At 46.5% G+C, this 72089-nt stretch overlaps 2 protein-coding genes across 4 annotated transcripts in view; one reads left to right on the top strand and one right to left on the bottom strand.

Annotated features, from left to right (window-relative positions):
• Positions 1–3445, bottom strand: part of LOC121549883 (troponin I, slow skeletal muscle) — a 4828-nt gene extending 1383 nt beyond the window's left edge. Inside the window, exons 1-8 of one of the 2 annotated variants that reach the window (XM_041861843.1) lie at positions 3348–3419; positions 3074–3093; positions 2416–2419; positions 2090–2134; positions 1572–1613; positions 1272–1403; positions 708–797; positions 307–495 (exon numbers count right to left, since the gene is read on the bottom strand). In XM_041861843.1, coding sequence (XP_041717777.1) covers positions 307–495; positions 708–797; positions 1272–1403; positions 1572–1613; positions 2090–2134; positions 2416–2419; positions 3074–3084 — 513 coding nt within the window. In that variant the 5' untranslated portion in view covers positions 3085–3093; positions 3348–3419. Of the gene's footprint in view, positions 1–306; positions 496–707; positions 798–1271; positions 1404–1571; positions 1614–2089; positions 2135–2415; positions 2420–3073; positions 3094–3347 lie in introns of both variants that reach the window. The other variant, XM_041861850.1, reaches the window with a different exon arrangement.
• A 32399-nt stretch (positions 3446–35844) lies between these two features.
• LOC121549897 (alpha-N-acetylneuraminide alpha-2,8-sialyltransferase-like) lies at positions 35845–64984 on the top strand. Of its 2 annotated transcripts, none has more exons than XM_041861872.2 (5): positions 35845–36650; positions 37865–38009; positions 58562–58668; positions 59287–59379; positions 64229–64984. In XM_041861872.2, exons 1-5 carry the CDS (start codon positions 36472–36474, stop codon positions 64707–64709), a joined length of 1005 nt encoding a protein of 334 aa, XP_041717806.1. In that variant the 5' UTR covers positions 35845–36471; the 3' UTR covers positions 64710–64984. The 2 variants fall into 2 exon arrangements, with proteins under 2 accessions (XP_041717806.1, XP_041717796.1); XM_041861862.2 differs by having other exon boundaries at positions 35846–36650; positions 58559–58668.
• The last annotated feature ends 7105 nt before the right edge of the window (positions 64985–72089 follow it).

The raw sequence follows: 72089 nt of genomic DNA, 5'->3' as shown, positions 1-72089 counted from the left end.
TGTGTAGAGGGAAATCAAACAATGAGTAGCGCTATGCTAACTCATGTTTGATTAGCTAGCTAGCTACTATAATAAGCTAACGTTATGGTCGGAGTTAGTCTTTGTTTAACCATTAAATGCAAATTCTTGGAGGTCCACAGTAGCATGGTTTCCAGTACTACGCCATCTCTGCGCAAGCCAGTGCTTACTAGTGCCAGAGAGATTTCAAACTGAGAGACGCAACATGTGATTGTGCATATTTGCACTGTGTTCGATCAGTGATTACTTCAAGGTAAAGTATTTAAACATGGCCCAAGTCCCAGTTACCTTGTCTTTGTCCTTGTTGGTGTCTTCCTTCTTTACAGACTTGAGGTTGGACCTGAGGTCCATAGAGCCTTTGTGTTTGGTGCCCAGCAGAGCTCTCATCATCTCGTCTGCAGAGACGCGCACCTTCCTCAGGGCGGGCTTCTTAAACTTCCCTCCTAAGTCCTGCACCTTCAGCTTCAACTCATGGATCTGTAGATTTCATTGAAATCTACTATTAAATATTGTAGCAACCTTAAGCCAACAACCGGGTTCGAATCCCGGCCAGGGCCAACCCCAGGAACTGGTACTGACCCATGAATTGTCCCTGACCCAGCTGCAACACTGAGACTAACACCCATGTGTTACCACCACAAGAGGCAGGACCTTAGGATAACATCTCACCCAAAGAGGCGAAGACTTACATCTTTGTTGTGCTTGGTCACTTTGGCCTCACAGTCGTATCTCTCCTCATCTACCACATCTATCTTTCCATGGAGCTGCTTGCATAGGTCCTGAAGAAAATAGAGAAACACAATACGATTAAATATCATACATGAAAAAGGTGATATCTAGAACCTAAAAGGGTTCTTCGGCTGTCCCCATAGGAGAAGCCTTTGTGGTTCCAGGTAGAACCCTTTTTGGTTCCAGGTAGAACTCTTTTGGATTCCATGTAAAACCCTTTCCACAGAGGGAAACCCAAAAAGGGTTCTACATGGAACCCAAAAGGGTTCTACCTGGAACCAAAAAGGGTTCTACCTGGAACCACAAAGGCTTCTCCTATGCGGACAGCCAGAGAACCCTTTTGGAACCCTTTTGTCTAAGAGTGAAGAATCAATCTCATTGAGATATATGTGACAGAATAACCATGCTGGAATATTTACTTGAGTGTTGTTCAGTTACAGTCCAATTGTTTAGCTTTGTGGTTGGCCCACTAGTTTGGCCCAGTCGTATTGCTCCCTCGATTGGCTGACTCTCTTATCTCTCACCTGTAGCTCAGCCAATGACAGTCCAGAGAGCTGCAGGGGGGGCAGTCTCTCTCCCACGTAGCGCAGTTTCTCCTCATCCCTGTCCTGCGTCTCCTGTTCCAGCTGCTCCATCGCCCTGGTGAGCAGCATGATCTGATTGGATGAGAGAAAGATCCGTCATTGCAGGGGCAGAGGTGGAGGAACCAGTCTGATACTACCATGCAGTAGCTGGGAAGATGGTGTCACTACAGCTGTATCCAAAATAAAGAATGACTTAGTTATAATCTATGTTAATTGTTAACATAATGCATGTTAATTTACCTTCAGGGAGAGCTTACGCGAAGCAGTAATCTTCGACTTCGGCTGTAGGGAAAAGGACACAATGTTATTGAAAATGTGTGCCCAATGCTGTCTACTTGAAAGTGACAATAGATTTTGTCAAGATCGGTGACCTATTCTTTTATTGGGAAATGTTTGTGTTGGCCCAAAAGGGTTTAGGTGGTCACACAACTGCCACTCACAACAAATCTACTTTGGACCTAAAGCATTGACCTAAAAATGGGCCAGTTTCCTGCACACACCTAGTCCTGGAATGAAAAGCTCTTTCAATAGAGATTCTCCATTGAGCATACTTTATACTCTCTTTATAGCACTCATCCATACAGGAAGCCAGTTACAGTTTAGTCAGGATGTGGTCACTCGAAAACATTCAGCTATGTGGGCCCTTGATAGCTGACAATAACCGATAAGATTGAAGTGGCAACCTTGGGACAACGTGTTCCCTCTCTATATAGGGATTTCCACTGTTGAACTAGGGCTGTCTCTGGTCTCTAGCTCACCTTGTCAATTAACTTGGGATTCATTGGCCTGGGTTTGTATTGCTCCTACAGGGACAGAGGGGACATGTTAGGACATCGTTCATAATAGTCAAAGTATACACACTTCTATGAGGGGTAGCCTGAAAAACGTGTCTCTTGATTGATTGGACTTTGTTCAAAATTGCATGTTAGAATTCAACTAGACGTGAAAGAAATGCTTGGCATAACAGACAAGTCAAAATAGAATGAAGACTTTTCCTGTCCTAAATCTAATACGATGATGATGACTATGGTCATGACAATGATGATGGTGATGATGGTTAATTTATCAACATTAAAAGACTTACCTCACTTAAATTTGACCAGGTTTATGGGCACAAAAAGACAAGGGAGACACAGAAGAAAAAATAGCATTAGTAAAAATAAAAACATCATTTGTAACCTGCTGGAGGTTCATTACATTGTAATAGGAGACCGACCGACAGACAGACAGACAGACAGTTGCAGCCTTGTCCCCAAGCCCCGTCATCCTTATACCAATAGATTAGGGCAAGGACACTATAGGAAAAATCCATTCTGCCGCGTATAGCATTGTAGCATCCCCTCAGTTTTAGCTCAGTGTATGGCTAACTGACAGCTTAACAGAGTCGTTATGTGTCAGTTGCAAAAGATCCACAATCAGGTAGAACGGACGTATCATACCCTCAGAAGCAGTTATTATAACATACATAACATACATTATACACATTATAACTTGGGGCCTAAAACATGCTGCTGCTGTAAGATGCAAATGGCTTTTCAACTCAAGACAATAGGTCCACTTCGTTATAATAAGGCTTAGGCTAAATATATATATATATTATGTATTTTTAAAACAGATAACACACTGAGATTGAGATATACATAATAATTAAAGCGGTATTAATACAAAAAAATATTTGAAGGGAACTATACGCATAATTAATTAAGTCAAGCGGACCTATTGTCCCAGATAACAATACTTACTCATCAGCCATTATGAAAACCTTGGTTGGAGAGAGAAAATTAGATTTTGAAAGCCGATCCAGGCAATTCAATTAGTGCACCTTCCCTTTGTTGAATTACCTGATCAGCCTGAAACCCTCAGATCATTTCAAATCACTGACAACAGCAACAAAACGCCACCATCAACTTAAGTGATTATTAAGTAAACGAAATAAATAAATAAATAAGTCATTAACTTAATAAATACTTAAGTTTGATTCTGAATCACAGAATCCCCACCCCAAATCAGTATTACCTGGAATCGGGTGGACCACAGTTCGGTCGGGTACAGTACTCTCTCTCTCTGTCTCTGTCAAACAACAGAGGGATCTGAGACAATGGGGGGGGGGGGATTTTCTCTTTTATGTGGGGCAGGGCAGGGCTGGGCAGCGGGTGGACAACAGATATAGCCTAGCACCAGGGTCCTGCAGGAATGGGCTGGCTGGACAACAGGGATGACATATCACCTCCTGTGACATTGTGGGTCGAAATGTAATAATAAATCATGACCAAGGCCTTAATGGCATTGTCTGAAAACTTCTGTGAAAGCCTCTTGCTGCCTTTTGCAAAAAGCCCTTGTTCCTATGGAACATTGAAAATAAACAGAGTAATGCTGTTTGGGTTATTTTGTTGGTTTGGTGGATACATACTCTATGTTTCACTTGTATGGTTTATGTTCTCATGAAAGTCCATGAAAGTGATCATCTTGTCTTGAAATGAAAAGAATACATGCATATATTGGTTGTTGGGATTTTGACTATCATTACTAAAACACAGGTAACTGCCAAAATAAAGGAAACACCAACATAAAGTGTTTTGGGCCACCACGAGCCGCCAGAACAGCTTCATTGCACCTTGGCACAGATTCTACAATTGTCTGGAACTTGATTTGGATGGATGCGACGCCATTCTTCTATGAGAAATTCCATCCTTTGGCGTTTTGTTGATGGTGATAGAAAACGCTGTTTCAGTCGCCGCTCCAGAATCTCCCATAAGTGTTCAATTGGGTAGAGATCTGATGACTGAGACGGCCATGGCATATGGTTTACATCGTTTTCATGCTCATTAAACCATTCAGTGAACACTCGTGCCCTGCAGATTAGGGCATTGTCATCCTGGAAAAGACCACGCCCATCAGGATAGAAATGCTGCAGCAGAGGTCGAAGGTGATCACTCAGAATGGCTGTGTATTTATTGTCATTTATTTATTTTCCATGCCAGGAAAATGCACTCCACACCATAACAGAGCCGCCAGAATCCTCATTTACTCAAGTGTTTCTTTTATTTTGGCACTTACCTGTGTATCTTAATAGGCTGCTGTGACAATGTACAGTAGAAGCTTTTTTAATTTGATGTGACAGGTTTTATAGAGGTTAATCAGTGACAACAAATCAGAAGGCTTGTGAAAGTCTTCCACGGCTATTTCAGGCACTTGTCAGAGCCTGTTGTTGTGATATATGTGAAAGTGTGATGTGATGTTATGCTGCAAAACACTGACGTTCATAGTTCCAATGGGGATAGTAAAGTTGTCCTCAACTTTAAGAAGTTGTATATCTGAAGTATTCATGGGCCCAATGTTCTGGAGCCGATATTCTATGTGGTTAGAGCTTCTTGTGATCTTGTCTCCCCCGGCCTCACTCTACAGATAATAAAACATGTAGTTATGACAACGGGGACAGGCATGTCCCTCCTGTCACCAGCACTATACCACATAACTGTTAATCTTCTCCTCCAGACATTCCACATGCTTCTCCTGGCCTATACTGTACATGGGTTGCGTCCGAAATGGCAGCCTATTTATAGTACACTGCTTTTGACCAAGGCGCATAGGGCTCTGGTCAAAAGTAGTGCACTAGCCTATATCTACGCAATAAGGCCCGAGAGGGTGTGGTGTATGGTCAATACCCCGCCTAAGGGCTGTTCTTAGGCATAACGCGAAGCCATGGTATATCAAGGGCAGCGTAGTGATACATCAGATAGAACAGTAAATAAGTATTTTTATGTCGTACCGGATGGAATGCTGTTTTAACCAATCAGCATCCAGGATCCAAACTACCCGTTTTATGAATAGGGTACCATTTTAGATGCACTCATGGTCTGTTTTTCTGGAGGTCAAACAAATGCTAGTAAACACACTATACTCTTATAGTATTTTATAAGGCATTTATTAGACATTTTATAAGACCGTATTTATTATTAGATAGTTAGTCAATTGTTGTCATAAAGTTTCAAGGGACTGGAGGAAATATAGCACGCAGACACATGGAAACATATCAGTCACCGCAATGCCACTCTGAATCAATCCACAGTGTGTATAACGTAGCTGTATACTGTAGTGTTTCATAGGCCTGTACTGTTGTGTGTGCTCAGTGCTCAGTGCATATACTGGATGGGATCCACAGGGTTGTCATTGGTCACCGAGCTGATATCCCCCTCTCGGATGGGACAGGGGTACGAGGGACAGGAACAGGGGTACAGGAGAGACAACAATGTCTGAGGGGGGTGGAGGCAAATGTTCTGTCATCACTCCCTCAGTGATCCCCAGCAGGTGGGCTGGCTATTTCTGCAGCAACCCGACACACACACACACAGACACACACACACACACACAGCTATCTGAGACCTTCTCAACATGCACTTCCTGCTGTCGTTATGATCTCTGATTGGTACTGACGACTCAATGTGTTGCCCTGTAGGCTCCCCCGTAATGTGCTTACGCTTATAAATCTGATCAAACGAACGAAAGTTGAGTCAAAGGGATGCAGAGGTGAAGGAAGGGAGACACACACAAACACACACACACACAGGAGGTGTTCCGAGGACAGGCCATCACCGCAGCCATCACCTGTTCTGTTCATGAGTCCTAGGCTTATTGTCACCTGTGTTTTGTAATTTCCCTGTTATAAGATGAAGCTCTCCTGAGGGGTATACTACAAAGGAAAATCAATGAGCTAACTTGACAGTTGCCTTAGTATTCTGAAATAACTTTGTATAACTTTGGACAAGTTTGAAATTGGCATGGTCTAATTGATTCAACAACCAATTAGCTTGAATTCGAAAATCATTAGTTATTTCAGGTTGTTTATCAAAGTTAGCTGGCTAACTAATTGATCCTGCTTTGTAGTATACCCCCCTGGTTCATGTCCAGCCCCGCCCAGAATAAACCTCCTACAGATACTCTGAAACAGTTTGTTAAAAATGTGCTCCAATGCTTTGGTGGCAGGTAGCCTAGCCGTTTGTGTTGGGCCAGTAACTGAAAAGTTGGTGGTTTGAATACGTGAGCTGACAAGGTGAAAAATCTGTCAATGTGCCCTTGAGCAAGGCACTTAACCCTAATTTGCTCCAGGGGTGCTGTACTACCAAGGCTGACCCTGTAAAACAACACATTTCACTGCACCTATCTGGTGTGTGACCATAAAACATGTTTAATTTTTTTACATATCGAGATTACGAGAGGGCACCAAACCAGTCTCTGGCATGGGAATCATCTAAGAACACAACAACCTTTATATAGGACTTGATGTGACCTGTTAAAAACCACAGTCTGCCTTTTGACAGTGAGTTTCACAGGTTGTAACAATGGCAACAACAGCTCTGTCTTTCATGAACAGCTGATGTACAGTGGGGGAAAAAAGTATTTAGTCAGCCACCAATTGTGCAAGTTCTCCCACTTAAAAAGATGAGAGAGGCCTGTAATTTTCATCATAGGTACACGTCAACTATGACAGACAAAATGAGAAAAAAAATTCCAGAAAATCACATTGTAGGATTTTTAATGAATTTATTTGCAAATTATGGTGGAAAATAAGTATTTGGTCAATAACAAAAGTTTCTCAATACTTTGTTATATACCCTTTGTTGGCAATGACACAGGTCAAACGTTTTCTGTAAGTCTTCACAAGGTTTTCACACACTGTTGCTGGTATTTTGGCCCATTCCTCCATGCAGATCTCCTCTAGAGCAGTGATGTTTTGGGGCTGTCGCTGGGCAACACAGACTTTCAACTCCCTCCAAAGATTTTCTATGGGGTTGAGATCTGGAGACTGGCTAGGCCACTCCAGGACCTTGAAATGGCACTGTAGGATTTGAGTCCCTGGCGGCGTAGTGTGTTACTGATGGTAGGCTTTGTTACTTTGGTCCCAGCTCTCTGCAGGTCATTCACTAGGTCCCCCCGTGTGGTTCTGGGATTTTTGCTCACCGTTCTTGTGATCATTTTGACCCCACGGGGTGAGATCTTGCGTGGAGCCCCAGATCGAGGGAGATTATCAGTGGTCTTGTATGTCTTCCATTTCCTAATAATTGCTCCCACAGTTGATTTCTTCAAACCAAGCTGCTTACCTATTGCAGATTCAGTCTTCCCAGCCTGGTGCAGGTCTACAATTTTGTTTCTGGTGTCCTTTGACAGCTCTTTGGTCTTGGCCATAGTGGAGTTTGGAGTGTGACTGTTTGAGGATGTGGACAGGTGTCTTTTATACTGATAACAAGTTCAAACAGGTGCCATTAATACAGGCAACGAGTGGAGGACAGAGGAGCCTCTTAAAGAAGAAGTCACAGGTCTGTGAGAGCCAGAAATCTTGCTTGTTTGTAGGTGACCAAATACTTATTTTCCACCATAATTTGCAAATAAATTCATTAAAAATCCTACAATGTGATTTTCTGGAGAAAAAAATGCTCAATTTGTCTGTCATAGTTGACGTGTACCTATGATGAAAATTACAGGCCTCTCTCATCTTTTTAAGTGGGAGAACTTGCACAATTGGTGGCTGACTAAATACTTTTTTCCCCCACTGTAGGTTGAGCCCATATCATGCCAGGGTATTCTCTGTCCAGGCGGGCGGCTAACCTTGATCCTACCCACTAGGGTTCCCCGACGGGGGGGTTGACAGGGATGGCACACATACCCCCGTATGCCTCAGTACCCCCCCTCACTAAATATATCTCTCTGCATTAGCCCATATTCCCGCAGCAAGCAGGCTAACCAGGCTGATAAATACCACAGTTCAGTTCACTCAAATCCCCTCACCGAACTGGTGGTCTTCTCCACAGTTCTGGCTCAGTCAAGATGCTTAACATTCCAAATCCAGGCTACGCCAATGGGCTGGTGATTGAAAGCATAATTAAATAGACAGTTGTTTATTCTCCATACTCAGCCTATGGTTGCTTTCCAATAAGCACTCCTTTCTCCCAAAGTGTGCACTTGTTGACTACCCTTCATGGATTTGACAGGAAATTACTTTTATAAGAAACTTCCTCTATGCCATTCCTACACCAATGCTCTTACATTTGTGGGGAGTAGTAACCTACTAACGTAGCAGGCCTAGAAAGATGCCTGAGCAAAGACCCCACTTCCGTTTTTCATTGAAAACAGAAGTTAGGTTGAAAATACTGTAAAAAACAGAAACATCCGCTTTCTGACGACTCTGCGGAGAGTGGGGGAGTAGTGAATGAGTGCACACTTCAGGAGAAAGGAGAGATTATTGGGACGCAATCTATGAGGAGGGCTAAGAGTTTTTCCTACCATGTGACTTGACCAGGAAAAACTCTGGGCCATAGTTTTAGGTTATTACTAGAGTTGGGCCTGGATTATTTCCTTATCAGCTCATGTGGTCCTACCTATGAGATAAAGAGCTTATAATGTATTGGCATTCTTAAGGTGCTGAGCATGAAACTTTGATAGAAAGCGACAGGTTTATAGCTGGGTGTGTTTTTTCAATTTTGTTCAAGCATTAAACATCCGCAGTATTCTCGCCATCCTCATCAATTAAAGTATTTCACACCACCATACACACACACACACACAGGAATTTCTCTCCTCTGAACACTCCTGAGTGTCTCAGCCCTGTGAACACTTTGTAAAAACAATAGAAATTTGTGGGCTCAAATGTGTAATATATGGTTTGGTCACAAGATGTCATTAGATTTCCATTATTACACAAAATAGTCACTGTATCTGCCTGTCATCCACATGTACTCTATTCATTCAGGGTTGTATATACTGTAAAATGACTGTAAAAATGGTGAAATCCCCGTGGATTGATGAGGAATTGAAAAAATGTATGTTTGAGAGGGATGAGGCAAGAGGAACGACAAATAAGTCTGGCTGCACAACCGATTGGCAAACGTACTGCAAATTGAGAAATCATGTGACTAAACTGAATAAAAAGAAGAAGAAACTACACTATGAAACAAAGATAAATGACATAAAGAATTATAGTAAAAAGCTTTGGAGCTAATTCAGCTCCGTCATTCATTGAATCAGATGGGTCATTCATCACAAAACCCACTGATATTGCCAACTACTTCAATGATTTTTTCATTGGCAAGATTAGCAAATTTAGGCATAACATGCCAGCAACAAACGCTGACTCTACACATCAAAGTATATCTGACCAAATTATAAAAGACAAGCATTGTAAATTTGAATTCCATAAAGTGAGTGTGGAAGAGGTGAAAATTATTGTTTTCTATCAACAATGACAAGCCACCGTGGTCTGACAACTTGGATGGAAAATGACTGAGGATAATAGCGGACGATATTGCCACTCCTATTTGCCATATCTTCAATTTAAGCCTACTAGAAAGTGTGTGCCGTCAGGCCTGTAGGGAAGCTAAAGTCATTCCGCTACCTAAGAATAGTAAAGCCCCCTTTACTGGCTCAAACAGCCGACCCATTAGACTGTTACCGACCAATCAGCCTGTTACTGTAAACTTTGGGGAAGAATTGTGTTTGACCAGATACAATGCTATTTTACAGTAAAATAATTGACAACAGACTTTCAGCACGCTTATAGGGAAGGACATTCAACGAGCACAGCACTTACACAAATGACTGATGATTGGCTGAGAGAAATTGATGATAAAAATGTTGTGGGGTATGTGTTATGGCTTTACATGCCCTGCTATATTGTGGATAAAGAGTTACCTGTCTAACAGAAGAAGAAAAAAATGTGACCCCCTTTTTCTCCCCAATTTCGTGATATCCAATTGCGATCCAATTACGATCTTGTCTCATTGCTGCAACTCCCCAACGTCCTCCGAAACATGACCCGCCAAACCACGCTTCTTAACACCCGCCCGCTTAACCCGGAAGCCAGGTGTCGGAGGAACATCGTTCAACTGATGAGCCAAGTAAAGCCCCCCCGACCAAACCATCACGACGCTGGGCCAATTGTGCACCACCCTATGGGACTCCCGGTCACGACTGTGACTGTAGTGACGCCTCATGCACTGCGATGCAGTGCCTTAGACCGCTGCGCCACTCGGGAGGCCCAGAGGGTGTTCTTTAATGGAAGCCTGTCCAACATAATCCAGGTAGAATCAGGAATTCCCCAATCCAGCTGTCTAGGCCCCTAGTGTGTCTATGTATGCGGATGACTCAACACTTTACATGTCAGCTACTACAGCGACTGAAATGACTGCAAAACTTAACAAAGAGCTGCAGTTAGTTTCAGAATGGGTGCCAAGGAATAAGTTAGTCCTAAATATTTCAAAAACTAAAAGCATTGTATTTGGGGGGTATACAGAAGATAGCCCTATTTGGTAAAAGACCAAGTCCATATTATGTCAAGAACAGCTCAAATAAGCAAAGAGAAATGACAGTCCATCATTACTTTAAGACATGAAGGTCAGTCAATACGGAAAATGTCTGTGATTTATTTAGAATTCAAGGCACACTTAACCAGCATGGCTACCACAGCATTCTGCAGCGATACGCCATCCCATCTGGTTTGGGCTTAGTGGGACTATCATTTGTTTTTCAACAGGACAATGACCCAACACACCTCCAGGCTGTGTAAGGGCTATTTGACCAAGAAGGAGAGTGATTGAGTGCTGCATCAGATGACCTGGCCTCAACAATCCCCCGACCTCAACCCAATTGAGATGGTTTGGGATGAGTCGGACGGCAGAGTGTTATGATTTAACTGGATAGAACCCAAATGCAGACAAGTACACCAAGCCAGAGAAGTTTTAACAGGTTTATTATAATGTTCAATAGTCCAGGTTTCCAATAAATGGGGAAGAGCAAGTCCAGGTTACAGGGAGGGTACAGATCCAGGTCAGGGCAGGTGTGGTACCGTAATGTCCTAGTGTCCGTGGTGAGTCCAAAGGAGAGGCCCGATAGTGGAGAGCAGGATGGTGGTGGCAGGAGTGAAGCGGAGGCAGGAGTCAGGTTCCAAATATATGGTTGTCTTGACTATGATCTGACGATGAGTGGAAAGTTTGACCGGGTCTTAAAGGCTGAGGTGATTATGGTGAATGAGCTGCAGCTGGAACCCTGACTCCCGCACACCAGACTTCACTCCTGCAATCAAGGACAGACAGAGGGGAGGGGAGAGCAGAGAGAGAGCTACCTAGCAGCAGTAGGCCTAACAGTACCCCCCCCTCTACGGACGCCACCTGGCGGCCGACAGGGTTTATCAGGATGTAACCTATGAAACTCACGAACCAGAGCAGGATCCACAATGAAGCTCCTGGGCACCCAGGAACGTTCCTCAGGACCATAACCCTCCCAATCCACCAGGTACTGGAAACCACGACCCCGGCGGCGAACATCCAGAAGTCGCCGGACAGTGTAGACCGGACCCCCACCCACGATCTTGGGCGGAGGAGGGGGACGAGAGGGCGGGCACAAAGGGCTAACCGACACAGGCTTAATCTGGGAAACATGAAAGGTGGAATGAACCCGTAGGGAGGCAGGAAGCTGTAGCTTAACCGCGCAGGGGTTAACAATAGACAGTATCTTGAACGGTCCTATAAAACGAGGCGCCATCTTCTTCGACTCCACCTTCAATGGAAGGTCCCGTGACTTCAGCCATACCTCTTGACCAGGAGAGTAACCGGGAGCCTGGGACCGGTGACGGTTGGCTTGCCTCTGCATGTACGCCGGAAGCTCGGGACAGAGCTACCCTGGCCTTCCTCCAGACCTTGCAGCAGCGGCGCATGTGGGACTGCACCGAGGGTACCGCAAGTTCCCCTCTCTTGGGAAGGGAACAGGGGAGGTTGATAACCCAGAGCACACAGAAAAGGAGACAAACCAGAGGAAGCGTTAGTCAAGGTGTTATGAGCATATTCCACCCAGGGGAGCATGGAGCTCCATGACCCAGGGTTAGACCCAGTGACACAGCGAAGTGCGGTCTCCATCTCCTGGTTCGCTCTCTCGGCTTGCCCGTTGGTCTGGGGGTGATATCCAGAGGACAGGCTGGATGTAATGCCCAAAGCTTTACAGAAAGCTTTCCACACCTGGGAGACAAACTGGGGACCCCTGTCAGAGACAATATCCGTGGGTAGACCATGAGAGCGGAACACATGTTCAACCAAAATATCAGCCGTCTCTCTGGCAGTGGGCAGTTTAGGTAGGGCCAAAAAATGAGCGAACTTAGAAAAACGATCAATCACCGTAAGAATGACAGTCTTACCAGATGAGGGGGGGAAGTCCAGTGACAAAATCCATAGCGATATGCGACCAGGGCCGGCTGGGTATAGGTAGAGGTCGTAGATGACCAGCGCTGGCCTGGGTGGAGTTTTTTACTCGCGTGCACATACCGTACAAGCAGCAATGAAGGCTCGAGTGTCCGCCTCCATCGTGGCCCACCAGAACTTCCGTCGCACAAAGTCAAGGGTCCGCGAAACTCCAGGGTGACAGGTAAGGGGAGACGAGTGAGCCCACTGAAGTACCTGGGAGCGAGCAGACTCAGGGACAAACATCCGGTTAGGAGGACCCCTCCCAGGGTCAGCTTGATGATGTTGAGCCTGTCTAACAATCCCCTCGATGTCACATGTGATGACTGCAATACTGCAGGTAGGAGGCAAAATGGGTTCAGGGTTACTACCAGTATCAACAGCCGAATGAACACGAGACAGGGCGTCAGGCTTGACGTTGCGTGACCCAGGACGGTAAGACAGAGAAAAATTGAATCTCCCAAAAAATAGTGCCCACCTGGCTTGACGGGGGTTGAGCTGCTTCGCTGACTGGAGGTAAGCCAGATTCTTATGATCCGTCCAAACGATGAAGGGTTGTTCCGCCCCTCCAACCAATGTCGCCACTCCTCGAGAGCCAGCTTAACGGCGAGCAGTTCACGATTTCCAACATCATAATTCCTCTCTGCCTGAGAAAGTTTCCTTGAGAGAAAAGCACAGGGATGCAGTTTGTTATCTTCAGGAGAACGTTGTGACAACACTGCACCTACCCCAGTGTCGGATGCATCCACCTCCACGACAAACTGGCGGTCGGGGTCCGGCTGCATCAGAATGGGAGCCGAGGCGAAGCGATGTTTCAGTTCTTCGAACGCTGATTCGGCCCCCTTCATTCCAAGCGAACGGTCGTGAGATGGAGGTGAGAGCGGTGAGTGGCGCCGCAATGCGGCTGTAGTCCTTGATGAACCTCCTATAGAAGTTCGCAAACCCCAGGAATCGTTGAAGTTGTTTTGCGGGTAGAGGGAGCTGGCCAGTCCGTGACAGCAGAGATCTTAGCTGGGTCCATCCGCAGCTCCCCTGAGCTATGATGTAACCCAAAAAGAGGTCTCAGACACATGAAATTCACATTTCTCCATCTTCACAAACAGTTTGTTCTCCAACAACCTTTGCAACACCTGGCGCACATGCAGTTCATGTTCCTGGGAGGACTCTGAGAAAATCAAGATATCATCCAGATAGACAAAAACAAACCGATTCAACATGTCCCGAAGGACATCATTGACTAGTGCCTGAAAAACAGCAGGGGCATTAGACAACCCAAAAGGCATAACCCGATACTCAAAATGTCCCAAGGGTGTGTTGAAGGCAGTCTTCCATTCATCACCCTTACGAATGCGCACCAGGTGATACGCATTTCGTAGATCCAGTTTCGTAAAGATGGTAGCACCATGAAGGAGGGGAAAAGCAGAATTAATCAAAGGCAGAGAATACTTGTTCTTAATGGTGATGTTGTTAAGTCCACGGTAATCAATACAGGGTCTGAGGGTCTTATCCTTCTTAGCAACAAAAAAGAATCCCGCTCCTACAGGTGACGAGGAAGGACGCATAATACCTGCCGCCAAGGAGTCCCGAATGTAGTTCTCCATAGCCTCCGTCTCCGGCCGGGAGAGATTGTACAGGCGACTGCTGGGGAGCGGGGCTCCTGGCTGGAGGTCAATGGCGCAGTCGTAAGGCCGGTGAGGAGGAAGAGAAGTAGCTCTGTGTTTGCAGAAACGGATGCCAGGTCATGATACACGTCAGGAACAGCAGAAAGATCCATGGACTCCAGTGGAGGTTGAGGCACAGTACTGGCAGGAGTCTGAGCAGAACACAAACAATTCACATGACAAAATGTGCTCCATGAAACAATGCTACCTGTCACCCAATCAATGTGTGGATTGTGTTTTATGAGCCAGGGGATACCAAGGACCAGGGGAGTCTGTGGGCAGTCGATAATATGGAATTGAATGTTCTCCTGATGATTTCCCGACACTCTAAGACAAACAGGAACAGTCTGATGGGTAATGCGGGTCAACAATTGTCCATTTAGACCCTTAGCCTGCAGCGGACAGTCCATAGGAACAGTCTCCAAATCCATTTGTTGAGCCCACTCTCTATCCAAAAAGCTTTACGTGGCACCAGAGTCAATCAGCGCACTAACAGAGAAATTCTGGGACTGCCACTGGAGGGATGCCTGGAGCAGAATGCGGGGAGAAGAGGAAGAATCCGCTGCTCGGCTCACCAAAACTTCTCCCATAAATGATGAGCCGGCCCTTTTCCCCGGACGAACTGGGCAGGAAGGAACGAAATGACCAGCCTCTCCACAATACAGGCAGACCCGAGCCTGAATACGACGTGCACGCTCCTCTGAGGACAACCGTGCACGACCCACCTCCATGGCTTCGGGTTCAGTGCTCCTCGTATCGACTCGGGAAGACACGGATCTCTCCGTAGGGACGATGCAGGGAGGAGTTTGTTGATGACAGACAGGTTGCTTGGAACTAACACTCCTCTCCCGGCGGCGCTCCCGAATCCGATTATCCAACCTGATAGTGAGTGAAATAAGATTATCCAGCGTAGGCGATTCATCATATGACACCAATTCATCTTTTAAAGTCTCAGACAAAGCATTGATGAACACTCCTTGTAATGCCTCGTCATTCCAACCACTCACTGCTGCTAAAGTCCGAAACTCCACTGCCATCTCCGCCACACTACGAGCCCCCTGCCGAAGAGAAAACAACCGTTTCGCAGCCTCCTTGCCTCGTACGGGGTGGTCAAAAACCTTCCTCATCTCCGTGGTGAAGGCCACGTAAGCGTTGCAAATGTCCGACTGACTCTCCCAGACCGCGGATCCCCAGGCACGAGCGGAACCGCTAGTAGAGTTGATAAGGTAGGCAATACGGGCTCTTTCTGAGGCGTAGGTGAGGGGCTGTTGTTCAAACACTAACGAGCATTGAGTCAAAAAATCGCCACAGGTTCCCATGTTCCCGTCATAGCGCTCTGGAGCAGGAACAAAAGGCTCTCTGATCTGGGCTGAAGGGGTAGTAAGAGCAGACACTTGATTGGTGAGTAATTGAACCTGATTAAGCAGCACCTGACTGTCCTCAGCAATCGTCTTAAACAGGGTATCATGTTGGCCAAGTAAAATGCCCTGATTGGCTATGGCAGTCCAAATTTGAGTGCACTCTGGGGTGGTATCCGAGCTACTGTCTGCTGGGTTCATGTTGGTCAGATCATACTGTTATGATTTAACTGGATAGAACCCAAATGCAGACAAGTACACCAAGCCAGAGAAGTTTTAACAGGTTTATTATAATGTTCAATAGTCCAGGTTTCCAATAAATGGGGAAGAGCAAGTCCAGGTTACAGGGAGGGTACAGATCCAGGTCAGGGCAGGTGTGGTACCGTAATGTCCTAGTGTCCGTGGTGAGTCCAAAGGAGAGGCCCGATAGTGGAGAGCAGGATGGTGGTGGCAGGAGTGAAGCGGAGGCAGGAGTCAGGTTCCAAATATATGGTTGTCTTGACTATGATCTGACGATGAGTGGAAAGTTTGACCGGGTCTTAAAGGCTGAGGTGATTATGGTGAATGAGCTGCAGCTGGAACCCTGACTCCCGCACACCAGACTTCACTCCTGCAATCAAGGACAGACAGAGGGGAGGGGGAGAGCAGAGAGAGAGCTACCTAGCAGCAGTAGGCCTAACACAGAGTGATGGAAAAGCAGCCAAAAAGTGCTAAGCATATGTGGGAACTACTTCAAGACTGTTGGAAAAGCATTCCAGGTGAAGCTGGTTGAGAGAATGCCAAGAGTGTGCAAAGCTGTAATCAAGGCAAAGGGTGGCTATTTGAAGAATCTCTAATATAAAATATATTTTGATTTGTTTAACAATTTTTTGGTTACTACATGATTCCATATGTGTTATTTCATAGTTTTGATGTCGTCACTAACATTCTACAATGTAGAAATTAGTAAAAATAAAGAAAAACCCTTGAATGAGTAGTTGTGTCCAAACTTTTGACTGGTACTGTAGGAATTAGAATACTAGTAATAGGAACTCTATGTTTCAGCTCGTCTCATTGGCCAGAGACGGCGCATGAGTGTATCGTGGCAAATATGTTGCCTTGGTCACCTGCCATCTTTAGGCTAATGGAGTCTCAACGCTTATCTGTGGATATGAGCTCTTGTTAAAGTCAGTGCAACATTTTCTTTACAATAGTGTTTATATTGCGTACAAAGTAATACTGGAACACTGCCTTAAAGGAATTTGAAGAGGGAGACTGCAAAGTCTTGGCAATATAAACAGTGTGTGTCCATTATTTACAGTTGAAATAGAGGCGAAAATTGGATGTGCAACCTTTGGAAGGGGGGACACAGTGTTTGTATTTTGTTTACAACAAACCCTCTGGCATGTTATGAAGAACAGGGACAATGCATCTCTCTTTCTCTCATTTGTGAGGTGCAAAAAATTACAATCCATTATACTTCTATAAACCCTGCAACACAGATAAGGTGTACGTAAACATTTTACCACAAGGTCCAACTAAAATCCAAACAACCATTTCTCCATTGTCTTTGTAGTTCAAATGTAATGCACTGTTTTTGAGTACATCATTGTTGGTTGTACTAGTAGACACATCAAACACAATATCTATTATCTATAACAGTCTATGAATTATGAAGTAGCCGTTGGTAGCCTCGGGTGACAGAGTTGAGGGTTCTAGGTGAGACGGTTGTGCAGTTGGTAACTAGTCATAGCAGGAGGTTAGTCATCACAAGTGACATAACCTTCCTGAACACTAAAGTGCTGTGGTTAGGGTTAGGTCAGAGAGAGAAGAGAAAGCGAGACACACCACTCGCTGTTTTTTCTGGTTCAATGAAAGTCAATGAACTAAGTAGACCACACCCAGCTGCTATTGCATTGTTGTCTATGGGAGACACAGCCAGTTAAACGCCCACAACAGTAGAAAATCACTTTTTCAAGCTGAAAGACGATGGCCAGAACTTAAACATGATGTTCCACAATGACTTAAGTCAATAAGTCATTGTTTTAGTCAAAGTATGATATTTTTGGGCTTGACGTGACAAATCCGAACTGCGGTGTCTTTTCCTATGATATATACATTATTTTCAGCCCACGTTTCGGTCCTGTTTGAATGTTACCACCCACCAGCATAGCATTGTTTATTAATCAGAAACAGCTGCAAAGTTATTTCTCATCGTGACTGAAATGAGCCAAACAGCCTTGTGTCCCACTTGGCCGCCTGAGCCATGGAGCAAATAAAAATAGGGGTACAAACTAATGTTTTTGCGCGCCACTTTTCTTTCCCCTAGAGAATTATAATAATTTGTAAATGTTCACGTATTTTTCAGCTAGTCTATAATAAAAATATATATCTGACAATTTTATCAATGGTATAATTGCGTGATATGATAGCATTTTGCAAACCTGCTCCCCCGTCGCCTAAAGTTTGGCTTCACTTCAAGCTCAACTGCTTTGATTGTGTCACGATCGCTGACTGATGAAGCGGACCAAGGCGCAGCGTGATAAGCGTACATTCTTTATTCAGTAGTACACACACGAACCAAAACAATAAACCAAACGATACGTGGAGTCCTAGGTATTACACAAAACCCTACGGAACAAGATCCCACCCCTAACATGTGCCAACAGGCTGCCTAAGTATGGTCCCCAATCAGAGACAACGAGCTACAGCTGTCTCTGATTGGGAACCACCCTGGCCAACAAAGATCAAAACGATCTAGAACAAAAACATAGAAAACAATAACATAGAACCTACACACCCTGGCTCAACATTAAAGACTCCCAAGAGCCAGGGCGTGACAGTACCCCCCCCCAAAGGCGCGGACTGCGACCGCGCCACACAAACACAAGAGGGTAGGGACCGGGTGGGCATTCCGCCTCGGAGGCGGATCCGGCTCCGGGCGTGACCACTACCCTTTCTCCACCTCCCCGTTGCGCCCCTGGTCTGGTCCCGCTGAATGGAGCTGGCCCGACGACGGTGGACCAAACCTTACCGGCTCCGGACTGGAGCCGCTGACCGGTGCCGGACCAGACACCGGTGGAACAGGCACGGGCCGTGCCGGGCTGACGACGGGCACCACTGGCTTGGTGCGGGGAGCAGGAACGGGCCGGACCGGGCTGACGACGCGCACCACTGGCTTGGTGCGGGGAGCAGGGAGGGCCGGACTGGGCTGACGATGCGCACCACTGGCCTGGTGCGGGGAGCAGGAACGGGCCGGACTGGGCTGACGACGCGCACCACTGGCTTGGTGCGGGGAGCAGGAACGGGCCGGACTGGGCTGACGACGCGCACCACTGGCCTGGTGCGGGAGCAGGAACGGGCCGGACTGGGCTGACGACGCCGCACCACTGGCTTGGTGCGGGGGAGCAGGAACGGGCCGGACTGGGCTGACGACGCGCACCACTGGCATGGTGCGGGGAGCAGGAACGGGCCGGACTGGGCTGACGACGCGCACCACTGGCTTGGTGCGGGGAGCTGGAACGGGCCGGACCGGACTGGCGAAACACACACCACTTGCTTGGTGCGAGGAGCGGGACTGGGTTTCCTTATACACCTCCGCTCCCTCTGCTGCCTAACCAGTTCCTCTCGCCGTGCCTCTACACTCTCCTTCTGCTCCCTCTGCACCAATGACCCCCTTAATCTGGCGGCCTCCTCTGCCAGACTCTCTCTCCTCTCCTCCCAAGTCCATCCTCTCTCCTCGTCACGCTGCTTGATCCAGTCAAGGTGGGATCTTCTGTCACGATCGCTGACTGATGAAGCGGACCAAGGCGCAGCGTGATAAGCGTACATTCTTTATTCAGTAGTACACACACGAACCAAAACAATAAACCAAACGATACGTGAAGTCCTAGGTATTACACAAAACCCTACGGAACAAGATCCCACCCCTAACATGTGCCAACACGCTGCCTAAGTATGGTCCCCAATCAGAGACAACGAGCTACAGCTGTCTCTGATTGGGAACCACCCTGGCCAACAAAGATCAAAACGATCTAGAACAAAAACATAGAAAACAATAACATAGAACCTACACACCCTGGCTCAACATTAAAGAGTCCCCAGAGCCAGGGCGTGACAGATTGGTGTAACATTAGCTAAAACCATAAAGTGTCTATCCATAATAAAAAGTAACCCACAGGGGCTGTTCCTCCATGGTTATACTGTTGATCTAACCTTGGTAGAGAAAAGGAAAGATTGGTCAGAAGTCAGTGATATAGGGAAACTGGTTGACAATTACATTGGTAGAAGTTTATTAGTTTTTTTACAGATGGATCCAAGGACCCAGATAGTGGGCACAGGAGCAGGCGTTTACATTCCTGAATTTGATGTGCAGATATGTAGAAGCAGGGGCGCAACTTTCACTGGGGACATGTCTGAAATTGCATTTTTGTCCCCCCCAGTTTTATCATTGGAATGTGATATAAAACGAGGCGACGGTGTGCTTTAGGACCATTTTATTGATTTTATTTTATTTCACCTTTATTTAACCAGGTAAGCCAGTTGAGAACAAGTTATCATTTACAACTGCGACCTGGCCAAGATAAAGCAAAGCAGTGCGATAAAAACAACAACACAGAGTTACATATGGGCTAAACAAAACATAAAGTCAAAAATACAAACAGAAAATATATATACAGTGTGTGCGAATGTAGTAAGTTATGGCGGTAAGGCAATAAATAGGCCATAGTGCAAAATAGTTACAATTACGTATTAACACTGGAATGATAGATGTGCAAAAGATGATGTGCAAATAGAGATACTGGGGTGCAAATTAGCAAAATGAATAACAATATGGGGATGAGGTAGTTGGGTGGGCTAATTTCAGAATGGCTGTGTACAGGTGCCGTGATCGGTAAGCTGCTCTGACAACTGACACTTAAAGTTAGTGAGGGAGATAAGAGTCTCCAGCTTCAGAGATTTTTGCAGTTCGTTCCAGTCATTGGCAGGAGAGAACTGGAAGGAATGGCGGCCAAAGGAGGTGTTGGCTTTGGGGATGACCAGTGAGATATATATCTGCTGGAGCGCAGACTACGGGTGGGTGTTGCTATGGTGACCAGTGAGCTAAGGTAAGACGGGGATTTGCCTAGCAGTGATTTATAGATGACCTGGAGCCAGTGGGTTTGGCGACGAATATGTAGTGAGGGCCAGCCAACAAGAGTGTACAGGTCACAGTGGTGGGTAGTATATGGGGCTTTGGTGACAAAACGGATGGCACTGTGATAGACTACATCCAATTTGCTGAGTAGAGTGTTGGAGGCTATTTTGTAAATGACATCGCCGAAGTCAAGGATCGGTAGGATAGTCAGTTTTACGAGGGCATGTTTGGCAGCATGAGTGAAGGAGGCTTTGTTGTGAAATAGGAAGCCGATTCTAGATCTAACTTTTGATTGGAGATGCTTAATGTGAGTCTGGAAGGAGAGTTTACAGTCTAACCAGACACCTAGGTATTTGTAGTTGTCCACATACTCTAGGTCAGACCCGCCGAGAGTAGTGATTCTAGTCGGGTGGGCGGGTGCAAGCAGCGTTCGGTTGAAGAGTATGCATTTAGTTTTACTAGTGTTTAAGAGCAGTTGGAGGCTACGGAAGGAGTGTTGTATGGCGTTGAAGCTCGTTTGGAGGTTTGTTAACACAGTGTCCAATGAAGGGCCAGATGTATACAAAATGGTGTCATCCGCATAGAGGTGGATCCGAGCTTCACCAGCAGCAAGAGCAACATCATTGATATCTCTCTCAGAATGACCTTCTTGATCCAAACCAGTCAGGTTTCAAGACTGGTCATTCAACTGAGACTGCTCTTCTCTGTGTCACAGAGGCTCTCCGCACTGCTAAAGCTAACTCTCTCTCCTCTGCTCTTGTCCTTCTAGACCTGTCTGCTGCCTTTGATACTGTGAACCATCAGATCCTCCTCTCCACCCTCTCCGAGCTGGGCATCTCCGGCGCGGCTCACTCTTGGATTGCGTCCTACCTGACCGGTCGCTCCTACCAAGTGGCGTGGCGAGAAGCTGTCTCCGCACCACGTGCTCTCACCACTGGTGTCTCCCAGGGCTCAGTTCTAGGCCCTCTCCTATTCTCGCTATACACCAAGTGACTTGGCTCTGTCATATCCTCACATGGCCTCTCCTATCATTGCTACGCTGACGACACACAACTAATCTTCTCCTTTCCCCCTTCTGAAAACCAGGTGGCGAATCGCATCTCTGCATGTCTGGCAGACATATCAGTATGGATGACGGATCACCACCTCAAGCTGAACCTCGGCAAGACGGAGCTGCTCTTCCTCCCGGGAAGGACTGCCCGTTCCATGATCTCGCCATCACGGTTGACAACTCCGTTGTGTCCTCCTCCCAGAGTGCGAAGAGCCTTGGCGTGACCCTGGACAACACCCTGTCGTTCTCCGCTAACATCAAGGCGGTGACCCGATCCTGTAGGTTCATGCTCTACAACATTCGGAGAGTACGACCCTGCCTTACACAGGAAGCGGCACAGGTCCTAATCCAGGCACTTGTCATCTCCCGTCTGGATTACTGCAACTCGCTGTTGGCTGGGCTCCCTGCCTGTGCCATTAAACCCCTACAACTCATCCAGAATGCCGCAGCCCGTCTGGTGTTCAACCTTCCCAAGTTCTCTCACGTCACCCCGCTCCTCCGCACACTCCACTGGCTTCCAGTTGAAGCTCGCATCTGCTACAAGACCATGGTGCTTACCTCCGTACCTTCAGGCTCTGATCAGTCCCTACACCCAAACGAGGGCACTGCGTTCATCCACCTCTGGCCTGCTGGCTCCCCTACCTCTGCGGAAGCATAGTTCCCGCTCAGCCCAGTCAAAACTGTTCGCTGCTCTGGCACCCCAATGGTGGAACAAGCTCCCTCACGACGCCAGGACAGCGGAGTCACTCACCACCTTCCGGAGACATTTGAAACCCCACCTCTTTAAGGAATACCTGGGATAGGATAAAGTAATCATTCTACCCCCCCTTTACTCCAACCCCCCAAAAAAAACCCCACACAAAAAAAAATTGTGTAAAGTGGTTATCCCACTGGCTATAAGGTGAATGCACCTATTTGTGGATAAGAGCGTCTGCTAAATGACGGAAATGTAAATGTAAATGTAAATATAGACAGAGAATAGAGTCTGCCCGAGAATTGAACCCTGTGGCACCCCCATAGAGACGGCCAGAGGTCCAGACAACAGGCCCTCCGATGCGGATGCCTCCGAGCGGTCGGGTAGGCTGTTTGGAGTGTTTATCCAACTGGATAAAAAAGAAATATATATATACAGTTGAAGTCTGAAGTTTACATACACCTTAGCCAAATACATTTAAACTCAGTTTTTCACAATTCCTGCCACCCCCGTGCTTCACGGTTGGAATGGTATTCTTCGGCTTGCAAGCGACCCCCTTTTTCCTCCAAACATAACGATGGTCATTATGGCCAAACAGTTTTATTTTTGTTTCATCAGACCAGAGGACATTTCTCCAAAAAGTACAATCTTTGTCCCCATGTGCAGTTGCAAACCGTAGTCTGGCTTTTTTATGGCGGTTTTGGAGCAGTGGCTTCTTCCTTGCTGAGCGGCCTTTCAGGTTATGTCGATATAGGACTCGTTTTATTGTGGAAATATATACTTTTGTACCTGTTTCCTCCAGCATCTTCACAAGGTCCTTTGCTGTTGTTCTGGGATTGATTTGTACTTTTCGCACCAAAGTACATTCATCTCTAGGAGACAGAACGCGTCTCCTTCCTGAGCGGTATGACAGCTGCGTGGTCCCATGGTGTATATACTTGCGTACTATTGTTTGTACAGATGAACGTGGTACCTTCAGGCATTTGGAAATTGCTCCCAAGGATGAACCAGACTTGAGAGATCTACAATTTTTTTCTGAGGTCTTAGCTGATTTCTTTTGATTCTCCCATAAAGTCAAGCAAAGAGGCACTGAGTTTGAAGGTAGGCCTTGAAATACATCCACAGGTACACCTCAAATTGACTCAAATTATGTCAATTAGCCTATCATAATCTTCTAAAGCCATGACATCATTTTCTGGAATTTTCCAAGCTGTTTAAAGGCACAGTCAACTTAGTGTATGTAAACTTCTGACCCACTGGAATTGTGATACAATGAATTATAAGTGAAATAATCTGTCTGTAAACAATTGTTGGAAAAATGACTTGTGTCATGCACAAAGTAGATGTCCTAACCGACTTGCCAAAACTATAGTTTGTTAACAAGAAATTTGTGGAGTGGTTGAAAAACGAGTTTTAATGACTCCAAACTAAGATATAAACTTCCGACTTCAACTGTCTATATTATGTCCCCCCCACTTCTAAAACCAAAGTTGCGCCCCTGTGTAGAAGACTAACAGATGAACTGTCAGTATACACAGTTGAAATGTTGGCGATAATAGTTGCCCTCCAGGGGTGGAGCACCTACAACCTGTTAGAATTATATTATGCTCAGATTCTCTGTCGGCATTGAATAGTTTATCATCTGGTATAATAGGAGTGACCTACTATTGGAGGTATTGATGTTATTATGGAGAATTGAGAGAATGGGTGTAGTAGTGAGATTCTGCTGGATCCCAGCACATTCGAGTGTGGAAGGGAATGAAATTGTAGACCAGTTAGCTAAAAGAGCTTTGAAACTAGTTATAATTGATATTAATGTTCCACTGGGTAGAGGTGAGGCCAAATGTAAGATCAGAGCCATTTAGATGTCTGGCAGAAGAGATGGGACTCTGAGCCCAAGGGCCGGCATTTATATGCCCTCCAAAGAAAGGTCGGTGGACCAAGATTCAAAGGTCAGATTAGGAAGGAAGAGGTGGTGTTTGCTCGAATGCGTTTGGACATTGTACATTGAACTCGTCATTACATCTGGTTGGCAAGCATGTGAATGGTTTGGCCTCCCGAGTGGCGCAGTGGTCTAAGGCAGTGCTAGCTGTGCCACCATCGCGCACTAGCGACTCCTGTGGCGGGCCGGGTGCAGTGCACGCTGACTCGGTCGCCAGGTGTACAGTGTTTCCTCCGACACGTTGGTGTGGCTGGCTTCCGGGTTAAACGGGCACTGTGTCAAGAAGCAGTGCAGCTTGGTTGGGTTGTGTTTCGGAACCCGCACGACTCTCGACCTTCGCCTCTCCGGTGTCCGTACGGGAGTTGCAGCGATGGGACAAGACTGTAACTACCAATTGGATACCACAAAAATTGGGGAGAAATAGGGGGTAAAATATTTTCTCAGAAGTACTGAGTTGGGTAGGAGGATTTAGAAATGTTGTAAACTGTGATTGACCACACACTCCAGCAGAGAAGGTGGCGGCAAGCACCTTTAACGTTGGTTTGTGGACCGCCATTATATCATAGAAGAAGAAGAAAAGTCACCCGCGAAAGAAAATTCAAGGAACTTATAGTTACAGTGGGGAGAACAAGTATCTGATACACTGCCGATTTTGCAGGTTTTCCTACTTACAAAGCATGTAGAGGTCTGTAATTTTTATCATAGGTACACTTCAACTGTGAGAGACGTGATCTAAAACATAAATCTAGAAAATCACATTGTATGATTTTTAAGTAATTAATTTGCATTTTATTGCATGACATAAGTATTTGATCACCTACCAACCAGTAAGAATTCCGGCTCTCACAGACCTGTTAGTTTTTCTTTAAGAATCCCTCCTGTTCTCCACTCATTACCTGTATTAACTGCACCTGTTTGAACTCGTTACCTGTATAAAAGACACCTGTCCACACACTCAATCAAACAGACTCCAACCTCTCCACAATGGCCAAGACCAGAGAGCTGTGTAAGGACATCAGGGATAAAATTGTAGACCTGCACAAGGCTGGGATGGGCTACAGGACAATAGGCAAGCAGCTTGGTGAGAAGGCAACAACTGTTGGTGCAATTATTAGAAAATGGAAGAAGTTCAAGATGACGGTCAATCACCCTCGGTCTGGGGCTCCATGCAAGATCTCACCTCGTGGGGCATCAATGATCATGAGGAAGATGAGGGATCAGCCCAGAACTACACGGCAGGACCTGGTCAATGACCTGAAGAGAGCTGGGACCACAGTCTCAAAGAAAACCATTAGTAACACACTACGCTGTCATGGATTAAAATCCTGCAGCGCACACAAGGTCCCCCTGCTCAAGCCAGCGCATGTCCAGGCCCGTCTGAAGTTTGCCAATGACCATCTGGATGATCCAGAGGAGGAATGGGAGAAGGTCATGTGGTCTGATGAGACAAAAATATAGATTTTTGGTCTAAACTCCACTCGCCGTGTTTGGAGGAAGAAGAAGGATGAGTACAACCCCAAGAACACCATCCCAACTGGGAAGCATGGAGGTGGGAAACATCATTCTTTGGGGATGCTTTTCTGCAAAGGGGACAGGACGACTGCACCGTATTGAGGGGAGGATGGATGGAGCCATGTATCGCGAGATCTTGGCCAACAACCTCCTTCCCTCAGTAAGAGCATTGAAGATGGGTCGTGGCTGGGTCTTCCAGCATGACAATGACCCGAAACACACAGCCAGGGCAACTAAGGAGTGGCTCTGTAAGAAGCATCTCAAGGTCCTGGAGTGGCCTAGCCAGTCTCCAGATCTGAACCCAATAGAAAATCTTTGGAGGTCGCTGAAAGTCCGTATTGCCCAGCGACAGCCCCGAAACCTGAAGGATCTGGAGAAGGTCTGTATGGAGGAGTGGGCCAAAATCCCTGCTGCAGTGTGTACAAACCTGGTCAAGACCTACAGGAAACATATGATCTCTGTAATTGCAAAAAAAGGTTTCTGTACCAAATATTAAGTTATGCTTTTCTGATGTATCAAATACTTATGTTATGCAATAAAATGCAAATTAATTACTTAAAAATCATACAATGTGATTTTCTGGATTTTTGTTTTAGATTCCGTCTCTCACAGTTGAAGTGTACCTATGATAAAAATTACAGACCTCTACATGCTTTGTAAGTAGGAAAACCTGCAAAATCGGCAGTGTATCAAATACTTGTTCTCCCCACTGTACATGTCATTTGCGGCGTGCATGATCATGAGCCTATCATTTCACTTCCCCTGGGAGAACCATGAGCACAGGCTGACTTGGCTTTGCTGTACCGCAGCAGAAGCCTGCCAGCAGCCTACCTAACAAAGGTTGCACCGTGTCCATTACAATGTAGAAAAACGCATATTGTTAAATAGTTATCCATATTACTGGAGTTCATCTTATTCTTTCTAACTATTTCTATGGCGGATTCGCGGTCACAATGTCATGATGTACATTCAACATAATGTCATGCATTTGGAAACATCAGAAAATAGTGATTAAAAGCTAATGTCTTTAAACACTGGATGCAAATGCATGAGATCATGTTGAGTCCATGTTTACTCTACCTAATGATATTACTCCAGTGCAGACTATTAAATTGTACTTTGTTTGAAATAGACAATTGTCTAGCTTTTCTTTAGTTAGAAAATAGATGTCCCATAACATGCCATACTCATGCCCAAAGCCACTATTTAGGCAACATGTATTTATTTATTTAAACTTTATTTAACAAGAAAGTACCTTGGCCATAACTTTCCTGACAACTCAAACTGAATACTTCCGCTGCTCTGTCGTTTGCTAAGTACTTCAGTTTGAGACTGCCATCATTGAAGTTGTTTGTGGTGATGTCAAAATGAGGGGTGTTGTACAAAACAAAGTAATCGATTAAATCATCTCTAACCAATCAGAGTAGCAAAGCCAATGACACATTTTCAAACCTCTGCTTTATCCATATGTGTTCTGGCGCTGGCCCAACCCATCGTTTTCTGGGACCAATCAGAATGGTAAGAATGTTTTTCGTTCTTAGCCTTAGCGGAATTGCCAACAACCGGAAGTTCTGGTTTTCAGGGGAAATGGAACAGAGCCTGTGACTCGACCTCAGCTTTTGGACGTGAACAAGGCTACACTCCATCTTAACTCCTACTTCACATTTACTGGATTGGTTGAAAAATGCGGAATAGAACCTCCCGCGACAGTATTTTTTCCCTTCTCGTCAAGACCAGTATGTAGGGGATCTAGTTTCAGTCGTTTGTTTTACGCCTGCTACGGTAGTTTATTCCTTTCTAGATTGTTGTGGAGGTACTCAGATCCAGACTCATCACTGAGAAGAAACTAATGTCTGTGGGCGTGACATAGAGTTTGGCCGGAGCAAAGAGTTTGGGTAGCCAGGCAAGGCCATGACAGCAGCTTACAACAGTAAAATGCCTTAAGTTACATATTAAAAACTGACAATACAACATAGCAAAAATGCACCAAAACATTTGTATTCAATTGTATAAAAAACAAATCCTCTTCAAGTAGGTTACTGTGTTTTTCACAAAAAGTTTAAAGAAGTCCAAAGATATAAAATGATGTCATCTCTCTCATCCAGCCAATCAGAAACATGGGCCTTTGTTAGTACCAAGAGCAGTGTGGCAGCAGGCATCATCACCAGTAGTATCCCCATCAATCAAAGACAAAGATGAGAGGCGAGCCAACCTGCTGTCATTACATAGAATATAACAGTACCACAGAGGGCAGCACAAGACCATGCTATTGGCACCCATTCACAGCAGGGAGCGACGCTCATTCAAGCACTCAGCAGCACAAGAAGCACTTTGTTCCAGAGATAGAGGGGGGTTGCAAGAGAGAGTGGAGGGATCAGCCTGGTCTCATAGACTAGACGTAACATAGTAAAGTTCAATCCGGGACATTCAAATTAGTATAATATGTTACGTTTGTTATGGTTACGTAAGACAGAAGGTTACTTAAGGCAAAAACAAAAGTAGGGTGGTTGGTCGGGGTGGATGGGTTGGCATATAACGCGAACGTCTAGCAACCCAAAGGTTGTGTGCTTGAATCTCATCACGGACAACTTTGCACTATTACTACTTTTTAGCTACTTTGCAATTACTTAGCATGTTAGCTAACCCTTCCCCTAACCCTAAAAGCTTTACCCACTAGCCTAGCTAACGTTAGCACCTAGCTAACATTAGCGTTAGCCACCTAGCCACCTAGCTAACGTTAGCCACAACTAATTGGAATTTGTAACATATCATACTGTAATGACCTGACTAGATCATAAAAGAACAACTGTCCAGACAGAGGATTGAGTTTACGAATGGACGGTTTATTAAACCAACTTTACACAGGCTACTGTTTGGCCGTAGCCCACGCCAAATAAATGAAAGATAACCCACAAGCCAATCGTGACCTTCTCTTGTGAAGCCGAGACGTAAAAAAAAGAGAGAACAAAGGCTAAACCTGGTCTTAACTTCCAATGCTCCATCCCCCTGCCCAACCCCCCTCCACGCCACTCCGCCAACCGCCAGGATGCCCGGCATCAGAACATTCCAGGCATTCCCGTGATTGGCAGATAGCAGGTTGATTGACATGTCGGACCCCGCGAACACTGGGTACTGGTAGGTACAACACAACCATCTACTAGCCTAACACATAACACACAGCTGTCTGTGCGGGTCGCTACACAGCCCCCCACCACAAAGTCCCTCGTCCCCGAGGGAACAAACAAAGTCTCTGAAGCGACCCGGAGGTCTCCTTTGCCTGCGTGGCTGTGATGGCCGCAGAGTGCCCCTCTGGGAACCAGGGGATGAAGGCAAGGACATGGGGGACAAGGAAGCGGGAACGGGTAATACAGTCCGTGGCTCTGGGGAACCACGCGGTGACACAGGGGGAGTGGGCTGTCTGGAGCCTTGTCTGCGGCACCTGGGGGTGGGTGCCTGGAGAATGTCATTGCCAGGGGAATTGTGGGGGTTCCTGGAGTTTGGGGAGAAGAGGCCCCTCTATATGGGGCTAACCTGTCCCGGTGCAGTGTCACCTTTCTCCCCCTGGGAGGAAGCTGCACCCGGTAAACAACCTCCCCTACCCTCTCCAGGACACTGCAGGGTCCCACCCAGTGACTGTCCAACTTGGGGCATCTGCCTTTTTTTCTTAGCGGGCTGTAGACCCAGACCAGCTCCCCAGCCACAAAGTGCCTTCCCCGGGTGTGCACGTCATAGTTCCTCTTCTGCCTCACACCTGCATTCAGCAGCTGCTCTCTGGCGAAGGTGTGGGCGGTCTCCAGGCGGTCCTGGAGTCTCCGGGGCATACTCCGGCCCCGGGGAAACATGAGGGCTATCCAGGGGCCGACCAAACGCCATCTCCGCAGGGGTACGGATCTCTCTCCCCAGCATGAGGAGGGCAGGCGTGCAGGAGGTGGAGTCTTGGACAGCGGAGCGGCATGCCATGAGGACCATAGGCAGGTGCTTGTCCCAGTCACGCTGGTGTTTGGAAGAGACGATGGCCAGCTGCTGTCCAAGCGTTTTTGTTGAAGCGCTCCACAAGGCCATCACTTTGAGGATGGAGAGGAGTAGTGCGGGTCTTGTGCATACCCAGCCTCTCACACATGGTGGCGAACACACGGGACTCAAAGTTTCTGCCTTGGTCGCTGTGGATGGACTCTGCAGCTCCAAACCTGCTGAACATCCCCGCTGTCAGGGCGTCGACGATGGTCTCTGCCTCCTGGTCAGGCAGAGCATAGGCCTCGGGCCACTTTGTGAAATAGTCCATGGCCGTGAGCACCCAGCGGTTTCCACTGTCTGTGGTGGGGGAACGGCCCAACTACATCCACTCCCACCCTCTCCATGGGAGCCCCCACTGGGAACTGTTGGAGCTGAGCATGAGAGCGGCCTGGGGGGCCCTTTCTCGCTGTGCAGTTGTCACAGCGGCGGCAAAAGTCTTCCACATCCCTCTTGTGCTGCCCCCAGTAAAAGCCCTGACGGAGGCGGCGCAGTGTTTTTGTGACCCCAAAGTGTCCAGTCCCCACCCCCCCATGAGTACTCTGGAGCACAGCCTCCCGCAATGCTTTTGGGACCACCACCTGCCACCTCTCCTCCCCCGTAGCTGACTCCTTCCATGCCCGCTGTAACACGCCATCAGCCAGCCGCAGTCGCTCAAACTTTGACCACAACCCTTTGGTCGCGAGTGAGAGCGCTGTCACCTCTTCCCATGGTGGCCTCACCTGCGCCTCTACCCACTGTAGCACTGGCTGTAGGTCTGTGTCCCGTCCCTGCTGCTGCCCCCCATTCAGCCACGTCGACAGTCTGCAGCTCACAGCAGACAGGCCCGCTCGCCCGACACACTGTGGCACAGACCCCCTCCTCTGCACACAGCTCTCTCTCCCGTCCCTCTCTCCGTTCACAGTGGCGGCAGCCGTCTGCAGTACAGGGCCGACGGGACATGGCGTCGGCGTTGGAGTGGCGTGCCCCTGCCCTGTGCACCACCGTGAAGTCATACGGCTGAAGCTCCTCCAACCAGCGTGCCACCTGCCCCTCTGGCTCTCTGAAAGACATGAGCCACTGGAGAGCAGAGTGGTCAGTCCTTACAGTAAAGGGCAGACCACCCAGGTAGTACTTGAAGTGTTTGACGGAAGCCACAACAGCCAAGAGCTCCCGCCGGGTGACACAGTAGCGGCGCTCATGTTTGTCAAATGTTTTGCTGAAGTACGCCACCGCTCTCTCCCCCTCTGGCCCCACCTGGGCCAGCACCCCACCCATGCCCACATTGCTTGCGTCTGTGTCCAGGATAAAGGGCAATGTGAGGTCAGGGGGCGAGCACGGGGCCTCGATCAGTGCACGTTTGAGGGTGTTGAACGCCTCCTCACACTCCACTGTCCAAGTGAAAGCCTTGTCCTTCGGCAGCAGGCGGTTCAGTGGAGCAGCAACGCTTGAGAAGCCCCGTACAAACCTCCTGTAGTACGAGGCCAGGCCCAGGAAGCTCTTCAGCTGACGCTGGTCGGTGGGGGTGGGCCAGTCTCTGACAGCCGCTACCTTGTCCTCCATGGTGCTGATCCCCTCCTTCCCCACTCGGTGGCCAAAGAAGGACACCTCTCTCCTCATGAAGTGGCACTTCTCGGGGTGGAGCTTCAGACCTGCGGCAGCCACCCTCTCCAGCACACACCGTAGCGCCCCCAGGGCTGACTGGAAGGAGCTGCCATGGGCCAGGATGTCATCGAGGTATACTAGACACTGCTGTCGGGGGATGCCATCCAGCACCCTGTCCATCAAACGCTCAAAAGTAGCTGGAGCGTTGCACAGGCCAAAGCACAGGACCTTGAACTGCCAGTGTCCTCTGTTAGTGGAGAACACAGTTTTGGCTCTGGCCTCTGGGGAGAGGGGCACCTGCCAGTAGCCACTGCGGAGGTCTAGTGAGGAGAACCAGGAGGACCCCCTAACCAGGTCCAGCGACTCATCGATACGTGGTATGGGGTATGAGTCCTTCCTGGTTACCTCATTCAGCCGCCTGTAGTCCGCACAGAACCTCAGCTTGCCCCCCTTCTTCGGAACCATGACGACTGGCGCCGCCCAGGGGCTGTCTGAGGGCTCAATGAAGTCTGCCCGCTGCATCTCCAACACAGCCTTGTCTGCCGCCTCCTGGCGTACCAGCGGGATGCGGCGGGGGACGCATCTTGATAGGTCGAGCATCACCTGTGTCGATCTCATGCTGCACCAGATGAGTCTGACCCACCTCTTCCTCACTCAGCGCAAAGCTGTCTCTGAATTCAAACAGCAACTGCCTCAACCGTTCCTGCTGCTCGGGGTCAAGACCAATACAGTTCCTCCCCCATATCTCCCTCACTGCAGACAGTGTCCTCTCCCCTCCCATCTGGGGTAGCTGGGCTGGGGGGCGCGGCCCGGGCTCACAGAGGACTGTGTCGTGGAGGTAGCTGGGGGAATGTAACGCAACGCCGTAGGTGACAGGGGGGCTGGGGAAAAGTCACACCCAGATGTGGGGGAGGGGGAGCAGCCATGAGTCTCTGCTGCTTTAACTGTTGGAGTAAAGGGTTTGTTGGGTTGAGTGAATGTGACATTAGGGGCCATGGTGACCTCCGGCCCTCCCTGGAAGCTCAGTGTGCCCCTATTTAGGTCTAACTGGCAGCCTGTGCTCCTAAGAAAGTCCAACCCCCAGGATACAAGGGTCCTGCACAGCCGCCACCCACACAGGATGACGCACAGTCCTGCCCCCCTACTGTCAGAGTCATTATTCCCTTCCCTTTCATGGGTGCCAGCTCACCTGTGACTGTGCGGAGCTGCACAGTTGTAGGCTCACACTGAGTCCAACCTGGCACAATATCTGGCCTCACCAGGGTTACTGTGGACCCAGTGTCCACCAGGGCGGAGCAGGGCACCCCCTCCACAGTGATAGGGACATGACAAAAGTCCCCAACACAGGTCCGGCCCACCACAACAACAGGCTCCATCCGCTTGCCCTCGTCTGCTTCTGGGGGAAGTGGAGCCTTGCTTCCCCTTCTGTGCCGGTGGGCTCCTCCTGAAGAAGATGGTGGTTGGGATAGAAAGCCAGGGGTCCGCACTACCCGGTCTATGCGGACCCCGAGCCGTTTCCCTGAGCTCTGGGGACATGGGGCAATCTCGGCGCAGATGGCCTGGCTGGCCACAACCCCAGCAGACCCTGGGACCAGGGCGTGTGTTTCGTGCCGCCTGTAGCGACACAGCACGAATGAGTTCTGTCATTTCAGCCACCCATGCAGGCTTTTTCCGGCTCCGGGCTGCTCTGCCCCCCAGCTCGCACAGAGGGTCTGTCTCCCTGCACCCCCACCAAAGCCCCAGCTGAAGCCCCAGCCCACACCAGCTCCCCTCTCCAAAGCCATCTCCAAGGCTACCTGCAATGACTCAGGATGAGCCAGCTGGGTCTGTATGCGCAGCTCCGTAGAGAGAGCGCCTGTATGAACTGGTCCCGTGCTAGCTCGCTCTGCACGGAGGGGGCATGTGAGCATATGCCCACCGAGAGAGGCTCTCAATGTCATTAGCTAGCACCCGTAGAGGCTCTCCAGGCTGCCTGCGTCTATTACTCAGTTCGGAGCGCAGTAGCCCGGGCTGTACACACTGTCCATAGCGCCTCCTCAGTGCTCCCACTAAAGCACCATAATCACGTCTGTCCTCGGGGCTAATCAATATCAAACAGGCCAGAGCTTCACCCGTGAGGCATAAAGCCAACTGCAGTGCCCTATCTTCATCCGACCACCCCCTAAAATGAGCTAACAGTTCAAACTGAGCATGAAAAGCTTCCCAATCCGCCTTACCGGAATACTTCGGGGTCTTAACGGATACGGACGCAGCCGGGAACTGGGCGCCGCCATGTTTGTTTACATCCTGAGCCCCAGATTCCTCGTCCCGCAGCGTCGACGTCACCCCTTCGGTCCGTCCACCAGAATCCGCGCGAAACACAGTCGACGAAGCACTCATGCCCGCTTCAGCCGCCATCACTCTAACGTCCTCCCTCAAGCGGCCTCTGGGCTCCGATGCCCTGGCGATCTCCTCAGCCAGAACCCCCGACGTCCATGCACACGCACCTCCTTTCGGATTCCCTCGAAGCATCTTCAACCCCCGTTCTCACCTACGGTAGCTAGCCACAGAAGTCAGCTAGCTAGCTGGCTAACTTTTATCAACGTTTTTACTTCTGACACCAATGTAATGACCTGACTAGATCATAAAAGAACAACTGTCCAGACAGAGGATTGAGTTTACGAATGGACGGTTTATTAAACCAACTTTACACAGGCTACTGTTTGGCCGTAGCCCACGCCAAATAAATGAAAGATAACCCACAAGCCAATCGTGACCTTCTCTTGTGAAGCCCAGACGTTAAAAAAAGAGAGAACAAAGGCTAAACCTGGTCTTAACTTCCAATGCTCCATCCCCCTGCCCAACCCCCCTCCACGCCACTCCGCCAACCGCCAGGATGCCCGGCATCAGAACATTCCAGGCATTCCCGTGATTGGCAGATAGCAGGTTGATTGACATGTCGGACCCCGCGAACACTGGGTACTGGTAGGTACAACACAACCATCTACTAGCCTAACACATAACACACAGCTGTCTGTGCGGGTCGCTACAATACATTTAGAAAATTCGCAACATATTGTATGAATTGTAATTCGTAACATATCATACGAAATGGATGATGAACATCTACAAATTAATACAGTGCCTATAGAAAGACTACACTCCCATGAACAGTTTTTCACATTTTGCTGCCTTAAAATTAAATCTAAAAAGGGATTAAATTAGACAACCTACTCCAGATTTTCAAAGTGAAAGAAAGTTATTGAACATTTCAAAATTAAGACTAAATAAAATAACTGAACTATCATAATTGGATAAGTCTCCACCCCAAGTTACTATTTGTGGGAGCACCTTTGACAGCCATTACAGCTGTGAATCATTTTCATTAAGATTCTACCAACTTTGCACAACTCTTAAGGCAACATATATCCATCCTTTTTTGAATAATTGCTCAGGCTCAGTAAATCTGGTTGGGGATCATTGATGGACAGCTTTTATTTAAACCTTGTCTCAGATTTTTTAAAGCAGATTTAAGTCAGGACTGAGACTAGACCACTCAGGAACACTCAACACCTCTTGGAAAGCCATTCTGGTGTATCTTTTGCGTAAATATTTGTGTAATTGTCCCGCAGAAAAATAAAACCCTATGATAGGGTTAGGTTTTCAGAAGACTGAGTTGGGTTTTCATCTAACTTTTTAGCTGGGCTTTGCTCCTGCCATATTTATTTGGATCCTAACAAACTCCCCAGTCCCTGCCGGTGACAAGTATATCCATAACATGATGCTGCCACCACAATACTTGAAAATACAAAGGGATCAACAACATTGCATTCACTCCATATTACTGGCCTGTATGACAAAGTGCAAAAAAAGTTTTAAAATCCACTGCAAATTATCCATTCTGTTTCGCAACAAGGCTGTTAAGTAATACTGCAAGACAACACTGCAAATAAATTAACTTTTTGGTCTAAATTAAAAACTACAGAGTTGGGTCAAAATCCAGTACAACACAACAGAGTGAAACCCTCTCTATTTTCAAGTTTTGTGGTGGCAACATCATGTTATGGGTATGCTTGTCATTGCCAGGGACTTGTCACAATCAAAACTGTAACTTGGGGGTGGAGACATATCCAATTATGATACTTCCGGGTTTTTTCTTAATTTTGAAAATGTTCTATAACTTTCTTTCATTGTAGGAAAAAAATCTAATTAAATCCCTTTTAGATTACATTTTAAGGCAGCAAAATGTGAAAAAAAAGTCAAGGGGTTGTAGACTTTCTATAGGCACCATATGAAATGTAACATACTGTATACTGGAGTGTCCCGGATTTACGTTTACTATGTTACGTCTACCCCTGAGTCCAGGTTGGAGGGTTGTAGAACTACTGTAGCTAAAGAGGGGGAGAGAAAGAGAGAGATTCAATGCATTTTGCCCAGTACACATGCAAGGCTTCCAATAAGATCCAGCAGGACAAGGCGAGAGGAGATGAAGAAGGGATAGCATGGTCCATTCGGGTCGGATGGAACAAAATAAGGGCGATGTGGCTTTAGGGAACCTGGCAGGGATTTCACACAAGACCGCTGTTGAGTAGGGAAAGAGCGGCCGACATCTAGTTGATGCATGCGGGGTCAGTGATGCATCAAGACGAGTGTGGTGGATTCCAGCAACCCGCCGCTGCAGAGAGCGAAGCCCGTTCCCGCTAGCTTACCGCCGGCCGAGATGGCGCATGGATAGCGGTTCCCTTCGTGCTGCAAAACACGACCAAGGATTTATAACAAAACCGGCAGTTTTGGAGCTAAACAAAGGCATTCGATGCTTGCACTCGCGGAAATAATAAAAACGCGCATTTCCATTGAAACTCCGAGCCTTTTGGATGAGAAAGGATGCCGTCTACACTCCCGAAATAGATCATTTCACACATAGCTAACGGAGAGGGCCAGCTTGCGTTTTTTTCACCATACTAGATTTGTCTGAATAGGCCGGTTGTGATTCGTGAACCACAAGCTGTAACGATGTTGATGAGATGCCACCGGAGCAAGCTGTCGGTGTGGGCTGTTCTGTGTGTGCTCGTGCTGTGCTGGCTCTACATTTTCCCAGTGTACAGACTCCGGAGCGACAAGGAGATAGTTGATGAAGTGCTGCGGCTTGGACAAGTATGGCAGAGGAACCAGACGGACATCGATCTGTTCAGGTAGGCTTTCACTCATCTCACAACATTAGGCCTATGCGATTTGGCCTGCATAAATAATGAATAGCAATATGAATATTCTGCGATATAGCAAAACATTTTTACATGATTGTGTCCAAGTAGCCTATCATCTCCTACAGTTTATTTACGTACATAACAGGACAATACATAGGCTAATAATAATAATAATAATAATTTTTATTAAATGGTAAAAGAGGAATGAAAATGGAGAAAAAAATATCTATCACTATCAAGCTGAATCTCCAGGGCACAACAGTTACAGTATGGTAGGCCTATTTGTTGTATCTAGTCGCACTCATGAGAATAGGACAGGAGTCGTAGGCTATAATGCACTGAGGAAAAGCAGATTAGGGAAATCCGCAGAACGTGACACCTGCACGGAAAAGCGCAGAGACGCGTTTTATGATGGTGCGAAGAGGGAATTAGAATAATTGAATAGGATCTCTATGATTTCGCACGTTTGGAGTTGAAAAGGTTACCTCGCCGCCGAAGCTGTGTGTGTGTGTGTCCATGGAAACGACAGAAATGCAAGTGTACTGGTGGTGCTGAATCTAGGACGAAGCAACCACCAACAACCAGCCTTTCGCCATTTGCCATTTCCACACTTGCTTCAAATTCGCTCATTGACGCCCACAGTTGGATTCAAGATGATATTTTTATCATATCTGCGCCCGCCTCCTAATTGATTCCAAATGCATTTACACTACTCAGGCTTCACCACAGTAGGCCTACTGTTGATGCAGACAGGATGTATGAACCAGGTATGAATGTGTCATTGTGTGAAAATAGCATGGGTGACACTTGGACACAGTGTATCAATTAAGACAGTTGTTTCTTGATCTGAATTATAGTTGATGGTGCCCACTCTGCAATTAGTGTTTATTTCATCAATAGATAATGCTCAAATGACATGTGGCCCAGAGTCCCAGACTGGTAACTATAATTCAGATCAAGAGACTGTCTCAATTTATACACTGTGTCTGAGTGTCACCCATGCTATACACACAATGACAAATTCTCTTCTCATTCTGACTGTCTATTTATAGCTCTGGGGTAAAGGTTTCCCATATTTACCACAGATCTAGGATCAGCTTACCCTCCCCAAATCCTAACCTCACGCATAAGTGATGACACCCTGAACTGACATTAGATCAGTGTCGAGACACAACGTCATCCTACTCCCTCTCTCGTTACAGGAAGCTGCTTTCAGAATGCTGTGACCCGAGGAGGATGTTTGCGGTGACCAAGGAGAATTCACCTATGGGGAAGGTCCTGTGGTACGACGGAGAGTTCTACCACTCACACACGGTCAACAATGAGACCTACTCTCTCTTTGTGCAGGTAGGCCTCTACTCTGGTCCTGGAGGCCAGCAGTGTACTGGCTTTTGTTCCAGCCCAACTCTAACACACCTAAACACACAACAATATATTTGTGTGTGTGTGTGTGTTTGTTTGTTTGTTTGTATGTGTTTGTGTGTGTGACCACACTTGCATGGTCAATGATGGTAGTGTAGAGAATTTTGGGGGTTGTCCATGTGTGGTATTGAACTCCAAACCCCCTGACTCCAAGGAAAACACACCAACCACAGTCTGTGCTAAGGGTAAACTCTCTTTTAAGCACCCGTAACATGATTTTTAACAAGGGCAGGTTCTCTACAGTAACTTGCTTCACAATGACGAACCATAAATATATGTAACAAATATATCTCACCAGCTTCCCTTTCACCCACGCTCAACTGTGATAGCCCCACGCTATCACATTTTTCACAATGTCTCCATGATAAGAACATCATTAACATCTCACTAAAACAGTAACTGAACAATAGACACTTTGAACTGAGAAATTAGTTTAACCTTTGCAACATACACTGTAAAACCATAAAACATATGACACGTTTATAAACTAAATGTCAGTGTTTAAAACTTAACCATAAGGCATTTAGATTTGCCAATAAATGTTCTCATGTTAAACACAGGCGTTTAGAATGCAAGATTAAACATGACAGTCAGCTTTTCCCAGTCAGTTTCCAACCAGGAGAACACTTATATCTCCTTAGTGTTCAGATTTGAACCACTAGCGTTTACTTTCCCATAGGCCTGTTTAGAGTGCTTCTAGTCATTAGAAATTGATGTGACTTTCAATGCCTTTTATTCAGATCAGTGTTAGGAATGTCTGTCACCTTACCTACATTTCAGCACAACTGAAAAGTGCCCGGTTTCCCGATAGCGATGGCTTACGAGTGTTTTAACAATGCATCTTTCCTACAACGGCCGAAGATGTAACATGCGTTTCCTAAAACACCACTCAGAGAGAACGGTCACTAAGTGCGTCGTTGGAGCATGTGTCGATCGATACTGATAAGATCGAAATAAAGGGAGCGCTGCTCTCGGATCATCTTTCTCCATTCAAATCTTTCCTTAACATTATAATTTTTTCACAATACTGATGACAGATCAGCTCCTACAGAGATATTACCACCTATGGCTGCAAATATTGAGGCGGCTAATTCTAATGCTTACCCAATAACCCAACTAGTCCATAACTAAAGGCTGAGGATAACTAGGCCATAACTAAAGGCTGAGGATAACTAGGCCATAACTAAAGGCTGAGGATAACTAGGCCATAACTAAAGCCTGAGGATAACTAGGCCATAACTAAAGGCTGAGGATAACTAGGCCATAACTAAAGGCTGAGGATAACTAGGCCATAACTAAAGCCTGAGGATAACTAGACCATAACTAAAGCCTGAGGATAACTAGGCCATAACTAAAGCCTGAGGATAACTAGGCCATAACTAAAGGCTGAGGAGAACTAGACCATAACTAAAGGCTGAGGATAACTAGGCCATAACTAAAGGCTGAGGAGAACTAGACCATAACTAAAGGCTGAGGATAACTAGACCATAACTAAAGGCTGAGGATAACTAGGCCATAACTAAAGGCTGAGGAGAACTAGACCATAACTAAAGCCTGAGGATAACTAGGCCATAACTAAAGGCTGAGGAGAACTAGACCATAACTAAAGGCTGAGGATAACTAGACCAGAACTAAAGGCTGAGGAGAACTAGACCATAATTAAAGGCTGAGGAGAACTAGACCATAACTAAAGGCTGAGGATAACTAGACCAAAACTAAAGGCTGAGGAGAACTAGACCAGAACTAAAGGCTGAGGAGAACTAGGCCATAACTAAAGACTGAGGATAACTAGACCAGAACTAAAGGCTGAGGAGAACTAGACCAGAACTAAAGGCTGAGGAGAACTAGACCAGAACTAAAGGCTGAGGAGAACTAGGCCATAACTAAAGACTGAGGATAACTAGACCAGAACTAAAGGCTGAGGAGAACTAGACCAGAACTAAAGGCTGAGGAGAACTAGGCCATAACTAAAGGCTGAGGATAACTAGACCAGAACTAAAGGCTGAGGATAACTAGGCCAGAACTAAAGGCTGAGGATAACTAGACCATAACTAAAGGCTGAGGAGAACTAGGCCATAACTAAAGGCCTTATGACATGTATAGTATGTGGTCATAAAGGGTTTACTTTGAATTATTATTTATTTATATATTAGGATCCCCTATTATTATTTATTGTATTTTATTTATTTATTAGGACTTTTTAATTGGGGATTCTAATTTTTTAAAAAAATAATTAAAATTAAAAGTAAACCCTTCATGACCACATACCATACGCTTCAGAAGGCCTTTAGTTATGGCCTAGTTCTCCTCCACATTGTGATCTGAGAATCCTGGCTCATGGGCCACATCAGACCTGCAAGTCACAATAAATAAATAAAATGAATAACTCTTCCTGGGGTCCAAACAAAACACACCAAATAAAATGCATAAAATACATAATACCACATAATACTACATAATCTCCTGTTTCTGCCTCACGCTTCAGAAACAGGAGATGGCACCTGCCCTATAAGCCGTTCCTACATAATACAATACAAAATATATAAAAATGTCTGTGTCTCTTCACAGTCCCTGTTATGCTGTAAAGTGTTCTTTTATCTGGTTTTTTAATCTGGTTTTATTGCTAGCTTGAGTTACCTGGGGTGGCAGGGAGTTCCATGTATTCATGGATCTATTTAATACTGTGTTTCCCAGCCTCTGTACTGGACATGGGGATTGTGAAGAGACCTCTGATTGCATGTCTTGTGTAGTACCGTTGAGTGTCCGAACTGTGTGACAACTGCTTGAACAGACAGTTCGGTACCTTCAACACATCAACACCTTGCACAAAGACCAATAGTGATGCAGTCAATCTCTCCTCAACTTTGAGACAGGAGAGATTGTAATGCATGTTAATGACATTCGCTCTCCGTGTACATCTAAGTGCAATACGTGCTGCTCTGTTCTGGACCAACTGCAATTTACTTATGTCCCTCTTCGCCGCACATGACCACAGAACTGGGCAGTAGTCCCCGCAGGAGGCCTTTTGCCTCATGGTAGGCCGTCATTGTAAATAAGAATTTGTTCTTATTTGACTTGCCTAGTTAAATAAAGGTTAAATTAAAATAAATAAAAAGTAGTCCAGGTGCGACAAAACTAGGGCCTGTAGGACCTGTCTGGTCGACTGAGATATCAAGAAAGCAGAGCAACGCCTTATCATGGACAGACCTCTTCTCATTTTAGCATTCGGAAAGTATTAAGACCCCTTGACTTTTTCCACATGTTGTTACGTTACAGCCTTATTCTAAAATTGATTTTTAAAAAATGTTCCTTCATCAATCTACACACAATACCCCATAATGACAAAGCAAAAACAGGTTTATATAAATTTTAGCAAATTGATTTAAAAAAAAAACGGAAATATCACATTTACATAAGTATTCAGACCCTTTACTCAATACTTTGTTGAAGCACCTTTGGCAGCGATTACAGCCTCAAGTCTTCTTGGGTATGACGCTACAAGCTTGGCACACCTGTATTTGGGGAGTTTCTCCCATTCTTCTCTGCAGATCCTCTCAAGCTCTGTCAGGTTGGATGGGGAGCGTCCCTGCACAGCTATTTTCAGGTCTCTCCAGAGATGTTCGATCGGGTTCAAGTCCAGGCTCTGACTGGGCCACTCAAGCATATTCAGAGACTTGTCCCGAAGCCACTCCTGCGTTGTCTTGGCTGTGTGCTTAGGGTTGTTGTCCTGTTGGAAGGTGAACCTTCGCCCCAGTCTGAGGTCCTGAGCGCTCTGGAGCAGGTTTTCATCAAGGATCTCTCTGTACTTTGCTCCGTTCATCTTTCCCTTGATCCTGACTAGTTTCCCAGTCCCTGCCGCTGAAAAACATCCCCACAGCATGATGCTACCACCACCATGTTTCACCGTAGGGATGGTGCCAGGTTTCCTCCAGACGTGACCTTTGTTTCATCAGACCAGAGAATCTTGTTTCTCATGGTCTGAGAGTCTTTAGGTGCATTTTGGCAAACTCCAAGAGGGCTGTCATGTGCCTTTTACTGAGGAGTGGCTTCCGTCTGGCCACCCTACCATAAAGGGCCTGATTGGTGGAGTGCTGCAGAGATGGTTGTCCTTCTGGAAGGTTCTCTCATCTCCACAGAGGCACTCTGGAGCTATGTCAGAGTGACAATCGGGTTCTTGGTCTCCTCCCTGACCAAGGCCCTTCTCCCCCGATTGCTCAGTTTGGCCGGGTGGCCAGCTCTAGTGTTGGTGGTTCCAATCTTCTCCCATTTAAGAATGATGGAGGCCACTGTGTTCTTGGGGACCTTCAATGCTGCAGAAATGTTTTGGTACCCTTTCCCACATCTGTGCCGTGACCAAATCCTGTCTCGGAGCTCTACGGACAATTCCTTATGTCCAATCAATTGAATTTACCAAAGGTGGACTCCAATCAAGTTGTAGAAACATATCAAGGATGATCAATGGAAACAGGATGCACCTGAGCTCAATTTCGAGTCTCATAGCAAAGGGTCTGCATACTTATGTAAATAAGGTATTTCTGTTTTTTAATTTTAATAAATTTGCAAAAATGTCTAAAATCCAGTTCTTGCTTTGTCATTATGGGGTATTGTGTGTAGACTGATGGGGACAGGACAACTTCACCGCATCAAAGGGACGATGAACGGGGCCATGTACCGTCAAATCTTGGGTGAGAACCTCCTTCCCTCAGCCAGGGCATTGAAAATGGGTCGTGGATGGGTTTTCCAGCATGACAATGACCCAAAACACTCAGCCAAGGCAACAAAGGAGTGGCTCAAGAAGCAGGACATTAAGGTCCTGGAGTGGCCTAGCCAGTCTCCAGACCTTAATCCCATAGAAAATCTGTGGAGGGAGCTGAAGGTTCGAGTTGCCAAACGTCAGCCTCGAAACCTTAATGACTTGGAGAAGATCTGCAAAGAGGAGTGGGACAAAATCCCTGCTGAGATGTGTGCAAACCTGGTGGCCAACTACAAGAAACGTCTGACCTCTGTGATTGCCAACAAGGGTTTTGCCACCAAGTACTAAGTCATGTTTTGCAGAGGGGTCAAATACTTATTTCCCTCATTAAAATGCAAATCAATTTATAACATTTTTGACATGCATCTTTATGGATTTTTTTGTTGTTATTCTGTCTCTCACTGTTCAAATAAACCTACCATTAAAATTATAGACTGATGTCTTTGTCAGTGGGCAAACGTACAAAATCATTTTTTTCCCTCACTGTAGGTCACTAGCCCCGGGGAACATGTGAATATGACACCCTGAATGCAAGCTGTGGGATTTGAGATGGATCCCACTTTATCATGACAGAGGGAACATAAAGGAGGACATAAAAACCTAATCGGAGATCGGATTCGATAACCAGAGATATTCAGTCCTCAAAATGTGGGGGAAAACACAGATGGCTTGTCAAATTGTGGCACTGATTAGATATATCCATTCAGCTGTATAGGCCTACATGTTGTCTGCCAGGTGGTGTGTGTGTGAGTGTGAGTGTGTGTGTGTGTGTGTGTGTGTGTGTGTGTGTGTGTGTGTGTGTGTGTGTGCGTGCGTGCATGCACGTGTCTGTTCTAAACAGAACATTGAGAGTAATAATGAAAGAAATGTTGGACCCTTTCTCTTTCATTTCAATCTATCTCTCTGGTTATTAACAACAGACCATCCTTTGTTACTCAGAGCAGAACATGGAGTATTTATCTGGTTACTACATCTGGCCAATTCCGCAAACTCTTGGCTTCAGTTGAAATTATTAGGGCTTCAGTTGAAATCATTAGGGCTTCAGTTGAAATCATTAGGGCTTCAGTTGAAATCATTAGGGCTTCAGTTGAAATCATTAGGGCTTCAGTTGAAATCATTAGCCTCACTGTCCAGATGGAGGAGAGACACCTAGCTGAGCCTCACCGCCGTATTACTGAGGCAAATCATATTTTGTTGTGTGTGTGTGTCTGTCTGTGTCTGTCTGTCTGTCTGTCTGTCTGTCTGTCTGTCTGTCTGTCTGTCTGTCTCCCTACTAGTAAATGTTGCCTTGACACCATCTACTGGACCTGTTTATGACATTACAGAAAACATCTTAACTTGACGTAGAGAGAGAGAGAGAGAGAGGGATAGCGAGAGTGTGTGTGTGTTTCAACGACCAAGGTCCTGTGAGATCTGTGTGCTGTGTTTGCAGAGCATGTTTGCAGAGCATGTGGGTGAGTGTGTGTCAAGTGTGTGTTTGTGTACCCTATCCTCCCTGGTCCTAACCACTAGTGGCTACCCACACCCCACATTACACACAAGGACAGCTCTAGACAGTATTGTATAACCACTGCCTGGCAAAAATAGAGCCTGAAGCAGGGAAGAGGAGGCACTCACTCACTCACACACTCACTCATTCACACTCAAGTATTCATACTCTATTTGTCTACTTTTTCCCTGTGGATGAATGTTATAGACTCAGCCTCTCTGTTTAACAATAATCTCTCTCTTTCTCACTTTCTCTCTCTTTCACTTTCTCTCTCTTTCACTTTCTCTCCCTCTTCTTCTCTCCCTGTCTCTCTCTCCGTCCACAGCCTCTCTCTCCTCTCTCTCTCTCTCTCGCTCTCTCTCCTCTGTCTCGCTCTCTCTCCTCTGTCTCTCTCTCTCTCTCTATTCTCGCTCTCTCTCTCTCTCTCTCTTTTGACACGGATGCACTTGGGCCATCCTGAGTAGGGCTAACTTTTCTGTCTCAGTCTGGGGAGCACTGATTGCAGGCCTGGCAATAGAGCACCAACCATGCCTGACCAGAACTGGCAGTGCCACCAAGCTGATGGGTACAGCATAACAGAGCCCTTCTGACCACACAGTGTAGCGTTGGCATTGTCTGGCATCGCCTGGAATCGTCTGGCATCGCCGTTCTTTGGAGGAATGTGTCGTTTAGGATCTGATTAATTGAGAAGCTTTGTTAGCTTTGATCACATAGAGAGGCTTCTAGGCTGTGATCTCTTCTGTCATTGGTGCTCATCATCCTCGATCTCCTCCTCTCTCATTGGTCTGGTTAAGAATGTATTGTTTTTTAAAGTATAGCTTGGTTTAAAAATAAGTTTTGGTCTGTGTGTTGGCCCGTGTGTTGGCCCGTGTGTTGGTCCGTGTATTGGCCTGGGTTTTGGCCTGGGTTTTTAACCTGTGTTTAGGCGCGTAGTAGCCTAATATCTCCCTTAATTCAACCTACTCTCTTCTCATAATACTTCTCTCATTGAGATATCATCAATCCACCAAAATATAATTAATGTTTGGATCACATGTGTTACAATGATATGGAGTGATATGTTCCCAGAACTGTGAGCTGGCCATTGTTCTCCTCTAGCTCTTTTCATGGTTCACCAGAAACCCTGGGGGAAACACAGAGCGAGAGAGAGAGAGCAAGAGAGAGAGAGAGAGCGAGAGAGAGAGAAAGAGAGAGAGACGTTAAATTCTACAACCACCTAAAAGGAAGCGATTCCCAAACCTTCCATAACAAAGCCATCACCTACAGAGAAATGAACCTGGAGAAGAGCCCTGTCACGATCGTCTTGACGAGAAGGAGTAGACCAAGGCGCAGCGTGTGAAAGAAACATTACTTTATTTTATAAAGTTTCTAACAAACAAACAAAACACGACTCGTGAAGTCCAAACGGTTACACTGACCGAACACGGAACAAAAACCCACAAACACAAGGTGAAAACACACAGTTTAAATATGGCTCCCAATCAGAGCTAACGAGCCAACAGCTGACACTCGTTACCTCTGATTGGGAGTCACTCAATACAAACAAGGAAAAACAACCACATAGACAACCCAACCAAACAGAACACAACGAAACGAACACACCCTGGCTCAACATACAAAGTCCCGGAGCCAGAGCGTGACAGTACCCCCCCCTAAAGGCGCGGACTGCGACCGCGCCTCAAAAACCCCAAACAGGGGAGGGCTGGGTGGGCATTACTCCTCGGAGGCGGCTCCGGCTCCGGGCTTGACCACCACCCTTCTTCAATCCCCCCGTAGCGCCCCCGGTCCGATCTGACCCAGCTGGTAGGATCTGGACTGACGACGCGCACCCCTGGCTTGGCGCGTGAGGCAGGAACGGACCGGACCTGGCCGACAATACGCACCCTAGGCTTGATGCGTGGATTCGGAACGGGCCTCACCAGGCTGACGACTCGCATCCCTGGCTTGGTGCGAGTAGCAGGAATGGGCTGGATCAGGCTGACGGCTCGCACCCTTGGCTTGGTGCGAGTAGCAGGGACGAGCTGAACCAGGCTGACGACTCGCACCCTTGGCTTGGTGCGAGTAGCAGGAACGGGCTGGACCAGGCCGACGACTGCACTCCCCTGGCTTGGTGCGAGTAGCAGGAACGGGCTGAACCAGGCTGACGACTCGCACCCTTGGCTTGGTGCGAGTAGCAGGAACGGGCTGGACCAGGCTGACGACTCGCACCCTTGGCTTGGTGCGAGTAGCAGGAACAGGCTGGACCAGGCTGACGACTCGCACCCTTGGCTTGGTGCGAGTAGCAGGAACAGGCCGGGCTGGGCTGGCGACGCACACCGTAGGCTCTGTGCGTGGAGCAGGAACAGGCCGGGCTGGGCTGGCGACACACACCGTAGGCCTTGTGCGTGGAGCAGGAACAGGCCGGGCTGGGCTGGCGACGCACACCGTAGGCTTTGTACGTAGAGCAGGGACAGGCCGGGCTGGGCTGGCAACGCACACCGTAGGCTTTGTGCGTAGAGCAGGAACAGGCCGGGCTGGGCTGGCGACGCACACCGTAGGCTTTGTGCGTAGAGCAGGGACAGGCCGGGCTGGGCTGGCAACGCACCCCGTAGGCTTGGTGCGTGGAGCAGGGATAGGCCGGGCTGGGCTAGCGACGCGCACCATTAACTTAGTGCGTGGAGCAGGGACAGGCCTCACCGGACTGTGGAGACGGATAGGAGACCTGGAATGAAGAGCGGCCACAACCCGTCCCGGCTGAATGCCTACCTTCACACACTCTGTGTGAGGCATCCGCACAGGACGTACAGGGCTGTGTACCCGTACCGACATGACAGCACGTGATACTGGAGCAGGATATCCGGGACCGCGGAGAGGCACAGGAGACCACGAGCGTTGAGCCGGCACACTCCGTCCTGGCTGCATACCCCCCTTCGCACGACACGTGCGGGGTGCTCGCACGGGACGTACAGGACTGTGCCGGACCACTCGTGGCACCGTACGCTGCTCCGCATACCGCGGAACCTGCCCCGTCCCATGCTGCCATGCCTGAGTACGGGAAGTTGGTTCCGCTCTCCATCCCGGCCTCGCCAACCTGCCTTCTGGCCCCCAAAACCCGGTAGCCTCCTCTCCAAATTGCCCTGTGGCAGCCTCCTGCTGCCCAGCCGCCCAAGCCATGTGCCCCCCCCAAAAAATGTATTGGGGTTGCCTCTCGTCCTTCCGACGATGGTCCTGCTGACGCCGTTGCTCCTCTCTCGCCAGGGCCTTGATCCTACCCCAAGGTCCCTTGCCCCCGAGCATGTCCTCCCAGGACCACGATTTGCCCACCTGGGCCATCGCCAGCCTCTCTATCTCCTTACCCGGCGCTTCCTCCCATGTCCAGTCTCCTTGCTCCTGGACACGCTGCTTGGTCCTTTTTTGGTGGGTTTTTCTGTCACGATCGTCTTGACGAGAAGGAGTAGACCAAGGCGCAGCGTGTGAAAGAAACATTACTTTATTTTATAAAGTTTCTAACAAACAAACAAAACACGACTCGTGAAGTCCAAACGGTTACACTGACCGAACACGGAACAAAAACCCACAAACACAAGGTGAAAACACACAGTTTAAATATGGCTCCCAATCAGAGCTAACGAGCCAACAGCTGACACTCGTTACCTCTGATTGGGAGTCACTCAATACAAACAAGGAAAAACAACCACATAGACAACCCAACCAAACAGAACACAACGAAACGAACACACCCTGGCTCAACATACAAAGTCCCGGAGCCAGAGCGTGACAAGCCCCCTCAGCAAACTGGTCCTGGGGCTCTGTTCACAAACACAAATAGACCCCACAGAGCCCCAGGACAGCAACACAATTAGACCCAACCAAATCATGAGAAAACAAAAAGCGAATTACTTGACACATTGGAAAGAATTTACAAAAAAACATAGCAAACTAGAATGCTATTTGGCCCTAAATAGAGAGTACACAGTGGCAGAATACCTGACCACTGTGACTGACCCAAAATTAGGGAAAGCTTTGACTATGTACAGACTCAGTGAGCATATCCTTGCTATTGAGAAAGGCCGCCGAAGGCAGACCTGGCTCTCAAGAGAAGACAGGCTATGTGCCCACTGCCCACAAAATGAGGTGGAAACTGAGCTGCACTTCCTAACCTCCTCCCAAATGTATGACTATATTAGAGACAAATATTTCCCTCAGATAACACAGACCCACAAAGAATTTGAAAACAAATCCAATTTTGATAAACTCCCATATCTACTGGGTGAAATACCACAGTGTGCAATCACAGCAGCAAGATTTGTGACCTGTTGCCACAAGAAAAGGGCAACCAGTGAAGAACAAACACCATTGTAAATACAACCTATATTTATGTTTATTTATTTTCCCTATACATTAACTATATGCTCATCTTTACAACACATAGACATAATATGACATTTGAAATGTCTTTATTCTTTTGGAACTTTTGTGAGCGTAATGTTTACTGTTCATTTTTTATTGTTTATTTCACTTTTGTTTATTATCTATTTCACTTGCTTTGGCAATCTAACCACATGTTTCCCATGCCAATAAAGCCCTTAAATTGAGAGTGTGTAGAGGAATAGGAGGAGGAGGAGGAGGAGGGGGAGGAGGAGGAGGAGGAGGAGGAGGAGGAGAGGAGGAGGAGGAGGAGGAGGGGGTCCAGTCCTCCACTCCAAAGGGAATAATGAGAGCACTTGTTTCTCTCAGGACTCTCTGTTCATTGCTGGCACCGGCTCAAGCCTGGCCCAGACTCACAGCAACAGGCCAAACGAATAGAGAGGATTTGCCACAAGAGGCACCCATAGACACCCCATTCACTGGCCAACACTGGCCATACTTAGGCCCTTATGGTCGGCCTGTAATGGGGGTTGAAAAGAGAGTACCAAGCAAGCCGTCTGGGAACATTCCAGGACTTTTAGTTCACGTTCTAAATACGTTTTTGATCCAACATTCCGATAAATGTATAAAGTGCATTTTGTTATTTACTTTGCATGCATCCAAATGTAACTTAGCGCAAGAGCTGGTCAAAATATTATAGCAATGTAAAATAAGTGAATGTCCTGTAGCAAACCGTGAGCAGACATTTAGTGTTTTATACTTTTTTAGGAAAGTAGTCAACATTTATAACATGCTATAGCCTATTTGTCTTTGTTGCAGGAGGTACATTCCACATGTAATCTACTTAACCATTCAGAGGATGTGGCTTGGCACTGATTTTTGTTGAGTGTTTAGGAGGATTTGGGTCATTGTGACCTGTCATAAGCAGGTCTTCAAATTCAATAAAGGAGTAATTGAGTAAACGTGTGAGAGGATTGTAGTTTAAGATGTATGTCATTTATTGCTAAATGTTGCTATCCACCTGTTGAAATGGAATATGGGCATTTCCATCGAAAAGGACCCATGAGCATCAACGTGAAGTTCATAGGAGCATATCAAATTTTGTGTCAAATGAAAGCTAAGAGTCTATCTATAGGCATAGATACATTTTTCGACCATTTTCCATAAAGAAAATGAGGCATTAGTAAAGGCTTTGATTTCTGGATAAATATAAGATGGCACCATACTGAATGGCTGCCGTTTTGCGAGCTCTGACCCAACTTTGCTATTTTGTGATTCTTTTGGTGTTTATTTTTACTTTATTTTCACGAAATGTATCCGTTATCATTTCTTATAACCAACAAGAACTTTTGAACATCAGATCAGCAGTTACTTACCCCAATTCCGGCTTCAACTTCAACTCATCTGCCCTGGGCTCTTTCTGTAATTCCGACCCAATTTTCGGGGTACTCAAGAGGAAATGCCGGCGTTACAGAGGCAAGAGAATCCTGGTGAGATTAAGGCGAAGAGAAAACCGGCCACTTCTTCCCTCCATTCTATTGGCCAGTCACTTGATACTAAGATGGATGACCTCTGATCGCAGATTTGCTACCAACGGGACTCTCGTAACTGCAACATTCTCTGCTTTTCTGAAACATGGCTTTCGGACAAGATACCCCCCATGGCTATCCAACTCGATGGATTCTTCATTCACCTAGCGGACAGGACAGTAGAGTCAGGGAAATCAAGAGGGGGAGGGGTGTGCCTCTTCATCAACAACAAATTATGTTCTGACTCGAGTGCAGTGGTATTCTCAACCCATTGTTTACCCGTCTTGGAATACCTGATGGTCAAATGCCAACCCTTCTACCTCTCGAGGGAGTTTTCAGCTGTTATCGTGACTGTTGTATACATTCCACCTCAGGACAAGAAATATAACAAGCTGGCACTTAACGAACTGTACGAGGCTATAAACAAGCAGGAAAACTTTCATCCGGAAGCTGCCTTCCTTGTCGCCGGCGATTTTAATTCTGCGTCATTAAGACACGCGATGCCCAACTTCCATCAACACGTCTCCTTCGCCACTAGGGGCGATAGAGTCCTAGACCACTGTTACTCAACCAACAAGCAAGCATACAGGGCCCTCCCTTGTCCACCATTCGGCAAATCAGATCATGACTCCGTATTCTTGCTTCCTGTTTACAAGTAGAAGCTCAAACAGGAAGTACCCGTGACTCACTCCATTGAGAGATGGTCATCAGAATCAGAGGTTATGCTACAGGACTGCTTTGCTAGCGCTGATTGGAATATGTTCCGAGATTCCGCCGATAACATCGACGAGCTAACCACTTCCGTCACCGACTTCATAAAGAAATGCATCGACGACGTTGTCCCCACAGTGAAGGTTTGCTGCTTCCCCTATCAAAAGCCCTGGATTAACACAGAGGTTGGCGCTAAACTAAAGGACAGGGCTACCACATACAGAGCTATCTCAGACAACCCTGAGGCTACGACTGAGGACAGGAATAAGTACAAGAAGTCCCGCTATGACCTCCGCAGAGTCATCAAATGAGCAAAAGGACCATATAGGAATAAAGTGGAATCATATTACACAGGATCCGACGCCCGTCGCTTGTGGCAGGGGCTACAGTCCATTACGGATTACAAAGGAAGGCCCAACCGTGATCTGCCCAACGACGCCTCTCTACCAGACTAACTCAACACATTTTATGCACGCTTCGACAATAACAAGACCCTTAATCAGGTCAACACTTGCAAGGCCGTGGGACCGGACGGTATTCCAGGGCGCATTCTCAAAGCATGTGCAGATCAGCTGGCAGGCATATTCACGGTAATTTTCAACCTCTCCTTGTCCTAGTCTGTAATCCCCACGTTTTAAGATGACCACCATCATTCCTGTCCCCAAGAACTCTAAGGCTTCATGCCACAATGACTACCACCCTGTAGCACTCACATCTGTAATCATGAAGTGCTTTGAAAGGCTGGTTATGCCACACATCAACTCCATCATCCCAGACACCCTAGAACTACTCCAATTTTGCATCCCGCCCCAACAGATCCATAGATGACACAATCTCAATTTCACACCACACTGCCCTCAGGCGGTGTGAAAGGAAGGCCCGGAAAACTGTTAAAGACTCCAGCCACCCATGCCATAGACTGTTATCTCTGCTTCCGCATGGCAAGCGGTACCGGTGCATCAAGTGTGACACCAACATGCTCCTGAACAGCTTCTACCCCCAAGCCATAGGACTGCTAAATAGCTAACAAAATGGCTACATGTACTATCTGAGTTGACCCTTGTATTTATTTTAATTTGTGTATTTGGTCTCAGTGCACACTCACAGGACTCTACACACTCACGCACACTGACACTCCAACACACACATAGCATGTACACACATTTATACAGACTCTACACACACGCACATAAAATCTTCATTTACGCTGCTGCTACTCTGTTTATCGTACATCCTGATGCCTACTCACCTCATCCCTATACATACAGTATCTGCCTCTATCACTCCAGTATCCCTGCACATTGTAAATATGGTATTGGAACTGACCCTGTATATAGCTTACTTACTTTCTTGTGTTTTTCTCATTTTTATATCTTGTGTGTTTTTCTTCTACCTTATGTTATTTTTAGAGCTACTTTGATATTGATTACTGCATTGTTGGTTTAGAACTTGCAAGAATGGCATTTCACTGTATTTGTGCATGTGACATTAAAACTTGAAACTTGAGAAGGGGTCTTAGAAAACGTCTACCAGAAAAAGTCTTAAAAGGTATCTGAAATACATCAAAACACAATAATGTTGACCTAAAGACCCCTGCCAACTAATATCAACACTTATATTTAGTTTTTCAGAAATTGTTTACCTTCTGTAAGTTTAAGAAATATTGCTTTGTGCCTTGTAATTCCGTTCCCAAAAACCCACATCTTTAAGACATTTTCAAATTTCTCTCGCTCATGAGGGAGGATAATGAAAGTTCACAGAAGTAACAAATAATAGTAGACCTACCAATTAGTGATAGTGATTTTACTGATATCAATTTTGTTTATGAATTATTAGGTGATTAAAACTCAGAAAAATTGGTAATGGAATTACCAGAAAATCATTAACGGAATTACTGCAACAGAATTGGCTACAATGGGAAATCATAATAGTCACAAACCACAGTTGGGTCACCTGTTACTGTCTTCCCTTCCACTGGCATAACGTTCAGCTCATAACTGTTTTCTTTCTTTTTCTGTTGGACAATCTCTCTCTCTCTCTCTCTCTCTCTCTCTCTCTCTCTCTCTCTCTCTCTCTCTCTCTCTCTCTCTCTCTCTCTCTCTCTCTCTCTCTCTCTCTCTCTCTCTCTCAATTCAATTCAATTTAAGGGCTTTATTGGCATGGGAAACTATGTTAACATTGTCAAAGCAAGTGAAGTAGATAGTAAACAAAAGTGAAATAAACAATCAAAATAAACAGTAAACATTACACTCATAAGTTCCAAAAGAATAAAGACATTTCAAATGTCATATTATGTATATATACAGTGTTTTAATGATGTGCAAATAGTTAAAGTACAAATGGGAAAATAAATAAACATAAATATGGGTTGTATTTACAATGGTGTTTGTTCTTCACTGGTTGTCCTTTTCTTGTGGGGGTTTATCAAAATTGGATTTGTTTTCGAATTCTTTGTGGATCTCTGTAATCTGAGGGAAATATGTGTCTCTAATATGGTCATACATTTGGCAGGAGGTTAGGAAGTGCAGCTCAGTTTCCACCTCATTTTGTGGGCAGTGTGCACCTAGCCTGTCTTCTCTTGAGAGCCAGGTCTGCCTACGGCGGCCTTTCTCAATAGCAAGGCTCACTGAGTTTGTACATAGTTAAATCTTTCCTTAAGTTTGGGTCAGTCACAGTGGTCAGGTATTCTGCCACTGTGTACTCTCTGTTTAGGGCCAAATAGCATTCTAGTTTGCTCAGTTTTTTGTTAATTCTTTCCAATGTGTCAAGTAATTCTCTTTTTGTTTTCTCATGATTTGGTTGGGTCTAATTGTGTAGTTGTTGTTGTCCTGGGGGGTCTGTTTGTGTTTGTGAACAGAGCCCCAGGACCAGCTTACTTAGGGGACTATTCTCCAAGTTAATATCTCTGTAGGTGATGTCTTTGTTATGGAAGGTTTGGGAATCGCTTCCTTTTAGGTGATTATAGAATTTAACGTCTCTTTTCTGGATTTTGATAATTAGCATGCATTATTTGCTGTTTTTCGTTGTACACTGAGGATATTTTTGCAGAATTCTGCATGCAGAGTCTCAATTTGGTGTTTGTCCCATTTTGTGAATTCTTGGTTGGTGAGCGGACCACAGACCTCACAACCGTAAAGGGCAATGGGTTCTATAACTGATTCAAGTATTTTTAGCCAGATCCTAACTGGTATGTCGAATTTTATGTTCCTTTTGATGGCATAGAAGGCCCTTCTTGCCTTGTCTCTCAGATCGTTCACAGCTTTGTATAAGTTAGTTAGTAGTGTGAGGCTGGGTGCTGCAGGCTGTTCTAGTGCCATATATGTTGAAGAGGGTGGGGCCTAAACTGCATCCCTGTCTCACCCCACAGGCCCTGTGGAAAGAAATGTGTGTGTTTTTTGCCAATTTTAACCGCACACTTGTTGTTTGTGTACATGGATTTGATCATCTCTCTCTCTCTCTCTCTCTCTCTCTCTCTCTCTCTCTCTCTCTCTCTCTCTCTCTCTCTCTCCAGTGAATGTCACCTCTCCCAACTCTTACAAACACCTACCCATGAGCCCCCTCTCTTTCCATTTACTGTAACCAGTATCCTCACCCACTGAGCACCGATGGACACATGATGTCCATGGGCGTTGAAATTTGGTTAGTCCACCTTGGCCTTGATGTTAACGTCCACAGGCGGACCAGACTGAACCAAATCTGAACCTATCATAGACGTATGTTTCACAAGTTTGGACAGTACAATACAATACAGTACACTGAGTACACTCTAAAAATTAGGGGTTCAACAAGGGTTCTTCTAAGATCCTCAAAGTTCTTCGAAGAACCTTAGGGTTCTTGGCACTGACAATTGCCCCCAAAAGGTTCTTCCAAGAACCCCATAGGAGGTGGGGTTCATTGAGGAACCTGCTTAGTTGGTGGGGGTTCTTGTAGGAACCTAATTGCCCAACTGAAACATTTGGATTTAAATTTGAAAGGATAGCAGGTGCAGGCACTTAACTGAGATATGTAAATATCTCCTCAATTTTTTAAAGTAAGATTTGTCCCTTGTATGATCTAAATTGATATTGTTTTATGATGATACCATGTCTTTTCAGATTTGTGCAAATCTTTCTAAAACAGAAAATGGACACAATTCAATGGATATCAATCAACAAAGAAGTAAGAATATGTATGTTATAAGAATATGTTGAAGGCTAGCTGTATTGGGTGCAGATGACTGAACTGTTCACTTTTGTGTCTGTGAGGAGGCATACAAAGGAATGTCAATTGGTATTGTGAACCATGGGGCCGCGCACAATTGGCCCAGCGTCGTCCAGGGTAGGGGAGGGAATGGTTGGCAGGGATGTAGCTCAGTTGATAGAGCATGGCGTTTGCAACGCCAGGGTTGTGGGTTCGATTCCCACGGGGGGCCAGTATGAAATAATAAAAAAATTATGTATGCACTAACTGTAAGTCGCTCTGGATAAGAGCGTCTGCTAAATGACTAAAATGTAAATGTATTGGTATATTATGCAGATCACATGTACCATCCTCCTCCCTTACCTCTTCAATGAAAATCCCATAGGCCTCTACATTATGGACAAGGTATGAATACTGTGTCACACCCTGGTCTGGGGACTCTAATATGTTGAGCCAGGAGGTGTAGAGTCTATGTGTTTTGTTCTATGTTCTCATTCTAGTCAGTTGTGTTTCTATGTTGGCCAGTGTGGTTCTCAATCAGAGGCAACGTGAATCAGCTGTTTGCTTGTTGTCTCTGATTGGGAGCCATACTTAAGCAGCCAGTTTTTCCCACAGTGTTTGTGGGATCTTGTTCCGTGTTGGTTTATGTTTGTTAACCAAGGACTTCACGTTATCGTTTGTTGTTTTGTTCGTGTTAATTAATAAATAAGTATGTTTGCAAATAACGCTGCGCGTTGGTCCTCCTCCTTCGACGATCGTGACAGAAGATCCCACCATAACAGGACCAAGCAGCGTGTCCAGGAGCAGACAGCCTGGACATGGGAGGAGATATTGGACGGGAAAGGGTCCTGGACCTGGGAGGAGATCCAGGCCGGGATGGATCGCCGTCCGTGGGAGGAGACGGTGGAGGCGCGCCGGAGAGAGGAGCAACGGCGTCAACAGTGTCGTCGTCGGACGGACGAGAGGCAACCCCAAAAAAAATTTAGGGGGGCGGCACACGGCATGGGCGACGGGGCAGCAGGAGGCAGCCACAGGGCGTATTGGGAGGTTAGGTGAGGAGGCCACCAGGTTAAGGGGGCTATTGGTAAGGAGAGAGCAGGAGTTAGTGGGTCAGAGGGAGGAGCTACTGGATGCTAGAAGGGAGAAGGAGAGAGTAGAGGCAAGGCGAGAGGAACTGAGTAGGCAGCTGAGGGAGCGGAGGGTTATGAAGAAACCCAGTCCCGCTCCTCACACCAAGCAAGTGGTGTGTGTCACCAGTCCTGTCCGGCCCGTTCCTGCTCCCCGCACTAAGTTAGTAGTGCGTGTTCCCAGTCCGGCCCGACCCGTTCCTGCTCTCCGCACTAAGTTAGTAGTGCGTGTTCCCAGTCCGGCCCGACCCGTTCCTGCTCCCCGCACTAAGTTAGTAGTCGTGTTCCCAGTCCGGCCCGACCCGTTCCTGCTCCCCGCACTAAGTTAGTAGTGCGTGTTTCCAGTCCGGCCCGACCCGTTCCTGCTCCCCGCACTAAGTTAGTAGTGCGTGTTCCCAGTCCGGCCCGACCCGTTCCTGCTCCCCGCACTAAGTTAGTAGTGCGTGTTCCCAGCCCGGCCCGGCCTGTTCCTGCCCCTCGCACCAAGCCAGGGGTGCGCATCGTCAGCCCGGTCCGGCCCGTTCCTGCTCCCCGCACCAAGCCAGGGGTGCGCATCGTCAGCGCGGTCCGGCCCGTTCCTGCTCCCCGCACCAAGCCAGGGGTGCGCGTCGTCAGTCCGGCACAACCCGTGCCTGGGTCAGCTGCTCCACATCGGAGCCTAAGCAGTCCGCTCCACCGATGTCCAGTCCAGCTCCAGCCAGCGGGACCAGACCAGGGGCGCTACGGGGGGATTGTTGGAGGGTGGTGGTCATGCCCGGAGCCGGATCCGCCACCGAGGAGGAATGCCCACCCACCCAGCCCTCCCCTGTTCGGTTATGTTTGGCGCAGTCGCAGTCCGCGCCTTTGGGGGGGGGTACTGTCACACCCTGGTTCTGGGGACTCTAATATGTTGAGCCAGGGTGTGTAGAGTCTATGTGTTTTGTTCTATGTTCTCATTCTAGTCAGTTGTGTTTCTATGTTGGCCAGTGTGGTTCTCAATCAGAGGCAACGTGAATCAGCTGTTTGCTTGTTGTCTCTGATTGGGAGCCATACTTAAGCAGCCAGTTTTTCCCACAGTGTTTGTGGGATCTTGTTCCGTGTTCCGTGTTGGTTTATGTTTGTTAACCAAGGACTTCACGTTATCGTTTGTTGTTTTGTTCGTGTTAATTAATAAATAAGTATGTTTGCAAATAACGCTGCGCGTTGGTCCTCCTCCTTCGACGATCGTGACAAACTGTCGTGTGCATGTTTTGTAAATCATCTGTATAATAATAAAAATATATATTCACAGACTTCACCATCCCTACACCTCTGATGAATATAACAGGAAACCTGTTCGATCACCATGCACTGCAAAATCATTCTGGCTATAGATACGGAGAATATCAACACGTTAACATCAACACGCCAGAGGATATACCCATTGGACTTGGGGCTCTGCTGGGAGTTTACCTCATATTTGGATCTTTTTATTCTGCTTTGCCACTAAAATCATAATAAACACAGAACTAAAATATTGTGTTATTGTTGTTATTGTTATGCGTATTACTATCATTAGTAATAATGATAACAGAGGAGGGGGGATAGTTAAAAAATGAAACCCAAAAGGTTCTTCAAAAGGTTCTTCGAGGATCCATTAAAAGGGGTTCTTTGAAGAACCCTTTTAAAGGGTTCATCGAAGAACTTATAGGGGTTCCACCCACAGTTTCACTTTGAATAACCCCTAAAGGATACTCCAGGAACCTTTTATTTTTAGAGTGTAGAGCACAGTATAGGAAAGACAAGTAGAGTATAGTACAGTATATTGTACTGTACTGAACTATGCTCTACTTTACTGTACTGAACGCTACTGTACTGTACTGTACTGTATTGTACTGAGTCAAAGTGTAATTCCGTTACTGTGGAATTGCCCATAAGGCATTAGTGCAAGAGGTTCAAATATTTGATGGTCGCGTAGATTAGGCCTAACAGCTGGTTTGCTTGAATGTTTGAAAAGGGGTGGGGGTGTTATTAATGAGTATTATAAATGAATTGATGATGATGTGCATGTGTTTTCTATTCTAAATAGGACAGTGTGTAGTACCCTGGATGACAGATTCTTATTTTCTCAAACTGTATCCCTCTTACCTCATTTGACTTTACCTTTGTCTTTGATTGTTAACAAAAGTTTCAAGCCGGCAGCCAGGCCAGTCCACTGCAGGATGTGTGTGTGTGTTTACATGTGTGCTCACTTCATTACACTCACTTCCCTCTCGTTTACCAGAAGACACCTCTTCAGATTCCCCTCAAGAAGTGTTTGTACGTGTGTATGTTTACATGTGTGCTCACTTCATGACACTCACTTCCCTCTCGTTTACCAGAAGACACCTCTTCAGCTTCCCCTCAAGAAGTGTTCGGTGGTGGGCAACGGAGGTGTCCTGAAGCACAGTGGCTGTGGGAAGGACATTGACCAGGCTGACTTTATCATGCGGTAAGAGAGGGGCTGTCCGCTCCAGTGCCCGTCCAAATATGATTTGGCTGTCCCACGCTCGCCGGGGCCAGAAAGAGCAGCCAAAGAACATCAGCCATCAGAATGAATGAGAATGGGTGTTGTCATATCTGCTGGAGAGAGAGAGAGAGAGAGAGAGAGCGCCTGAGGACAAACAAGAGAGGGTTTGATTTGATTTAGTTGACTAGGCTAGTTCTACCTGGGATCACTGTTGTCCCCCTCACCAGGCATGCCTGGCTGGCTTAAACTAGCCTTAAACTAGGCTTAAACCAGGCTTGAACCAGCCTTGAACCAAGACTAAAATAATAGGATTGCTTTGGAGCTCCATCTCCAACCAAAGCCTATAGACTCGCTGACTGCCTGACTGGAAGTTTGGACAAATGTTATCATTTTGTTATAACTGTGGTATCACAATGTGTTAACATTTATTGCCAAGAAAAGGCAAGACAAAAAGCTAAAAGCTAGTTCTATTCTGAAAGCAAAATCATGAAGAACCACTATCTGCAATCCTGACCAAGTTCTCAAGTAGTAAATGCTTTATGGTCACTGTAAAGTCACTATCAGTATATTAATATGTGTACTTGTGTTTTTCATATCTAGGTGCAACCTTCCACCACTGTCTAGGGAGTATGTTGAGGATGTGGGGACCAGAACTCACCTGGTGACAGCCAACCCCAGCATCATTGAGAAGAGGTACACTCCTTTCCTTTCAAAACTGCTGTTGACTGTAAAATATATGGATGTGTGTGACAGCATCCAAGTCCTCTCCTTTTCAGTCCACTCCCTCTTTCTCTCTATCCTTCCTCTATACTAATCTCTTTCGCACTCTCTCCCCACCGCATCGCCTTTCTCTCTCTCTCTCATTCTCTCCTGCTATCTCTCCTCTCCAGCTCTCTCTCTCTCGCTCTCATTCTCTCCTGCTATCTCTCCATCTCTCTCCCTCTCTCTTTCTCTCCTGCTATCTCTCCTCTCCGGCTCTCTCTCTCTCTCTCTCTCTCTCTCTCTCTCTCTCTCTCCCTCTCTAGCCCTCTCTCTCTCTCTCTCTCTCTCTCTCTCTCTCATTCTCTCCTGCTATCTCTCCTCTCCAGCCCTCCCTCTCTCTATCTTTCTCTCCTGCTATCTCTCCTCTCCAGCCCTCTCTCTCTCTCGCTTTCTCTCCTGCTATCTCTCCTCTCCAGCCCTCTCTCTCTCTCTCTTTCTCTCCTGCTATCTCTCCTCTCCAGCTCTCTCTCTCTCCCCCTCTCTCTTTCTCTCCTGCTATCTCTCCTCTCCAGCCCTCTCTCTCTCTCTTTCTCTCCTGCTATCTCTCCTCTCCAGCTCTCTCTCTCTCCCCCTCTCTCTTTCTCTCCTGCTATCTCTCCTCTCCAGCCCTCTCTCTCTCTCTCTTTCTCTCCTGCTATCTCTCCTCTCCAGCTCTCTCTATCTCCCCCTCTCTCTTTCTCTCCTGCTATCTCTCCTCTCCAGCCCTCTCTCTCTCTCTCTTTCTCTCCTGCTATCTCTCCTCTCCAGCTCTCTCTCTCTCCCCCTCTCTCTTTCTCTCCTGCTATCTCTCCTCTCCAGCCCTCTCTCTCTCTCTCTCTCTCATTCTCTCCTGCTATCTCTCCTCTCCAGCCCTCTCTCTTTCTCTCCTGCTATTTCTCCTCTCCAGCTCTCTCCCTCTCCCTCTCTATTTCTCTCCCCCCAAGGCCTCTGTCTTCTTTCTATCTCTTTTCTCTCTCTCCCCCTTTCTTTCTCCCTCTCATCATGTCTACTGTCAGTTCCAGATGTTAGGGTCTAAGAGCTTTGTCTGTTGTCTTGTCCTAGCTGCAGATTTCCTCATCCAGACTGGTGTTTTATAGAGGAGCCATGATACGGAGCCAAAACGTGTGTGAATGTGGTCTTGTTCTTCTATTGTCGTGGGGACCTGAAATCCCCAAATGTCCCCACAAGGATCGTAAAACAAGGAAAATTCTCCCTCATGGCGACATTTCCCAAGTCCCCATGAGGACAAAGTCTATTTTAAGCTTAGCGGTTAAGTTTAGGGTTATGGTAACAATTAGGGTTAGAATTGGGAATTAGAATCGCCACAAGGATAGAAGAACAAGTGTGTGTGTGTGTGTGTGTGTGTGTGTGTGTGTGTGTGTGTGTGTGTGTGTGTGTGAACAGAGCCTCTTTGTGTCTGTTTATAATCCTACTCTGTGCAGCATCTGTAGACGTATGCTGGAATTCAATCCTGTTTTCAGCTATGCGTTTCCTCTCAGTGTGTTTCTGAACCGTGTTATTGCTAACACACCCCCATGCTGCTTTCCTCATCTCTGTGCATTTAACGATTGATAATGTCTCGGTGACATTATCATTGGACGTTGGCACAACGTCACTCCTGTCCTCAAGACATTTTGTTGATATTTTGAAGCCCAATCACGGTGAGGGCAGGTAGGCTGTACTGTATATTGTTGACATTTGGGGTGCTTCAAAATGTAATGCAGTACAATTGAATCCCCGCCTCCACAAGCAACTACACATATGTACAACACATATGGTATGACATATCCTGAGAGGACATATCCATAATACCATAATCCATAAATACCCATGGAATGAGGGGGGCAGTTCTATCTGGACTCTACAGATACTTCCAGAACCCATTTCACACGACATCCACAGTAGATTTAGCCTGGAATGCATGACCAGATCAAATTGACTTACCAAAAGAATCACCCTCTGTTTTTCCTCATGTCATAACGTATGCCTGTGACTGTAGTGAGTGTGTGTGTGTGTGTGTGTGTGTGTGTGTGTGTGTGTGTGTGTGTGTGTGTGTGTGTGTATATCCCCGTGACTCTACTGGCATAGAGTTTAGATTTCCGAAGGTGACATTAGCATGGATAAACCGTAGTCACCATAGAAATATAATGAATGACTAGAACAGAGAAAGCCCCTCTGACCATAGCAATTTAAAGGTGCAATATGCAGATATCGCTCCGCCATTTACTGGTTGCTAAAATTCTAATAGTTTGCCTACTTTCAGTTTGTGACAAAACAAGTCATTGTGTAGAGAATCTAAACCACTGTGAAATATATTTTCCATAACCAAAAATATTGTATTTTCAGCTGTTTGAAGCTGGTGTACAAAACCAAAAGTAAAAGACGCAAAAACTAAACTTAAGAACGGAAAGCACAGAAAATGGCACATAGAACTTATATACTGCTTCTTAGACTTGCTTTCAATGAGAATGACAGATCTATAACACATTTCTATGTGAATTTGGTCAGGTCTACCAAAAACGTACATATTGAAGCTTTAACTGTACACTCATGGGTACACCAATATGGCCACAGGTCCACCCGTCATGGAACGTTGACTGGGTGTCACGATCGTCGGAGGAAGTGGACCAATGCGCAGCATGATAAGTGAACATACTTTATTTTTGAATGATCACACGAAACAAAACAACAAACGATACGAAACGTGAAGTCCTTGGTTACAATACAAACCATACGGAACAAGATCCCACAACACACTGTGGAAAACAGGCTGCCTAAGTATGGTTCCCAATCAGAGACAACAAGCAACAGCTGATACACGTTGCCTCTGATTGAGAACCACACCGGCCAACATAGAAACAAATTAACTAGAATATAACCCTAGCACACAAAACACATAGAAACAACACACCCTGGCTCAACATAACAGAGTCCCAGAGCCAGGGCGTGACAGTACCCCCCCCCAAAGGCGCGGACTGCGACCGCGCCAAACATAAACCGAACAGGGGAGGGCCGGGTGGGCATTCCTCCTCGGAGGCGGTTCCGGCTCCGGGCTTGACCCCCACCCTCCAACAAACCCCCCAAAGCGCCCCTGGTCCGGTCTGGCCCTGCTGGCCGGAGCTGGACTGAACACTGGTGGAGCGGATTGCTCTAGCTCCGGCGTGGAGCAGCTGACCGGTGCCGGACCAGGCACCGGTGGAACAGGCACGGGCTGTGCCAGACTGACGACGCGCACCACAGGCTTGGTGCGGGGAGCAGGGACGGGCGGACCGGGCTGGCGACGCGCACCATTGGCTTGGTGCGGGGAGCAGGGACGGGCCGAACCGGGCTGACGAGCGCACCACTGGCTTGTGCGGGGAGCAGGAGCAGGCCGGACCGGGCTGACGACGCGCACCATTGGCTTGTGCGGGGAGCAGGGACGGGCCGAACCGGGCTGACGAGCGCACCACTGGCTTGGTGCGGGGAGCAGGAACAGGCCGGACCGGGCTGACGACGCGCACCATTGGCTTGGTGCGGGGAGCAGGGACGGGCCGAACCGGGCTGACGAGCGCACCACTGGCTTGGTGCGGGAGCAGGAACAGGCCGGACCGGGCTGACGACGCGCACCATTGGCTTGGTGCGGGGAGCAGGGACGGGCCGAACCGGGCTGACGAAGCGCACCACTGGCTTGGTGCGGGGAGCAGGAACAGGCCGGACCGGGCTGACGAGCGCACCACTGGCTTGGTGCGGGGAGCAGGAACAGGCCGGACCGGGCTGACGACGCGCACCACAGTCTTGGTGCGGGGAGCAGGGACGGGCCGAACCGGGCTGACGAAGCGCACCACTGGCTTGGTGCGGAGAGCAGGAACAGGCCGGACCGGGCTGACGACGCGCACCACAGGCTTGGTGCGAGGGGCAGGAACATGCCGGACCGGGCTGGCGACGCGCACCACAGTCTCGGTGCGAGGGGCAGGAACAAGCCGGACCGTACTGGGGACACACACCACTGGCCCTACGCGGGGATCAGGAACGGACCGGACTGGCAACACACCCCAGTACCTCTCGCCGTGCCTCTACATTCTCCTTCCCCCTGGTGACCAGTGACTCCCGTAACCTGGCGGCCTCCTTTGCCAACCCGCTGAACCACTCTATCCCGGCCTCCTGCTGCCCCGTCGTCCACGGCGTGAGCCCCCCCCCTAAAAAATTTCTGGCCGTCTCTCCTCCCCGTGGGCCAGGCCTCCATGGCTCTCGCCAGACTTTCGCTCCTCTGCTTCCAAGTCCATCCTCTCTCCTCCTCCCGCGGCTTGACCCAGTCGAGGTTGATGTCCTTTAGAGCCCTCTCTGGCGTTGGCTCCTGGACACGCTGCTTGGTCCAGTTATGGTGGGATCTTCTGTCAGTATCGTCGGAGGAAGTGGACCAATGCGCAGCGTGATAAGTGAACATACTTTATTTTTGAATGATCACACGAAACAAAACAACAAACGATACGAAACGTGAAGTCCTTGGTTACAATACAAACCATACGGAACAAGATCCCACAACACACTGTGGAAAACAGGCTGCCTAAGTATGGTCCCAATCAGAGACAACAAGCAACAGCTGATACACGTTGCCTCTGATTGAGAACCACACCGGCCAACATAGAAACAAATGAACTAGAATATAACCCTAGCACACAAAACACATAGAAACAACACACCCTGGCTCAACATAACAGAGTCCCAGAGCCAGGGCGTGACACTGGGTATGTCCGTTCTGTAGGTTCTATTTCTATGGTACTCACACACTCTCATCTCTATCTCTCTCTCTCTCCCTACTCAGGTTCCAGAACCTTCTTTGGTCGCGGAAAGGCTTTGTGGAGAGCATGAAGGCCTATGGCTCCAGCTACATCTACATGCCAGCCTTCTCCATGAAGCCGGGCACCGACCCCTCCCTGCGGGCATACTATGCCCTGGCCGACACCTCGTCCAACCTCACTATGCTGTTTGCGAACCCCGAGTTTCTCAGGACCGTGGGCAAGTTCTGGAAGGGTCGCGGAGTGCACGCCAAGCGCCTGTCCACAGGCCTCTTCCTGGTCAGCCTGGCACTGGGGCTGTGTGAGGAGGTGACGGCCTACGGCTTCTGGCCGTTCAGCGTGGGGCTCGACGAGCAGCCCGTCAGCCACCACTACTACGATAACGTGCTGCCGTTCAGTGGGTTCCACGCCATGCCTGAGGAGTTTGTCCAGCTCTGGCAGCTGCACAAGAGCGGCACACTGCGTTTGAGGGTGGGACACTGCCCCCCTCGGGAAGTGGGCATATAAGACTCAAAGGACCAAGGGCCCCTTCCCTAAGCAACCCCCACCCTCACCTAATAAACCTTCCCCTACCTCCGCTTACAACCCTCCAGCCCCCGGCGATCGTCCATGGCAAACCATCCGCAAACCCACCACCTCTTTTTTATCCATTAGCATGAGAATGTAACCCATGGTTACCCACCCAGCCCAGGAAGCCCCCACGCACCCCCATCCTCTCTCTCTCTCCTGTCCTTCATCCACTCTCACTATGTGTGTGTGTGTGTGTGTGTGTGTGTGTGTGTGTGTGTGTGTGTGTGTGTGTGTGTGTGTGTGTGTGTGTGTGTGTGTGTGTGTGTGTGTGTGTGCGCGCGTGTGCGTGTGCGCGTGCGCGTGTGCGTGCATGCAGAGAGGGGGTCTGCTAACTGTCTCAGCTGGGGCTGGAGGATTCTTTGTGTGATGACTACTCAATGTGACATAGGGAGCAGATGGGCCCAATGCCCACTGACTCTTTGTTAAACAGAGACAGAAGGAACAGTCCTAACCTAGAGGTTTTCATAGAAGTCTTAAGAGAACAGACTGAAAGACTTGAAACACGGAAACAGAAAGGAAAGGAGGAACCAAGGTGTCCTGGTACTAGGCTTGTATGAGAGAGGACTAAAAGGGAGAATTAAAGATGTCTTGGTACCTTGCTCGTTCGAAGGAGTTTGTTGTTTTTTGTCTTGAACAAAAACCCTTGATGGACATCTTAAGCAACCAATCAGGGTTGAGGTTCAAAGTATGATCCATTAGAAAAGGAGAGTGAAGCACTATATCGAGCTCCTAGAATGTTCCATTTTACAGCCAAGCTGAAATAGAGCCCTGTTCACTAAAAGGGAGGCCAAGAACATTGCAGTGCTAGATATATCCGTAAGTTATTTTATATTTGTTAATCATGACTTTAATGATATATGTTTTTCATTTTATATAGGTTGATGTTCTACGTTGATTTGGTTATGTTAAGATTGAGAGCTAATTATGTATTCAAATGTTTTCACAAAAATCCACTGCAGAAGAAAAGATGAGAGCCAATGTATGGATGCTTCACAAATCATGACCTCATCTGTGTGTGTTTATCGAGATGTTGTGTCCTTGAAGGCTCACCCCCGTTCACGCTATGAGCCCTTATTGGTATGATCCACTTACAAATGCACTCCATTGACAAGAGACTGGGAGCTACCATATCTTGCCTTCTGCAGGGGCTGTTAAAACGTGTCCTCGCTGCATTTAGAAGGAATTGAACTGTGACATATTTGTGTATTGCACTCATGCTGTCAAGTGACTGAAGACACACAAACAGGCTTTGCAGGCTTTTGGAAAGTGGCATCTTGACTGAGTGATGACAACACTGCTTGTTTCTGTTCAGGTGCAGGACACCTGCTCACATTGAACTTGAACTTTCATACTCTTCTTCTTGATCACCATCATCATTGTCATCATCAGTGTGCGTCTGAATGTCAGGGTAGTGACTTGAACTTTGCTGTCCTGCATTTGTTTCGAGATGTTTTTTCACTATCATTCATATCAGGGTTGGGGTTGGGGTCAATTCCATTTCAACTAGTAAACTGATATTCCAATTGAAATGGAACTGACTCCAACCCTGATCCGTATACATTTACATTTACATTTTAGTCATTTAGCAGATGCTCTTATCCAGAGCGACTTACAGTTAGTGAGTGCATACATGTTTAATTTTTTTTGTATACACATACAAGGGAATTAACAAATGATGTGTAGTTGGTGCTAGTTCTTCTGTCATCATCACCATACAGTTGAGACAGTGTAAGAGCCAGCCCTTTTGGTTGTATGTGAACTCCTGTCTTGAATTTTGGGATGATACGTTTAATTGTTGTTACTGTCATGGATATTTTGGTTGGTCAAATGTGACCAGTGCCATATCATGTCATGGGCCAATCTAGGTCTGCATGGATCATGCATGAAGTCTAGCACCAACACTGAAACAACATTTTAACAACTTTTGGACTAACCTACAGGTACAGAACAGATCGTGTGAATTATGAGGTTTCTTCAAACCCATGACCTATTCCTCATATCTACTGTATAATGAAAGGTTTTAGTGCCTTCAGAATTCACCAAGGCAAAGGGAAACGTTAGATATTACTGTATGGTATCTTTAAAATGACATTTTCCCTTGTCCCCCTTTTGAAACTATGATTTCCACAATCACAATGTGACACTGCTATATCATAGAAGAATATGGTTCAAGTATGAATTATTTTAGCCATTTGAATGTTTGAAGTATTTCAAGGGTGCATCTGAAATGGCACCCTATTCCCTATGTAGTGTACTACTTATGGCCAGCACCAATAGGGTGCACTACATCGGGAATAGGGTGCCATTTCTGACGGTACCAAGTGAAAATGACCCCCTTGACCTCTATATGAAAACCATGTGACTATGGAAACAAGTCCAAAGTCTTAGATTGAGCTGGTTGTCATTGGACCAAGTCAATTAATGATCAACCTGTTTAAAGTCTCTTCATTGCCAGTCTTGAAGCAAACATATGCTCACTTCCAACCGGGAATTGAACTGATGATAATTTTAAAAAACGAATGCGATTGAATTGATGACACGTATTTGCACCTTCGGTCCCACTTTATTTGGATAGTCTGGATAGTCCATCTGTAGATGGTCATACTATCAACACACTATCTGTTGATAAACAACTGATTGCTAAGGTTAGGGTTAGGGTAAAGGTTAGGGCTAGGGTAAGGCTTAGTAGATAGTTGACATGTTACTGATAGTGTGTAGATAATCTGTAGAGCAGGGTTCTTCAATTCCGGTCCTGGAGGGCCGAAACACTTCAGTTTTTTATTTCTACCTGGTAGTTAATTGCACTCACCTGGTGTCCCAGGTCTGAATTAGCCCCTGATTAGAAGGAGAGGATAAAAAACTGAGGTGTTTCGGCCCTCCAGGACCGGAATTGAAGAACCCTGCTGTAGAGCATCTACAGATGGGCTATCCAAATAAAGTGTTATCTCACCGTCTGGTTCCTCTGCCCAGTATTGTGAATGAGTGATATTTTACTGTGTAATTTGCAGTAAGCATGACTGTGACTTTGTATGTGTTTTGGGGTTCTGAGTTTCAAACTCATTCTGACTTAGTATTTCTATGTCCATTATTTTGTGAAGCGCCATATTGGGTTGATTATGCCCAAAAAGAAACAGCGCAAATTGCACCTCAATATCGGTTTTGCTGGCAATCCCTTTTAACCTTAGTCTGGGTACCAGTCATTTGCCAAATGACAGGAGTGGCAAGGAGTGGAATGTTAGCTAAAAATACTGGTACCCAGGCTATATTAGCCTACACTGGGGTTGAAATGTGACATAATGCAAACACAATGTGATGTTCTCAGCTACACAGTGTGTAAGCCAATCCTACTTACTGTGTCATCAATAAGATGACATCTAGTTAACGAGGGCTTCTGCATAGTGGTACTTCTGAATCTTTCCTACGTATATTTAGATGTGTTTATAGTGTATGCCATTGCCTGGTTCATTTGGACAATAGATATAAATGTGTTTTCTTTGCCTTGAATTTGTTTCTGAAAAATACTTTGGAAAGAAAAAAAGCTGTGAGGTCTTTACATTATTAAGCTGTTAATGTGTATTCAACCCTTGTGTCAATCACCTTACGTCAGCTCAATGCTGTTTTTGGCGAGAGTACCCTGCCTGAGCATGTTCGAATACAGTAAGTGATGAAGGACTGAAATGTGTTTTATGTGCCAAATAAGAGGTAAACACTAGTATCCAATAAAGAAGGTAACAATATCGAATCACTACCACTCTTGTGTTTTGTTTTCAATCATCTTTGTTCTCAAATGATTCCATTGCTTTGTAGTTCAATGGGGCTATGGTCCCCTTCACTTACAGATGGGCAACAGCTGTTATTGTAGCTAATGGTCATTAGTTAACCAGCACACCTTTAATTGATTGATCTACAGCAGGTGGGTCTCGTTAACCCATTGTGCCTCAGGAAGCCTATTGTAGTATAGCCTCGTACAAACCATCCTGATCTTGCGAGCTACACGGATAGCGAAACAGAATGTAAACTTGCGAGATCAGGGTGGTTCGTACGAGGATAGTTGTAGTAGGGCCTGCTGTTCAACTCAAGGCAAGCCTAAGGGAGAAGGGCTTGTACAACTACTAACCTATTTTAATTTGCCTTGTCATTACGGGATATGGGTAATTCCATGTAACTGAATTGCGCTGAGATGACGATTTTTCATTTTAGAATGTAGTATGCCAAACAAAAAACTTTTATTTCAAAGTTTAACAAGACATACAACTCTATGCACAATGACTACTTTTAACAATTTACACAGTACATAAAAATAAATATATCATTTACTGGAAAAACTGTGCAGATGCAAAGTCTACCTCAGTTTTATTCTGTTACCAAACATTTCTTCCAGCAAATGTGTTTTGTCAAATTCTCAGTGGAAATTGTTAAAAGTAGACCTTGTACATAGAGTTGTATGGTTTGTTAAACTTTGAAATCAAATTTTTTTGTTTGGTATACATTTTAAAGTGAAAAATCTGAGTCTCAGCGTAATTCTGTTACCATGGAATTATTGCCCATATGTAATCTTGTCCACCAGCTGGCTTTCTCTCTGTCTAACCTATGCAGTAGCAATTGAAGGCATGCGGTACACCGGAAGCATAGAAATGGTGCACATAGACCACTTATTAGACTTGCTTTCTATGAGAATGACAGATCTACAACTCACATTTCTATGTGAATTTGGTCAGGTCGCCCAAAAAGTGACATACTGCAGTTTTAATGTTCCAACAGTCGCCTGATACAATTTGCTAAGATGGCTAAGAAGCCAAACGGCTCAGAGGTAAGTTGTTCTTCTGAGTCTCAACATTATATAGTCATTCTAAATGACATATACAAACATGCATCATTACAGACGTTGGGTAATATGAGACTGAAAACACTTTCAGCATGATAGGAATAGAGAGAGAGAGAGAGAGAGAGAGAGATAAAGAGAGTGGGGAGAGAAATATACAGTACCAGTCAAAAGATTGGACACACCTACTCATTCAAGGGTTTTTCTTTATGTTTTACTATTTTCTACATTGTAGAGTAATAGTGAAGACATCAAAACTGTGAAATAACGCATAGAATCATGTAGTAACCAAAAAAGTGTTAAACAAATCAAATATATATTCTATATTTGAGATTCTTCAAATAGCCACACTTTGCCTTTATGACAGCTTTGCACACTCTTGGCATTCTCTCAGCCAGCTTCACCTGGAATGCTTTTCCAACAGTCTTGAAGGAGTTTCCACATATGCTGAGCACTTGTTGGCTGCTTTTCCTTCACTCTGCCATCCAACTCATCCCAAACCATCTCAATTGTGTTGAGGTCGGGGGATTGTGGAGGCCAGGTCATCTGATGCAGCACTCCATCACTCTCATTCTTGGTCAAATAGCCCTTACACAGCCTGGAGGTGTGTTGGGTCATTGTCCTGTTGAAAAACAAATGATAGTCCCACTAAGCCCAAACCAGATTGGATGGCGTATCGCTGTAGAATGCTGTGGTAGCCATGCTGGTTAAGTGTGCCTTGAATTCTAAATACATCACAGACAGTGTCACCAGTAAAGCAACCCCACACCATAACACCTCCTCCTCCATGCTTTACGGTGGGAAATACAAATGCGGGATCACCCGTTCACCCACACCGCGTCCCACAAAAACATGGCGGTTGGAACCAAAAATCTCCGATTTGGACTCCAGAACAAAGGACAAATTACCACCGGTCTAATGTCCATTGCTCATGTTTCTTGGCCCAAGCAGGTCTCTTCTTATTATTGGTGTCCTTTAGTAGTGGTTTCTTTTCAGCAATTCGACCATGAAGGCCTGATTCACACAGTCCCCTCTGAACAGTTGATGTTGAGATGTGTCTGTTATTTGAACTCGGTGAATAATTGATTTGGGCTGCAATTTCTGAGGCTGGTAACTCTAATGAACTTATCCTCTGTAGCAGAGGTAACTCTGGGTCGTCCATTCCTGTGGTGGTCCTCATGAGAGCCAGTTTCATCATAGCGCTTGAGGGTTTTTGCAACTGCACTTGAAGAAACTTTCAAAGTTCTTGAAATGTTCCGTATTGACAGACCTTCATGTCTTAAAGTAATGATGGACTGTCGTTTCTCTTTGCTTATTTGAGCTGTTCTTGCCATAATATGGACTTATAGGGCTATCTTCTGTATACCCCCTCTACCTTGTCACAACACAACTGATTCGCTCAAATGCATTAAGAAGGAAATAAATTCCACAAATTAACTTTTAAGAAAGCACACCTGTTAATTGAAATGCATTCCAGGTGACTACCTCATGAAGCTGGTTGAGAGAATGCCAAGAGTGTGCAAAGCTGTCTTCAAGGCAAAGGGTGGCTATTTGAAGAATCTCAAATATAAAATATATTTTGATTTGTTTAACACTTTTTTGGTTACTACATGATTCCATATGTGTTATTTCATAGTTTTGAAGTCTTCACTATTATTCTACAATTTAGAAAATAGTAAAAATTAAGAAAAACTCTGGAATGAGTAGGTGTGTCCAAACTTTTGACTGGTACTGTATATACAGTTGAAGTCGGAAGTTTACATACACTTAGGTTGTAGTCATTAAAACTTGTTTTTCAACCACTCCACAAATGTCTTGTTAACAAACTATAGTTTTGGCAAGTTGGTTAGGACATCTACTTTGTGCATGACACAAGTAATTTTTCCAACAATTGTTTACAGACAGATTATTTCACTTATAATTCACTGTATCACAATTCCAGTGGTTCAGAAGTTTACATACACTAAGTTGACTGTGCCTTTAAACAGCTTGGAAAATTCCACAAAATGATTTTAGAAGCTTCTGATAGGCTTCTGATAGGCTAAATTGACATAATTAAAAAATAAAAAAATAAAAGCTGAAATAAATCATTCTCTCTACTATTATTCTGACATTTCACATTCTTAAAATAAAGTGGTGATCCTAACTGACCTAAGACAGGGAATTTGTACTAGGATTAAATGTCAGGAATTGTAAAAAACTGAGTTTAAATGTATTTGGCTAAGGTGTATGTATACTTCCGACTTCAACTGTACGTTTTATAGTATGAATAATGGAGGTGCTGTGGAGTGGTGGCTCAGCCTCTGAAACTTGAATTAACACAGTCAAAGTGGCCTAGTTCCTTGGCGAAAGCATTTTGAACCATGTGTCAGCAAAAACTCCCCAGCTGCTATTCCGTCCCAGACGCAGACGGTTCTGCATCACAGGGTTATTTTTATGATCAAGGCTGTCATTTGTAAGTATGGAGAAAGAGAGAGAAGGAGACAGAGAGAAGG

Source organism: Coregonus clupeaformis, chromosome 2 (genome assembly GCF_020615455.1).
Source record: "Coregonus clupeaformis isolate EN_2021a chromosome 2, ASM2061545v1, whole genome shotgun sequence".
Lineage (NCBI taxonomy): Eukaryota > Metazoa > Chordata > Actinopteri > Salmoniformes > Salmonidae > Coregonus > Coregonus clupeaformis.
This window is presented reverse-complemented; position numbering and strand designations above follow the sequence as displayed.

Excerpts from the sequence above, each read along its gene's own strand:
- LOC121549897 (XM_041861862.2), top strand. The coding sequence starts at position 36,472 with ATGTTGATGAGATGCCACCGGAGCAAGCTGTCGGTGTGGGCTGTTCTG. Across the intron at positions 36,651-37,864 it reads ACGGACATCGATCTGTTCAG|GAAGCTGCTTTCAGAATGCT; the intron begins GTAGGCTTTCAC and ends CTCTCGTTACAG. Across the intron at positions 59,380-64,228 it reads CCCAGCATCATTGAGAAGAG|GTTCCAGAACCTTCTTTGGT; the intron begins GTACACTCCTTT and ends CTCCCTACTCAG.